The sequence below is a fragment of the Lissotriton vulgaris genome, chromosome 3_1 (genome assembly GCF_964263255.1).
Source record: "Lissotriton vulgaris chromosome 3_1, aLisVul1.2, whole genome shotgun sequence".
Taxonomy (NCBI): domain Eukaryota; kingdom Metazoa; phylum Chordata; class Amphibia; order Caudata; family Salamandridae; genus Lissotriton; species Lissotriton vulgaris.
The window spans coordinates 995,454,159-995,526,247 of NC_141689.1; positions in this window are offsets into that span (position 1 = coordinate 995,454,159).

Consider the following 72,089-nt stretch of genomic DNA (forward strand, 5'->3'; position numbering starts at 1 on the left):
CATATGTCAATAAATAAACCTGTGCTTAACCCTCTGGTAGCTTACACAAAGGACTCAGGCTGAACTTAGAGGCAATGTGTAAAGAGTACTTGGAGTCAATGTGTAAACTAGTTTTGTAGTATCCAAAATGTAGTTTTGAAAATCACAACTCAAGAAACGGAGATGGCGGCAGGAAAGTTTCAAGCAGTTGAAAGCCGAAGTCTGTGGCCAGGAAGGCTTCAACAGGTTGGTGCTCGGTGCCAGTATTGATGAAGCCCTCTTCTTTCAGGCTTAGAAACGTTTCTGGAAGTTGGATCTCCTTCAGCTCGGCAAACCAGCAAGTTGAATCCAACTGGCGATGGTTTCAGCTTGACAGTGGCCCATGTTTCCAGCCAATTCATTGGAGGAAAATATGCCAAATAGTTTCTAATTTCCAGCTTTTGCAATATGGGATACAGTAGGAGTACATTCTAACACCAACCAAGGGTCCAAGATCTGGAGGGCTTCACTTGAGGGTTAGGACTCACTCCAACAGAGGCCAGCAGCAGGATCCAGGTCAGACACAGTTGGAACCAGTCAGCTGGACAGTTGCATGGAGAGAAGGGTCTGCAAGCTTGCTGTGTGCCTGTAGCTGAAACAGGAGGTCAGCCAACTGACCCTTTGAACCACTTCTTGGCTCCTGGATTCAAAGGTAGCAGGTTCAGCCTTCCTTCACATTCCAAGCAGCAGAGAAGTTCTTCGTCTGATCTTCGCAGGTTCAGGACTGTGGTGGGGCAAGCCTTTGCCCACTCTCTATGCCATACTCTTTGATGTTAGCCTGCTTAGAAGGACAAAGAGGAGACAGGTCTAGTTGTGAGCTTCATCTGCCCGTGACAAGGTATATATCCTTTAAAGCCCACAAAAGAATTTGGCACAGCCCCAGAGGCCATCCTTTCAAGGGAGCAGCATACATATCGCTCTAAGGAAGCCATCAGGGATCAGATGACACTGGACACTGGTGATAGAGTGCTCAGGTCACTCAAATAGGATTTTACCAAATACTCACCTTGGCCCATAATCCAAAATCATATACCTTATGATTTATTCAGATAACCCACGCTCTACTACCAGTGTATTTAATTTTTCTCACTAATTCCTATACCAGTAATTTACCAATCCTTGTTACTAGATACCTAAGACCACAATGAATCAGGGAGTGTAATAAAGAAAGGCACTCAAAAATACCATAACATTTGCATTTGTATAATAACCACAGACTCGGGGTAGGTTCAAACTCTTTATCTAATCATCATCAAATGTCATCAGCCACAAATTGAATGCGATTAAACTATCAATAATCAAAATCAGAAATAGTGTATAGCTATGTAAAAGATAGATTATGCCAACCATTTAGCAAACTCGAAATAAAGGGAAGGTTAGAACAAGGAACATGCTATTTCGGAAAAACAGGCTTTCGCAATTTTACTAAAGGTGGGTAAAGAAAGGGAACATACTAAACCCAAGAACTTTCACAACTATTGACAGTTTGGAGAAAGAGAACTCAATATGCAAAATCAAAACTCAGATTTAGCACATAACTATAGGGAAGGTAAGAATTGGAACACTCTATAGATTCGGATAATCAAGCTTAACTTCTTAAAGGGAGGGTAAAAAAGGAACATATACTATCATGGAAAACATTTAGCATTGACTAAAAGGTGGGTCTGAAATTGGAACACGCTACAAGACAGTAATACATGAAAATATCTCATTTACCAAGGGACGGGGAAGAAAAGAAACATATGCAATCAAAGCTTTGCAAATTAGGGAAAGGTAAGGAAAAGGACGCAAATTAGAAATACAATTACCCACACAGATTTATATTTACCTAGGATAGTGTGAAGACCAACCCTGGCCACTGGTCAGTTGGAAAGGACAAGAGAAACCCCAAAGACTTCAGTGCCAGTAGATGAGCAGGTGCAGATCAGGAAAACCAGGACAGGATAACCCCAGAATTTGAATCAGGACCGGACCACCAAAGGTTAAGACCAGCACCTACAGTTTTGGTTGCAATGCCTGCGCTACTCCCTCTCTGTAAGGAATCAGCCAAAATGCTGATTGGGTTACAGCTTTCACCAGCAAAGTGCTTCGCCAGCACTTCAACTTCCCAAAACCCGATTGGGTTCTCAAACCTCCCGTCAGAGTGCTCCGCAGCCCTCTGGTCTTACTCACCTATTGAGTGCGTTGGGTCAGTGAGAGGTCAGCTATTCAGACAAGTCGGACAATTTCTCTAGCTAAACCTACGCTAATTATACTGTTTTTCAGGGCAATGTACCACCCCCCAATGTTGCAAGTGTAAGGATCCCCAATTTTGATTTGACAAAGGAGGAGGACCTGTCATCACACCACCTAATATTCTGAATGTTGCCGTCTCCTATTCAAATTCATGTTTACGCCCATCAAATTTAAGTTCTCATGACATAATTCTTCCACCTAACAATGGTGAATTTAACATTAAATACATTGTAATAATTTGAGTACAGTTCAGCTTCTTCTAGCAGGGTTAGGGTTCAGCTTCGCAGGCGCATCTTGGCTGTGACTTTCTTGGCTCCTGTTCAATGACAAATGTTTTCAACATCTCGCTGCAGACTGTCATGCGCGGAAAAGACTTCCAAGATGGAGTAATAAGCCCAAAGTATACGATACATGAAAAGTAAAAGAAAACAGTTTAGAACACAGAAATAAATGATTACACTGTAGACCATGAATTTCTACACTATACCCATTACTTTATAATAAACTGTAGCATTAGGATTTAAGCAGAACGAACAGCTTAGCAAAAGCAGCAGTGCAAGCCTCTTGCATGTGAGAACACAGAACAGCCATATTAACACTAGTGCGCAGATGCGACAGACTTCCCTCCACAACTGCGAGTACGTCACTTCACGTGGGTATGGCAGATGCATACGCAGTAGAAATTCCCGCGTAGCAGCAGCCATTTTATTTGCAAGCGTATTAGGATTAGAAAACACATAAGCAAGCTTCTCTTGGATACCCAATGTCAAAGGGAAAAGAAAAGAATTAGTAAAACGAACATGTTGATTATACAGTTAGGGTTATTCGAGGCTCATGATACAAGCAAGTCGCTTTTCGTGCGAATCCTTGCTCCATCACTGGCAGTAAACCCTTTTTGGTTTAGGCTGAAAAATGACAAGTTACTAAAAGTGTGATTTCCAAAATAGCAATATGAAATGTGACTTTACCATTTAGTTGGATGTTAAGTTACTATTAAAATGATTCCTTGAATCATCTTTCAGACAGCTCCCACACTGACATTAAGCACTATACATTGTTTTAATGTAACCCTCTGTTTCTCTATGGGAAGGCCAATGTTGCCGCAGTGAAAAAATTATTTTCTAGGTTCATCTCTGACAGGAAATGTAAAACATTAAATATACATCTCATACTGTTTAAATACCATAGACTTTCACTATGACCATTTCTCACCGTGACGTATAAGTGCTAAAAAGAAAGGTTTTGGTTTGGCAAAATGTTTTCTTTGCTACCGGGTTGAAATGGGAGTTTACAACTGTACACATAGGGTCCCATTAGTATGTCGGGCCCGACATATTTCGCCGCCCGCATGTAAAATTCCCCCGCCCCATTAGCATGGTGGGGGTCCCAGGTGGACCGAAAAACCGTCTGCCAGCTTTCCGCACGGTCGAAGAGTCGACTGGGTGGAAAAGCTGTTAAAATAGTGGCGTGTCTGGTAGACACCGCCATCCATATTAGCAGGCACACGGTTCTCAGCATTGGGGGCCCATAGCGGGCCCCCAGGGATTCTGGGGGGTGCACATGGGGGTCACCTATGGTACTCCCCTTCATTTGACAGTACAACGTGGCCGGCACCGTGTAGTGCCTGTCACGTTGTACTGTCAAATGCACAACTTGCAATTCTGGCATAAATGCGGGATGCACCTGCCAGTGTGGCGGGTGCATCCTATTGGGATGTGCGGGACCGCTGCATCCTTAGTGGCTGGTCTCATTTCCCAGGGGTATGGCGGGCGGATAAAGTCCGCCCGCACTCCTAATGAGCCCCATAGAATTCAAACTCAGACCTGGAGACATGTTTTTACAATGCTACTTCAGTTGTATGGCACAATCAGTGCCTCAGATACTTACAGGTCATAGGTACATGTAGTACCATATACTAAGGACTTATAAGTAAATTAAGTACGCCAATTAGGGGTATACCAATTTTACCATGTTTAAAAGGGAGAAGCACAAGCCCTTTACCGCTGGTTAGCAGGAATAAGGGGGGCAGAGTGCTATGTCTATCAAAAATGGGTTCAGTTAAAGAAGGCAAACATCTCAGGGAATATCACACAAAAGAGGGTCATTTCCAACAAATAAATATATCTGCTCTGCTGTACTACTACATACAGGCAACGTTTGAGAAGATCTTCATCTTGTATGCATAAAGCCGCACCAAGCATGTGCACTCATGCAAAACATTTTGATAAAAAATATAGCACAAAAAGAAGGTTCAATGATTGCGGGCTAGATACACCAACCAGGTTCGTCCTGTGAAGAAGATTTTACCTTCTGACTTAGGAGCCGATTCCGAACTGGGTCGGAAAGCGCTCCGACCGAGCCGGATCAGGGGTGTTTTCCGACCGTTCCAGACTCCTGCAGTCCGACCGAGCGTGTACGATGCGGCCGTATGCCGTCATACTCGGTTCGATCAGACTCCCATAGAAGTCAATGGAAGCCAGTTGTACAACGCCTACCTGGGCTCCCATTAACTGAATGGGTATGTCGCAGACAAGTATGCCCCTACAGTGGGAACGCGTTGGTGCCATCCGCACTGTACTTGCCTGTGTTGGAGAGACCCATGGGTCTCCCCCTGTGTCTGAGTCATAAGGCTGTGGGTAACAGGGGTTCAGACGCAGACCCCCAATGTCCGACTCTGAGAGCTATTGCGAGCCGGACGCTCTGACTCGATCCGGCTGTACGAATTGAGCATCGTACTAGCTCGGTCGTGAAACCTCTCCATTGCGCGCCACAGGTTGCTTGTGACCGAGTCGTACGAAGCGGTTCAGACCCGGAAACGATTCAGATGGAGATTTCGCACTTGTTCACATCGTACTTCGACGTCTGGGCCCGTGTACGACTGGGACAAAAATCCAGCCTCCGAATCGGATCCGCAAATGCCGAACCCGATTCGGTGGCCTTCCGACCGAGATCGAAATCGGCCCCTTAGTTCTTTAAGTCCCAAAACACTAATGGAGGGAATATATGACGTTACAACGCACACCATTATAACGCATACTTCTACAACACAGATTTTACAATGTGACTACCATTACAACACATATTTTTACAACGCAAGCCATTACAATGCATGTTGATCGAGATATATAAAAAGTACCATTACTCTGCCAACCATTACAACGCATAATAATACAATGAATACCATTACAATGCATAATAATTATACAATGTTAAACGTGCACATATAACATGTGCAAAACAGTAAAAAATAATATTGAAACAATAATACTTTCCAAATATATATATTTATTTAATTAAAATAGTTCACCGTTACATAAAGTTTTAAGAATAATAAAACAGTGCAGAGTCATTACCAAAACTAGCAAATACAAACAAAGCATAAAAACTTGATGTCTTTCCACTATTTCCACTAAGACATCCTAGTCATTGTCGACTGCCTAACCATCATCTACCCAAAATGGCTGCCAACTTGAATGAAAATGTTAAAACAACATTTTACACACAACATAAAAAATACACATTCTGCCAGGTACTGCCTCAAGCGGAAAAATAGATTATAAAAGATATTTTTTTGTAACGTTTCATTTACCCATAACAACTGTATAAATTCAGCCAGCCACCATTTTGTGCTCACTGGTGCGCTGACTTCCCTGGTAAACAAACGCATCTACAGCAGCAGGAGAAAACTGCCAGCTTTGACTCTAGACACTGCCATCTAGTGACAGAAGTGTAAGTTTAAAAAGCAGCACATTTAGATAACAAACAATTCATCAAAGAGCATATTCTTTTTTTACATTTTTAATATATTCACAGAACTTGAAAAAGACCTCCAACAATACAATACCTATATTCTGTCAAAAGTAAGGGGTTCATTAGGATGTCGGGCGGTGGCACCACCGCGGTGCTGGCGGGGCGGAAAAACGTCTTCTACCGCTCGCCAACAGCGGTACTCACGTCCGCCATATTAGTATAGCAAAACACAGGTCATTTCCCGTCCGCCGTGGAGCGCTGCACACCGCCATCAAAGTGCACCCGTCACCGCGGCAGTGGGAGCCAATGGAGACTCACCGCCGTGCGGAATGATGTCCACCCCGCTGTACAAATTAGGATGGCCCAAACAGGCAGACGCACCGCTGCGGAGACACCGCCAAACCAGAGACGGAGGAAACTCGGCAGCGGAGCGAGATAGCACAGAACCGGTCCTCTCCACCCGGTCATAAACGCCATGGACCTAGCCCTACATATGCATCCCGTGATGTACCTGCTACAGCACTACCATCAAATGGGCCGCCGTGGACGACCCCGCAGATACGCAAATACCCAAATACAACACACAACACACGGGCTGACACAGCGTCCAAAACCATAACAGACACCCTGCTGGGGGTCACAATACATCCACAAGGGCACCCACACATGACCCACCTGTTACCAAGTCACCCTTCTGCATACGGGACAAACATCGACCGCGAACTAGCAGCAATGTCCCGTTCCCAGTCACGTCATCGCCGCGGTCAACAAATGCGCACAATGCAGAAGGCAGGGACACTCCAAGGCATGGGTAGGGCACAAATACCACAGGGACACACCACCCCCAACCACACATCAACACACCCCATCGAGTCACAGGCCAGGTGGCCGTCCTGTGCACCCCCATGCGCAGCAACAAGCAACAAGCACAGCAACAAGCAAGCACAATACACACCCTGCACCACACAACAAACAACCAGGGAGACAGCCACTACAGGAGTAGCTGACAAGGAGCACACAACACCAGTGCCTCACACACTGAAGGCTGCCAATACTTCCCAGCACATATACACACAAACAAACACACACCCTGGGTGTAGCCAGAAACAGAACACACACAGAGGGAAGATGCCTGCCCAAAAACATTACACAAACACCACAGGAACACACACAGAACCCCAACACAAACAGACATACCCTGTCAGCCAAACTGTGGAAAGTCAATGTGAGCACAAACACAACATGAGTGCACAACATCATCACTCAAGAACAAAACACACACAACATACCACAAATCACACAAGAAATGCACCTGCATAGACAATAAATAAACGTTAGAAAAAGGAGGGTCCAAGGGCAAGATTAACGACCCAAGCAGACACGTGCCCTAATGATTCATTAAATGACAAAAAAAGTGTCTGAGTGTCAAACAAAAACAAAGATTCCACTGTGTAACTTGAAATGAGGTGGAAAAAATAAGACTAAGTCAGACTGGTGCGAAAGTGTGCAACAAGACAGCACTCAATTCCTGAATTTGGAAAAAAGTGCCCATCAGTTCCCGCACGGTACCGCCCTATTCATCATCTGGGCTCTCCTTAACCCAGGAGAAAGTGTAGTCTGTCACTGGATGGTATTATGACAGACAATCAACTCAAAACTAAATAAAGAATTGTGTAATGGGTGGGACCAAAAAGCCAGCTTTGTAATCAGGGTAACTGAATTGCAGTGCATAAATCTATGTACTGCAATTCAGTTACCCCGATTACAAAACTGGCTTAGTTTTTGTTTGACCCTCGGACACTTTTTTTGTCATTTAATGCCAAGCCCATATACACACAGCACTGTATGCACAACAAGCAGTCAGTGCACACCAAGTACAACAGCTAAACACAGACATGACTGATACACCCTCAACATCCACACCACAAATCAGCACAGCACAAATACAACAGCATACACAGGAAGTGAAGCAAAAACACAGCCAACACACATACATACAACACAACAACAACAGGATGCACCACGCTGGGATACAAAAGCAGAACCATCTTCACCAGAGCACTGGGCAGCACATATAGCTGAAGTGCACATAGGCAATCCTCACGGATAAATAGCTCAAGAACATCACACATAAACCATTGAGGCAATGTCCACAGTGGAACATCACTCTTGGCCCAAGAACTGCACCACAAGGCACAGTGTCACAAATGAAGTGATGAGGAGGCACATACACATGTAAACCAAGGGGACAGCTGACATCCAAGTCAACTGACTAGCATGTCAGTAGTAGATATGTAAGGGGTGTACGATACACAAATAGAGGGAGTGCAGACCCACAATGGCTAGGCACAAGTGGCACACATAGGTGATGGCATTATACCACATACACCATGCCATACAGGAGGAAAAAAGGCACCATGTGCCTGCAATGCATGACATACACAAACACAATGCCAGTGAGGAGCAGCAGGGCCACACAGTCTACACAAACACACTCAAGACACATTGATGATCAAACAAATACAACACTGATGTGCAAGTCACACACATTGCACACTCATAAGTGACCATAACAACAAGGATGAGTCACACAGAACTGCATGGACACACCTACACACTGCACAGTGCACAACAGACAACTCACACATGTGCATACAATCATGTACACAGGGCAGGACAAACCAAACAACAGGCACACAAGTCCTGGGTGACACATGTGTGTCTATCACAATCTACATCCACAACCACTACAAAGTTACACCTTTCACACTGCACACCTCTTCACCACTCAAGAGCACACATCTCATGTAGGGCAGGGGACCAGGACTAAGGGCCAACACAAAATGACCATACACATACGCAGCTGGGCACATATACAGGAATAACACACATACATCATGACATTGCACAGCCTGCATGCAAACCTGTGCACAGCATCACACCCTGTGCTGGCAGTGTACCCCAAGCTGACATGGCAACAACGTTGCCAACAATAGCAAACCACTAAAAAGAGAACTGCATGACAGGCAAAAGAGCCAACACAGATAACACAAGTATCAGTATCTGAATGGACTGAAGACCCTGTCACCCCTGTTTAAAAATGTGATGCATGCAAAGAGCTTGGCAATGTTGAAGTGACACATAGAGCATGGGGCACAGGCAACCAAATGCACACACAAAAATAACTTTAATCAGCAAGGACACTGACAAAACACACAATAGAAGTAACTGTCTTTATTTACATATGTAAATGTAAATGTAAATGTATTTGAGCTTATATAGCGCACAGCTACCCGCAGTGGGTTTCCCGGCGCTTGCTTAGGGAACCCGTCCTGGTATTCCCCTGTGAGATAGCCCCAGCAGGGTATCCACAAGGTGAAAGCCAGGCATCCCGCCGCGAGGGGCCGTTGTGGAGATTAAGCAAGCTATTGCCCAGAGTCACAGAGTGTGAACCCGTGAGTCAAGAAGGCACCGGAGCGAGAATTATCGAGTCTGTGGAATTTTTAGCCCAAGACCCGCCGAGGTGGGGAATTGAACCCTGGTCCAGGACCGATCTCAGCTTCCGGGTCTGCCGCCTCTAACCCCTGAGCCACACTTCTCCACTCCACTGGCACAAATGTGACAGTAGAACAACAGTGAACAAGAGCAAGTCACAAAATGCTGATCATATGCAAGATAATCTGCACAGGAAAACTCCAAACAGGAAGTGCAGTGTGCATGGCAGGTGGCACATCAAGTACATGAGAGTCTGCACAGGGGAGACTCCAACACAGTAGAGCAACAGGGCCAGTGTCCATGGCACAGGGGAGAGTACAGCACAGCAGAGCAACAGGGCCAGTGTCCATGGCACAGGTAAGACTCCAACACAGCAGAGCAACAGGGCCAGTGTCCATGGCACAGGGGAGAGTACAACACAGCAGAGCTACAGGGCCAGTGTCCATGGCAGGTGGCACAGCAAGTACATGAGAGGCTACACTGGTGAGACTCCAACACAGCGGAGCAACAGGGCCAGTGTCCATGGCACAGGGGGAGAGTACAACACAGCAGAGCAACAGGGCCAGTGTCCATAGCAAGTGGCACAGCAAGTACATGAGAGGCTGCACAGGGGACACTCCAACACAGCAGAGCAACAGGGCCAGTGGCCATGGCACATGTGAGAGTACAACACGGCAGTGAATGACAATTTCAGTTGCCAGGGAGAAATGCAGAGTGAGGACATGAGAAGCTGCACAGTGAGTGTGTTTGACTGTATCCTTCCCTGACCAGCAACACACCCAGGTGCCAAACAATGGGCAGGACTAGCACACCTGTATGGGAGACAGGTGTATAAGGGCGACTGCCACTCACATTTGGCTGTCAGGCGGACTTGGAGCTGGCTGTGTGTTGGGGACTGCAGGAACACTTTACTGGGAGACAGAGGCCCAGGTGAGGTAGGGCTATCAGTGGTTTGGCAAGCTAGAGGGCTGTTTGGACCAGGTGGTATAGTGGCACGTGGATGTGGAGTCATGCAGACCTGTGACACAGTGTGGGTGGGAGAGGTTGGACGGGTGCCCTTCCACTTCTTGGGAATGCGAAATGGCTTCCCTTTCTTGGGGTTAATGGGAAATGGTGATGACACAACAGGCACACACACCAACTGTCCCGCATCAGGTGCAGACACTGGCACTGCCTCTGGTGACGTGTTGGATCCTGCGGAATGCTTTGTCTGGCTACGCCTCTGGACCACCATCCCCTGCTTGCCAGGTGTCCCACTTACAGTGCCCTCCTTTGCCTCTATGCCACGGGTGGCCCCTCCAGTGCCCTCTCCACCTGCTTCACTGGGCTTGGAATTGGAGTTGATGTGGTGGGGGGATGTGGGCCTGTGCCCTTCCTAGGTGTACCCTGCCATACAACACCTCCTCAGTGGCCACAGACACAGCACGCCTAGCTCTGCGTGAAGATTTAGGGACAGCAGAGTCCTTTGCTGGTGATGCCTCTGAGGCATGTGATCCTGATGTCAGCCTCATGGCTTTTTTGGCCTTGCTCTCCCCTGACAGGCTCTTGTCTTTACATTCTGGGCTGGCTCTGCTCTTCTGTGGGGATGGTGTCTGTGTGTGGGACCGCTTGGGTTGTGTCTGCTGTGTGCTCCTTGTGCTGTATCGCGTCTGTGATGTATACGAACCGTAGTGACTGTCATCTGATGTGGCCACTGACTGGGGGGGTGGACAAAGGCACCTGAGCAGGAATGGGAGACGTCACTGCGGATGACAAAGTCTGGACTGTATGGTGTAGCCCACCCACGTCAGAGTGTATGCCCTCCATGTAGGCAACCACCTGGCCTAATTTCTTGTCATGGTCACTGAAGGCATTGAGCAGGGCGGTCTGGACCAAACAAAGCTGGCACAGGAGCTCTACAGAGTCTGCACTGAGGGTAGCAGGGGGGACAGGTGCAGGCTCAGCGGTGCCAGGTGTGAATGTAACTCGTCCCCTCTTACTGACACGGATACGGGCAGCACCAGATGAAGTGGATGGGAGGCTGGGCCCTGGTCGCTGTGTGGTAGATGATGTTGCAGACTCACCATCCCCTATGCCTGCCAGCATGGATACATCACCTCTGGCATCAGATGATGTAGTACTCTGTGTCTCAGCCACGGATTCCTCCTGCATACTACGGTCCCCCTCAGATGCACTGGTGAGCTCTGTGTCACTGGCCTCTGGTGCAGCTGTGGTGCTACTCTCGCCACCACTGGTTTCCGGCTCCCGTTCCTCCGTGTCCACTGGCAATTCTGCATGAGAGAAAGATGCAGGTTGTGTTAGTGTCATCATCAGGACAAAGCAATCCAATCAATGCAGTACAGGAGATGCCCAACTCAACATGGTGACCACCACACCCTGCAATCACATTGCAGCAACACACTACATAGACCACAACAGTGCCTTTAACCCTGAATATCTACCATGACTGAGCCAAGTTGGAGGCCACACAGCACAGCATCCTGCCCATGGATGAAGTGTACCAGACACACAACTTGCCCTGCCAACACCTAGGGACATGATGTGGGGACAACACTCATTGCCACTTACAGACCTTCAGGGAACAGGAGGGGACAACACACACACCTATTAGGACATGACAGTCCACAATGCCAAGTAGGCCATACCAAGCACCATGTGGTACTCTGGGGCACCTTGTTGCCAGATGTGTGGGCCTCTCTGATCATGGTGCATGCAAAGTAGGCATACATGAAGTTACAATCAGATAGTGGACCCTGCTGTTCACCCCCTAATAGATTCCCACACTATCCCAATGCTGAATGACCGTGTAGATCCTAACACATCTGGCTATGAGAAAGCACAGCAGGGAGGATCAGCTTTGTAAGGCCAGTTTGGCCCAATGCCTGACACTGGCACACATCCCAGCAGCCACTCACATGACACAGTACAGTATCACCACACGCACATCACATGGGCCACCGCTGTCACAGGCCCTGTACACATGCATCCGCTCCCAGCCAAAGTCACCCTACACAAATACTCACCCCTGCCTTGCTGGTGATGCTCCTTCAGACGTGCATCTAGCTCCGGATTAGTCACTGCCAATATGCGGGCCATCAGGTGTATTATGTTGCGCCATGCCAAACGCCCAGTGCTTGGTTGCAGCCCCAATATCATCTCTGACACATTCTTTGCCAGCCGGCTGATGTCGTCCCACCTCTTGTGGCAGTGGGTGCGTCGTCGGTTGGATACCCCCAGGGCTCGCACCTTTGCTGCAATAGCCCTCCACACGGCCTTACGCTGGTGTACCTTGAGCTGCAGGTATGGGTTAAAAGAAGGGTAAATGACAAGTTACACAGTGTCATGTACCAACATCTATCAGTACAGTAGCAAGACACAGACTCAGGACCTATTGTAATCTCCATCCATCCCAAACTGGGGGACACCTCACAAGGGCACTCTGCATGGGCCAAACAGATGTGAATGCATGCATACATGAGGGCGTAGAGGGTCCCTTATAATCTCACACATTTGCTGGATGACTGCACTGTACCCCCTCAGTGGCTTGCAGACATCACCAGTCCCATGAATGTCTGCCCCTACATACCTCACATATCTACCTATGTCTGTGTGTAGAAGCACTGTGTGCATGACTAGGCAGCATTCAATGAGCATGTCCTGTGGACATATGTGTTTGTAATGTGTATGGCCTCGGGGCACATGGACTCAACAACATAATAGGCATCTACAGAAGTGTGTTCATGTGCAATTATACAGGGCTGAGATGGTGCATATCTTCTATTCAGTGTGAATGAATAGGAGCAGGGACCATGTAAATTCGGTGGTGTGTTGTCGTTTGAGTGGGCAGGCACTGGGCCTAGTCTCTGGATTCACACTGAGTCGGACAACAGGGGCACACAGAAACATTCACCTGAGCAATTACTGTCCTGGCACCTACATGTCCAACATCCAGTGGCTCTGTATGGCTGACAATGTAACACACTTCACTCACACATAGAACTGCAAGCAGAGAAAACAGTGACATTGGGACACACACACTCCCTCGCCCTGGAGACAGCTTGTTTGTCAGTGTATGACACAACCCCACACCCTCAGGCATATACTGCAGAAGCACAACTACATGTTTGACATGGCCCTGCCCTCCAGCTCCCTTAATGATGACTTACCACTACATTGGGGCCATCATACAGCCTTGGGTACTGTGCCAGCACCTCGTCCACTAGGACCTCCAGCTCCTCGCTTGTGAATGGACTGGCACAGATCTTCTCTGTCCTTGCCATCCCTGTGGACATAGAACACCTGTGGTGGAAATGAGTAGTGAGGGGTCCCATGCAGCAGGCACTTGAGACAGCAGCAGGAGAGGGTCCCACGCAGCAGGCACTTGAGGCAGCAGCAGGAAAGGGTCCCAGGCAGCAGGCTCTGTGAGCAGTGGAAATGAGAGGCTCACTCCCACAGATGTATAGCCCCCTGGAGTTGTTTGTAAGGTGCAAAGCTGCACCAATTGGTTGTCCAGGTCTGCCTCATTCAAATTCATCCAATGATCGCCTCCGCGGTGGCGAAGCACGCCTTCCACGATTTTCAAAACTGCATCATGCCACCGCAATCATCGCTCCCATTGGCTGTATGCAATACTCCATGGCGGTGATGCACCGCAGGGGCCCGGGGTGTGCTACCGCTATGGTGCATCTTTCAAACCCATTCAATGCGCCTTCAGCGATTTTCAAAACTGCATCATGCCACCGCAATCATTGCTCCCATTGGCTGTAGGCAATGCCCCATGGCGGTGTCACACCGCCGTGGCCATGCGCTAGCTACCGCGATTTGGGTGGCGGAGCATGCCCACAGCCATCTACCCATGTTTCCATGCCAATGGCTACCGCAGTTGTGAAGGGGTGGTGCTGGTGTCACACCGCCGTGGCCATGCGGTAGCTACCGCAATTTGGGTGGCGGAGCATGCCCACCGCCATCTACCCATGTCTCCATGCCAACAGCTACCGCAGTTGTGAAGGGGGTGGTGCTGGTGTCACACCGCCGTGGCCAGGCTTTTGCTACCGCGATTTGTGGCACATGCAATGCCAATGTCCATCGTGAACACTGCATCAGTACACAGCAGCAACATGGTTAAGGGCACATCATTGGGAACACAATGCCATTATTCCATATAATCCACAGGTGGACGCACGTTATGTGTGACGCACATTGGTCTGTGGTCCCTGCCATGTCACTTATGCATTTCATGGTTGATGATGCTTCACAGTGTTAAGATGGTGTCAATAATGTGTAACACATTAATCTGTTTTGGGTCAGTGCTGACCTTGGCAAGGCTTGTCTCACTGTATGGTGTTGTTACTTACTTGTGCTTTCATATCAGCTCATGCACACAAGTGACAGTTTTCCAGCTACTGTGATAATTGGGTTGTGGATGTGTGCCAAGTTCACATGATGCATTGAGGTGTGACAGGTACAGCAGATGGGTATGTGAAAGTCGTGGTCATTGTACACACATTGGTGGATGGTACGGAACAAGGCGTGCACATGCGAAATGTGGGGTTCAGTATGTGTGCATTCACATCGACCTATGTGTTGTTTGCGGCACTTGTGTAATGTAAATGTAGAGTTGTGCCCTCTGTGTGTCTCAAATGTCCACCAATGTAACCTGGTGTGCCACACATCTCTCATGGCAGTCTTTGGTTTTCCATGACATCCTTAATGATATGTGCTGTGGCCATCTCATGGTCGTTGTCAGTGACATTTGTCCATTTACATCTAAATTAGGAGGAGGCCTAATCTCATACGTCACCTGACAGTGCTGGAGGACATGGAGGATATAGCAATCATTTGCAAATTCCGCCTCGACAGACCAACACTGAAGACCCTTTGTGATCTATTGGAGCCCCACCTGCAGCCTCATTGCCACTACCCAACAGCATTCACACCCACATACAAAGTGATGGCAGCCCTCCATTTTTTTGCAACTGGTTCCTTCCAGGAGACCATGGCCAACGCTGCAGGAATGTAGCAACCCATGTTCAGCCTGGTGCTGAGGGATGTTCTTGCAGCCATGATGATATATAAGGATCGATGCATACATTTCCCCAGGGGAGCAAAATTGGCCGGTGTGAAGGATGACTTCTATCCCCTTGGGCACATCCCCCATGTTGTTGGTGCCATCGATTGCACCCATGTAGGTCTGGTGCCACCACAGGCGAGTGAGCAAATTTTTAGAAATCGTAAACATTATCATACAATCAATGTGCAGGTGGTGTGCCTTGCGGACATGACCATATCACATGTGTGTGCAAGATTCCCCGGCTCAGCCCATGATTCGTATATCCTGAGGAACAGCAGGGTGCCCCGGATGATGGCAAATCTGCTTTCTGAGCGTGCTTGGATTGTGGGTGAGTATGCCTAGTGATATGGCGTGCTGTGTGTGTGACCTGCTGCCCTCTGCCTGTGAAACATTGCATTGTGTGTTTGTCATTCTCAGGTGACTCTGCATATCCCAGCCGTCCATGGCTGCTGAGCCCACTACGGAATCCGAGGACCCCGGCTGACATCAGGTACAATGAGGCCCATGGCAGGACCCGATGTGTCATTGAGCAGACTTTTGGCCTGCTCAAGTCAAGATTCCGCTGCCTTGACAGGACCGGAGGTGCACTGTCATACTAACAACAAAAGAACCGGGGGTCTATAATGGAGCTTCAAGTACTCCGAGCTGCTGCAAAACTCCTACATAAGTGAGTTAGGCGCTAATAGAGCTATATAAGTCTCTATATCAGAATGTGTGCCAGGACAAACCTGTCGAAAGACCTACTGAGATTGTTGGTAAGACCCGTACAGAGATGTGTTGGATTCCCATCAAATAGGTATGTAGATCAAGTGTTCTCATTTGGTCATCCAAAAATGGGGTGGTATGTCTCTTGATCAATGAGACCCATCCATCGCCCTTACTCAATTGGGTCGCACCATCAATCGCTAAGGTACCCATGAACAAATGATAAAGATGGGATCGAGTGCAGTGCAAAAATCAAAAGATGTGTGAGTTAAAAACAAGGGGTAAAAGGATCAATAGGCGAAAAACTCTAATGTAATTTGTCCTTTCTCTCAAACAAACAAGAACAATGCAGAGGAAGCAGTCTAAACATATAACTGCATTTACAAGGCCAACATGTTTCAGCCGGTAGGGACAAGATCCCTTGGCTTTCTTCAGGGCCAGAGTTCTAAGCATTAGCTACTGCATACATAAAGTGAACGTAACGACAATCAGTAAAGGATATACATAAATAGTCCAAAATCGTGTTCCTCTGTACCAAACGGTGTCTCTTACATCTAAATAGTACAGGGAGTGTACCTCACCTCTCCTGGAACCCAGCTCAGGAAAAAGGAGGCCCCGCTCTGTCCGGCGTTGTCTCATTGCAGGACCCGAGCTTCGTGGTAGGCCTCCCCTGAAGAAAGCCAAGGGATCTTGTCCCTACCGGCTGAAACATGTTGGCCTTGTAAATGCAGTTATATGTTAAATGGATGGGCGATGGATGGGTCTCATTGATCAAGAGACATATCACCCCATTTTTGGATGACCAAATGAGAACACTTGATCTACATACCTATTTGATGGGAATCCAACACATCTCTGTACGGGTCTTACCAACAATCTCAGTAGGTCCTTCGACAGGTTTGTCCTGGCACACATTCTGATATAGAGACTTATATAGCTCTATTAGCGCCTAACTCACTTATGTAGGAGTTTTGCAGCAGCTCGGAGTACTAGAAGCTCCATTATAGACCCCCGGTTCTTTTGTTGTTAGGATTACAGTTAGGGGGATACGAACTGGGCAGGTCTTTAAATTTCCCTCAGACCCTTCTTCAATTGTTTGTGTTTCACTGTCATACTAGCCTGGGAAGTTCTGAAAAGATCATTGTGGCATTCTGTATGCTGCACAACATGCCCATTCACAAGGGGATTCCCCTACTCCCGGATGATGGTGAGGACCCAAGGCCCCCGCCTGTTCAGGGCCCTGAGTCCAGTGATGAGGACAGTAGAGAGGAGAAAGGAGTTGACATGCGTCAACAGCTCATCACCCGCTACTTCACTTGAAGGTGGGTATCGAGGTACGACGTATGCATTGTCTGGCGTGATTGGTGTTGTTGTGAAAGGCTATGCGCGGATGGTACAGACAGGCACATGTTGGAGCACGTGTGTGTGGAAATGTGGCAGTGACATTTCACATGTGAACGTATACAGTTGACACTTACTGCACATTGTGTTGTCTGCCTGTAGACTTATGTGGATGTTTGGTGTAGTGTTATTATGTCTGTGATGCCACAATAATGCCATTGACTGTTGTTCTGTTGTGTCTCACTAGGTGCCGCAATATTGTCCAGGCCAACATACTGTACATCTTTTGGATACATCATGGACATTTTCAACACTGTAAATATTGCACTAAAAACAAAACTGCAAAAACTCAAGTGTGTAAGGTATTTTATTAAAAAAATCTGACATGTGAGGGGTGCGGGCATATTTACATGAAGGTGGTGATGGAGCAGTGAGTTGACAGTCATGGTAAAAGAGATGCAAGAGTAGACACCACATCGATGTGGTGACCCAGTCCAACAGATAGGTGCCTTTGACAAGGCAGTGTGGGGAAGGACAGTCCAAACAGTCAATGCAGTGGGGAAAAGGGTTGCCATCAGGGCTGGCTCTGTGACTGATGTGTGGCTGGTGCATTGCCTCCAGAGACTCCCAGGCTCTTCTTTGGATGCTCCCTTGATCGCTTTGGTCGGGGAAGGCCTGCTGCATGGCCAGTGGCGTCTGAGGACTCACCCCTCTCTGTGGCCGCAGGGGAGGATGGTGCACTGTCACCCTGCAGCACAAAAGAGGGGGGCGGAGGTGTTGTTTAGGATGCAGGCCTGTCCCTCAGTAACGCCACTTGATGGGGCATGAGGTCCACCATTTGTCCAATGCGTGTGTCGATGGACCTCATCAGCAGGATGAGCTCACGTAATAGTTTGTCAGACCGGCCACTTTGTCCCTGGACCTGTTCATATGCCCTGATGACTCTGGTGAAGTGGTCCAGGAATGGTGCGCCAAACTCCTGAGGTCTGGGGGTGACCCTGGCCCTCCCACCTGCCCTGCTGCCACAGACCTGTTGCCTAGCCACTGTGGATCCAAGGACACTCTCCCTGCCCGCCACAGTTGTTGGTGTGTCCTGGTCATCCCCTGGGACAGGGATGGTGCTGGAGGTAGTACTGGTGGTGGTGGTGGCGGAGGTGGCAGCGGTGGAGGCACAGGCCATGACTGCAGGGGTCTGCTGTGCTGTTGTTGTTGCAGCAGATGTGGTGGTAGGGAGGATGGGGGCCTGGGACCTGTTGGTCCTTGCCACACCAGATGAGCCGGCCTGAAGCTCATCGTCTGAACTATCCTGGGAGTCAACATCCAAGAGTCCATGTACCGGGGTGGAGACTGGCTCTGCTGGTCGTTGTTGTCCTCAGCAGCGAGTTCTTCATCACCTGTGGATTAGATGGGAAATGTTCAATGTTTGGCACTGTGCAAGTATTCTGTTAGCTGTGTGTCATCGACTGTCTGTACACTACACAATTGAGAGATCTTCACTATTATTATTAAGTGCAATACTGGGCTTAAATACATGGTGCAGAGGAACATCATTTACTCGTACATGTCAGGTATCGATGCATTGCATGCAATTGTTGCTGTGTGTAGTGATGCAGGTTTCCCACCCCCAAGCAGCCAGACCAGTGAAGATGGCTACCTACCTGTAAGTTTGTTTGGTGAAAAGTGCAATGGCTGACACATGCTCCTGGGTGGGGGAGGCTCTATGCTGCTGGGGTGTGGGACAGGGGGCATGGTGGGAGTCATGGTACAGGCCTCCCACCCCAAACAAGCCTCCCAAACAAGATGGCTACCTACCTGTTAGGTGGGGTGAACAATGCAATGGCTGACACATGCTCCTGGGTGGGGGAGGGCTCCATGCTGCTGGGGTGTGGGGCAGGGGCATGGTGGGAGTATGAGTGCAGGCCTCCGTCCCCCAAACACCCTCAATGTGAAGATGGCTACCTACCTGTAAGTTTGTTTGATGAACAATGCAATGGCTGATACATGCTCCTGGGGGGGGGCTCTATCCTGCTGGGGTATGGGACAGGGGGCATGGTGGGAGTCATGGTAAAGGCCTCCCACCCACTAACAAGCCTTCCAAGCAAGATGGCTACCTACCTGTAAGTTTGTTTGGTGAACAGTGCAATGTCTGACACATGCTCCTCGGTGGGGGTGGCCTCTATGCTGCTGGGGTGTGGGACAGGGGGCATGGTGGGACTATGAGTGCAGGCATCCCTCCTCCAAACACCCTCACTGTGAAGATGGCTACCTACCTGTAAGTTTGTTTGGTGAACAGTGCAATGGCTGACACAGGCTTCTGGGTGGGGGAGGCCTCAATCCTGCTGGGGTGTGAGACAGGGAGCATGGTGGGAGCCATGGTACAGGCCTCCCACCCACAAACAAGCCTCCCAAGAAATATGGCTAGCTACCTGTTAGGTGAGGGTGAACAATGCAATGGGGTTTGGGTTGTGCAAGGAAGTACATATCAGTGTGTTGGTTGCCATTTGTTTGTAATTACCAGCCTCCATTCCCCCGGATATTCCTGTGAGACTCTCAGGATGCAGTATTACAAACACCTTCTCCTCCCATGGTGTGAATGTTTTCAGTGGGATGGGAGGGCCACTGCCAGTCCGGTAAGCCAGCTCCCAGTTCCTGCTCCTCCTCTGTTTGACAACCCTCTTGGTGGTGGTGGTGGTGTGTGTGCTGTTATTTTGCCTCTCCTGTTAGATCTGGTGTGTGCCCTTTTCTTCTGAAGTGTTGCAAAGGATTGTGGTCAGTAAAGGGGCTGGTTTTATACTCAGCTGTGTGGGTGTGTCCAAATTGGATTTTGCTGTCAGGTGTGTTGTGGGTGTTGTCCTGGGAATTGTATGTATTTGCTTTTTGGCTTTTGTTTTTTTTCATTGGTATGTGTTTTGTGTATTTGGAGGGCATGGCTACTTTGATTTGTGCAAAGTTTGGCATCGTTGCGGTATTTTGGCATCGTCCGCCATGTTTTTCATGTACCGTCCGCTGCGGTGGCTATGCTGCAGCTCATCCGATGTCTCTCCCATTCAATCCTGTGTGCGACCCCGGCGTACGGAAACAGCGGATCGTACAGCGGGACCATCGGGGATATCCTAATTTCCCGTGCAGGTGCTGGTCAGTGCAGGGGAAGATATTTACTATTCTACCTCCCCCAAGTCCTTGCCTCAGGGAAGGTGCTGGTCAGTTGGGGTCGCTAAATTTGCTATTCTAATTCCAACAGTTGCTTGCCTCAGGGAAGGTGTTCATCATTTGTTGGTTTAATGCATCTGAACAAAGAAAAATGTAACTTACAGTCAATTTTCTTTTTTTGTACAGCTGAAATAAACTGAAAACCATCATCTGAACTGGAAACATCATCTCCAGCAGTATTTCAACTAAGAGAAAGCCTTTCACAGGTAAAATATGCAAAAAACCTAATCTTACAACAAAAATTACCAAAGCAGTTTTTTTAAAAGCCAAAATCTATGCAAACAACAATAATTAAAGATCCACTATTCTGTTAGACCTTTCCAACATCACCCACATGGGAAATATTTGTATTCCACAAAAACAGAAGAGGAAACAATTCTAGACCAGCAAAAAGAAGAGCAAGCTAACAAGAGGACCTTGGTAAGGTGTGGCAAACAACTGACACTAAATGAAATGGCTCTTTTTCTTTAACAGGAATCAACTGCAAACCATTTTAGAAAATCACAAGTCGCAAAATCCAAAACAATTGATATAACAAAGTACATGTTCTTCAAAAACTCAGTTGGGAACTAAGGGCCTGATTACGATGACGGTGGAACCGCCCGTCACCATCGAAATGCTGTTTTCTGCCCGCCACGTCAGGATGCCGGGCGGATGGGTTGCGGTCTGAAAGACCAACTGACACAGATCCAATGGGCTCAAGGAGCCGGTCGGTCCATTGGAGGTGAAGTAATAATTACAATTGTGGCTGCAGGTATTACAAAGTTATTTTCTGCTGGCAGGCGGAAAGGGGAATTGGGGGCCCGTAGTGGGCCCCCATACGCCCTGGGCCTCCAACATGGGCCCTGGAGTGCACATATTAACAGCAATACATTGTAAGAAAGTGTTTCTGAAATTTCACTTATCAAATATCTTTAACAAAATAATGTCTTTCCAGATTAAACATAAGAAAACCTCAAAAATTAGTATTTTCATTTATTTTATAGACATTTAAAAATTGAATCATCAGCAAGACAGGCTACTTATGTGAAATCCCAAAGAAAAAAACAACTCCTAAAACATGGTGGCATCCTTGATTGTAAGTAGAGATTAACTGAGCCCAGGAGTCAATGGAGGTGTGTGCAATATTACTCATCACATTGCACAGGCAGAGCAGTTACTTTTGAGGACACTGTTGAAAGGACCACAGAGCATAACCACTCGGCAATGGAGATTGAGGATAGAGAAAACATAAATCAAATGAAAGGACTGTCATCCACCTCTAATGAACATTGTGGCGCAGTTTTGGGGGGTATCCCAAGACATTTCTAATAATCCACATTTGTAAAGCGCACAATCTCCCATAAGGGTCTCTAGGCGCTGGGGGCCGTCGGGGAGATTAAGCAAGCTATTGCCCAGAGTCACATGGTGCTAGGCTAATCTGCCGCCGTTGCCGGGGATCAAACCGTGATCCTCAGATTCGGGAGTCAGTCACCCTAGCCGCGGCGCAACACCTGTTGTATTCCCACAATCGTAAATGTACGCAGAATTATACAGTGAAAAAAACAGGAGAGTAACCCCCAATGTGTAACACCCCAAACATATTCTAATATTAACATTCCTCCTGAACTAACGTTCACTGCTACTAATGAAACCTTTCTTTTGCATGACAACAAAAACCCTCAAAGAAGAATACTAATCTTTAGCACACCCTGTAACCTTGTAAAATTGGAGAATAGGGATATTTGGATGATGGATGGGAAGTTTAAATCCACACCCCATCCATTCAACTAAATTTACAGTACTCACGCCTACACTGTAGTTCCCTTAGTGTACATTTCATTCTCTGATCAGAAAACCTCAACTTACACAGAATTTTTTACTAAAAAACATCCCTAGTTGAAGATTACATATCGGAAAGTAAGCTGCAATTTGAATGTAAAAAACTAACTGCCTTGTGCTTTGTTCCTCCTGACTGTGTGGATGAATACTACACCTCAAATACTGAATCTGACTATTTTACTACAAATGAAGACAAATTGGGCACCCTACTAAATTACTTTGAGGACACATAGATTGGCCTTCTAAGCAGGTCGGGTCGCAGGAGGAATCCAAGGTTACTTGTAAAGTGGTGGAACTGTTACTAAACCTGCATAGAGGGAGAAGCAAAAACCAATATTGACATAGAGGGATGGCATAGCTCCTTCAAAAAATCAATCAGAAAACCTCACCCAAACTTTTATCATTTCTTGGAAATTTTGAATAAGGAGCAAAGTTTCCAAGAAATGCGAATAACGTAATCATTGACTGGTAATCTGAACCCATGAATTTCCAAAAGAACAAAAGAAACTTCCAAGAGACTATTGGGACAAATGCAGAAATGTTCGTTGATGGTGGCTTCCGACTACCTAGATAAAATTGCTCACATGCTACATTTTCTAACTATCAGTAACACCTATTCTATCTTACTTGCCTGTTTTGTGTTTTTTTGATTAAATAAAATTGCCATTACTTTTTCCAAAAACATAACAAAATGGGCTTCCTACCTTCAGCTGTCTTCCTTCTTTGACTCTTGTTCTTCTGTAAAATTCCAAAGTTCAGCAAGGGTTTGCAGCTCACCAATTATCCATAGTCTCAAACCATAATCCACTATCCGATTCAAAGCATGTGCATACCTATCAAAAGAGAAACCGATTGCCATACCCATATTTTACTGCAAACCAACTGCTGCAAAATAAACTGTATAAACTAAAGAAAATCACAAAAATAAGTACTGAAAAATGATAAATAGTTTGGCAAAAAACACAACAAGATATCCATTGTCTTCTTTTCATCGATTTCATGTCCAAGGTGTGAAATAAGTCAAAAATTGAGCTTACAAATGCAGCAAGAAATCATGCATTAACTTAAAATTCATTAACAAAAAAGCTCCAACCTGTCTAAAACATCCATTCGGCCATCCATGGCATCTGTGTTCTCCCAAATTCCACGTGCAGGAACAACCATGAATTTGCGAATCTTTTTTTTTAAAGTCAATGATGCAAAAAAATTGAAAAAAATATAGCTTCCTTCACACATTGGTTTAAAATAAATATTAATAATTCTATCCACATACTTTCCTTTTTAAAACCAAGAGTGTAAAAAAAGCAATCACCCTGACGTGGACCTTTCAACTGCTACCTGTTAAGGGATGAAATTGTGGTTAAAAATGTAAAAACATACTTCCAAATACTAACATTTATCTAACTACCTCCCTTCTCTCTTCTTACATAAAGTATGCCACCCACAGTCTCTTTTAAATAAAGTTTGTCTTACCTGACCGCAGCTCTTCCTTGCTTCCAATCTTGACCACAATGCTCAACTGACTGTAGAAACAAACTTGTCATTTGTAAAAGTAAAAAGAAAAAAAGGACAATTTCACCAACATACTCCAATAGAAAAAACGTGGAAAATATGAAGGAAATATGTTTAAAAAATGTTATTGTACTCCTTTGCTAAACTTTTTATTTTCTAAAATATAATATTTATTTTTACATGTTTATATTCATGTTAAAAAAAATCAAATCAGAGTTATATATTTTTATTTATTAAATACCTTTAGGTGTCCTATTTATTTATCGTATTTAAAAATGATAAAGAAATGTCTTTTTATTATTATATTGTTTACATTTTTTTTAAAAATACTTGCCATGTGCATATACGCCTTTTTACCTATGTTTAAAAATTATAATAATTTATTATATATCGCCTATTGTTTCATAATTAATGTTATTTAAAAATTACTCAGCTATTCCCCAAAAATCTATTTCTATATATTAACATACCACATTGTAAATGTTAAATCCTCGTAATTTGTTCATTACATTTATAAAAATATTTATAAACTATTATTATTATTAAATTAAATTACAAAACAAGTATTAAAATTAATACCAAAGTATTAATTCACTCCCCCAACCAAAACCCCTATTCCCCTTCCATCCTATGCCAGACAAAGGGCGTCACACCCTCACAAGTATTATTTTTAATTATTGAATACATTACTTAAAAATAACATTAAATGATATATATGTTAATACCCAGGTAATAAAATGAATACCCACACATTAATACATTCCACGAGCCAAACCCCCTATTTCCCTCACATCCCATGCCAGACAAAGGGTAGTAAATCCTCACAAGTATTATTTTAAATTATTAGCAAATTGCTTAAAAATAATGTTAAAGAAAATAAATGACAATACCTAGGTATTCAAATGAATACCCGAGTTTTAATACACTCACCCACCCACAGCTCCTATTTCCCTTCTATCCAGTGCCAGAAAAAGGGTGTCACTCCCTCACAAGTATTGTTTTTAATTATTAATAAATTACTTAAAAATAATATTAAAGATAATACACATGAATACACGGGTATTACAATTGATACCCAAGTATTCATACACTCCCCCACCTTAAACCTCTATTTCCCTTGCATCCTGTGCCAGAGAAAGGGTGTCAAACCCTCACAAGCATTATTTTAAATTAATATTACATTACTTAAAGATAAGATTTAAAAAGTACTAATACCCAGGTATTGAAATATGAATATGAAATATATATTCAAAATGTTTATTCGTACTATCTAAACAATTACCTGAATTCTCAATGTAATAGCATGCAATGTAATAGCATGCGTTGTAATGGCAGGTTCATTGTAATGGCTGCGTTGTCAAAGCATAACGATGTTATGCATGCATTGTAATGGAGTATACATATAAAGACCCTCCACTCCCCAAGGGGAGTCACTTAGAGCCTTACGGGGTATCAGGTAGAGGCCAAACAGCAGGTTTCAGTCCAGATCCAGTTGCCACTGATCAGCTGAGCAGTTTCAGGAAAAGGTATCTTGTAGATAATTGTGGCCCTGTAGCTTTAACCGCATCGCTGCTGCGGTGATTTTTGCGCTGTGCTGCAAATTGCAATTTTGCTGGCACTATGACGAGCTCAGCTCGTCATCAGCACACGACACCCGTGGGTGATGACGAGCTGAGCTCGTCATCAGCAGCGAAAGGGTTAAGAAGAGATCAACCTTATTATCCTTGGAGTCCACTTTTTTGTCCTGAGTACAAGAGGGAGAGAAGGACTATCTTATAGACTTTTTCAGGTTTCAGACAGCAGATTCAGACCTCTTCTGATCTTCCAAAGATTTAGGCAGGTTCTTAAGTGCTTTCATGCAGCGTCAGGATTGGCTGCAGTGCAGGCTGGGAGCCTGTGCCCAGAAAAAGAAAGAGTGTGATGTGGCAAGCGATGACGGCAGCATCGTTCAGGTACGTTTTTCTTAATTTTTAATTCTTTGTCCCCGAACCCCCCTCCCTTTCCCACCTACCTCTTCCGGGCCACTGCACTACTTTGCCCGGGGACGGGCCGCTACTGAATAACACACATGACAGGAACAATCTTTGGAGCGTAACCTATGTTCTTTTAATGACTTTAATATCATCAGCTTACTTTAGTGGGGAACTTCTGTGCCCCCAGTTTGGGTGCATGGCCATTAGCCAAGTACAGTACATTAACCATGTATGCCACACATAGATAATACAACAGAAGTGCTAGCCCACACCCTTGTTAAAACACCTGGTTGGCGTTAATCTTGTGGAACAGGGTGCCAATATGATCTAATATAACCTAAACCCATGAATCAGTATAAAGATCCTAAGTCAATAGTAGCAATGAGGACAATGCTCTTAACAGGTTAGCCTTGCCAATATTATACCCCTGTGCACACCAATAATTATTTTTACAGAGTAGAATAACAATTATCACATAGTAATAAGAAATTCTGTTGAACTATAATTATGACAGCACAATTGTATTGTATGGATGCGTAAATCCATTTTCTAAAATCTTAGCCTGTTCAGACTGAATCCTTAGTGGATATAGCAAATCAACAAACTATTTTGATTCATTTTCGTTGCGCTTTTGAAAGAAGCCGGGGTGGGCACATCAAGAGCATTTGAAGATTTGAAATAGCATATAACCCTATATGTGGAATCAAACAGAAACAGTATTTGAAAAATGGAATAAAGCGTAATTGAACAGAGAAAAATGGACTATTATGTATTGAATTGGAGTAGCATTGAATATTCACAATGTTGCTGTGCGACTGGGATTGGGACGCAACTACGCTCCACCTTTATAAATTTAATCAGAGCGCCACCAGGGCAAGGCGCATGCCCAGTAAGCACGCAGCTATGGATTACTATCAGGACAAAGATTGGATATATTATGAAAATGAAGGTGTGCATTCTATCACTCTTTTTGCATATTGAATTGTTCATTGCCCTCTTTGGATCCTTTGAACCCTAAGGAGAACTGTTGACTAATCAGATAAACTGTAAATCTTCACCACATGTAAAGCAACACAACATATCTACAAGCATGTTTATGCCATCAAGATTATGCTAATCACCATGTAATTCCATGCACAATTCTTAGACATTGTCTTTCAACAAATGGGTAATAATACGCAATATATTATTTTTGTAAAATGATTTTTTTTTGTTTATTGGCACGGGTATAACAGCAGTAACAGGCAACAAGGTAGTGACAGTAACCCAGTGGGTTATGGGAGTTGTAGTATGCACTTGAGATAGTTCTAGGAAATGCAGGTAGTGTCAGGTAATCAATTCGATTGCACCGAGGAGGGAGTGGTTAGGGTTCCAGTTGGGTGGTTTAAAACAGAGTGGTTACATGGGGTAATCATAGTTCCATGGAATCCGATGTCGAGTTGAGGGAAGGACGCAGGTTTTGCGGGTAGGGTGAATGTTTGAGGTAAGGGTTGGTTTGAGTATGATGCGAGTTTGTTTGACTTTAAGTGGGGAGAGTTGAGAGGTTTTAGCAGGAAGAGGATTGAATTTGGGAGCCTGAGATGGGAGCGCGATGTTCAGAGAACAAGTGCAGTGGATTTGAAATTAATAGAGTGTGAGTACAGGAGGAGATCGCAGAGTAGCTAGGAGAGAGAGGTTTGATTTGGGAATCTTGTGATGCGCGAGTGGGGAGTGTGATGAGGTGGTGTTATATGAGGGATCATTAATTATGGGATAGTGAAAGGGTGTACACAGGGTTGATGGCTGCAAGGGTTAGTTTGGCACTGAGGGGATTGATTTTGAGTTTTCGGAAAGAGGGTGGGTGGTTTAGAATCACAGGACAGAGACAGGGAAGGGGTTTGTTTTCAGCATGTTATTTAATTTGAATTAATGAAATGAGGGAAGTATAAACTTTTGTTTCACGTTTTGATTAAGTCAAAGTAGTAATGCTGATTTTTATATTTCATTTTCCAGTTACCCTTGACGACGGGCTGGTTAAAGCCCGAAATGCTTTGGGTTGGAATGCGAAGTACTGTTTATGATGTATGATGCATTTTCGTTGTGCTTTTGAAAGAAGCCTGGATGGGCACATCAAGAGCATTTGAAGCTTTGAAACAGCTTATAACCTTATATTTGGACTCAAACAGAAAAAAATATTTGAAAAATTGAATAAAGCGTAATCGAACGGACAAAAATGGACAATTATGTATTGAATTGGAGTAACATTGAATATTCAAGATATTGCTGTGCGACGGGATTGGGGCGCAATTACGCTCCACCTTCATGAATTTATAAATAAGACTCCGCCGTACATGATTACTGCCCATGCAATCTTTGACAAGTGCAAAAGTAGAGCGCTAGTCACTTCAAATAATAGGGTTAGTTTATCAACAAGTTATAATGAGAAAGTACAGGGTAGGAACTTGTTAGCAGCAGTCACTCTAAAATTTTATGAATAAGACCCTCCACCACTTCCAAGTAACTTTACCAAGAAAAGATTTACAAATGCTGCTCTTGATAACTTTGATTTTGAAGACAGCTCTTCTTTGTCTGAAATATCCAGCACACATCATGCTGCTATTTTGTTTTTTCAAGACTGTACCAATGAAGTTGCTGCTGGAAAACAAGCGGTGTCAGCTATATGCATAAACAAACAAAGCTGCAAACTTAAAACCCAAATGCCTCGCCAATTTGTGCGAAATCACCACAAGATATCAACACGTCCCAGTCTACCAGAACGTTTCAAACTGGTGAGGACATGGAACTTCTTCTACCTGATACTGTGGTCCACAAAGCTGATTTAACTGAATTTATATTGCTTATTTGGTGCGAACTGAAGGATGAAGAAAAGCCAGCTGATCAGTGGGCTTGAATTAATGCTCAGATATCCCAGAATACCGTCCCACTAAAGAAGGTTGGGTTTTTACCACTAATACCATCTGAAGTCACAAACTATGCAAAAATATGCACAGCTGAAAACAAAATTCAAAATTGTGCATGCTCAGCTTGAAGACCAGTCTATCCTGACAATTTTCTGTGATCAAGGGGTTTTCTGTATTGTAGTTGACATTTTTATGAGCAATTCAGTAGAATTTGATGACCTTTATCCAATAATGGGCGATTTCCATTATGACAAAAGTTGCATTGCGGTGTGCAGGAAGTTATCTCAGTGGCTGTAGCATTGACAATTCACTTATTGAGGCTGAAATCTTTGGAAGGAATGCTGTCCAGTCAGTACTAATGGAACTCATTATGTTTGTTGGTTACAATGTATGCTCATCATATCTGAGGCTATAGAAACATTGCATTAGAATGCTTTCTGGAACAAGGAAGAAAATGATGTTTTGCATATCTTATCTCAAAAGTGAACAAGGCACAGGGTGCACTTCATTCAAAAGACATAATGTAAAGCCAGGCAATGTTCAATACAGTCAGTTCAAAATCAGAAAACCTGAAAACCAAGTTTGTAGAGTTTGTCAAAGAATGTGAGGAAAAATCAGAATTTTGCAAGTACTGGAAAAATGTTTTTCACATGATAGCTCTAGTGGAAAATTTGGTAAATGCTGATCCAATCAGGAAGGTGATTGGGAGCTGCATGTGAAGATGTTGGAGTCACTGATTATTGTGTTTCGTGAATTCAGTTGCAGAAACTACCTGAGGTATGGGCCCTGGTATTTGGAAAGAGTGAAGAAGCAAGAGGTGGAACAACCATACCTCTACAGAAAGTTAATCCAAAGACTGGGGGCCCGATTCACAGAATGAACTTACTACTTTTGGTATTCACAGAATGAACTTACTCATTTCGGTATTCACAGAAGTTAGGACTACTAACTTTAGGACTCTTAAATGCCTTCTGTGAATACCGAAAGTCTTAAAATTACGATTCTTCTCAATTTAGTAGTAGTAAAGTTGGGACTACTAACTTTAGGACGCCTAAATGCCTTCTGTGAATACCGAAAGTCTTAAAATAAGGATTTTTCTCAATTTATTAGTAGTAAAGTTAGGACTCCTAACTTTACTACTACTAAATTGAGAAAAATCCTAATTTTAAGACTTTCGGTATTCACAGAAGGCATTTAGGCGTCCTAAAGTTAGTAGTCCTAACTTTACTACTACTAAATTGAGAAGAATCGTAATTTTAAGACTTTCGGTCTTCACAGAAGGCATTTAGGAGTCCTAAAGTTAGTAGTCCTAACTTCTGTGAATACCGAAATGAGTAAGTTCATTCTGTGAATACCAAAAGTAGTAAGTGCATTCTGTGAATGCCAAAAGTAGTAAGTTCATTCTGTGAATCGGGCCCATTGTGTGGTGAATGACAGAGAAGGAAGGTTCAATGCTGTCTTCACATATGAAACTGGAATAGATGATCCAGAGATCACAGAAAATCTCCAAGAGAATTGTTGGTCAGACATGTAAAAGTGAATATGTTGCTCAACGGCAGCTAGTTTATTATGAGGTCCTTTCTATTTGCAATGTTTTCATAGAGATGACAAATTCACAATTAATAGCCCATTGTGAAACTGTTCCTCACCACTAACTTGTGGGAAAGAGAGAGGAACATTTTATTAAACATGTTGATAGCCTTCTTCATTGCAGCAGCAAGGAAACCCCTTTGAAATGACTGAGATTGCATGACTATACAACTTTGTTGTCCAAACAATATGTGGATAATGATATAAAGACACGTGTACTAGATGTCCTGGAACATGAAAAGAAACTATATGCAGAACTGAAGCTGGAGAGATTTGTGTTGAAAGAAAAAAAGCTGTTTGACATGATCACTAAAGCTAAACTCTCATGCTTTAATTGCCATAGTAAGAGTTTCATCCAACCAGCCATTACAAAACAAGTTTTAAAAAAACTTCATTCGCAAGCACATAGAGGGATGGATGTAAGAAAGGGGTGAATTTATCAGGGACATTCTGTCACTTGATCGTCTTCCAACAAACACATTATTTGATGGAGATCCTACAACCAAACTAGTTAAACACACTTATACAAGAGCTCGAAAAAAAACTTTCACCTGAAGAATTTCCATAAAACTGCTGTTGTTGTGGACTTTATGTCACAACTGTGAATGGTCAAGATTTCATCCATGCAAAACGTCTGAGAGGTTGTTCAGAGTGTTCTACAGATATCAAGGTCAGTGTGCACCTTGCAAGAACTGCACATTGTCTTTGAAAGTTATCTTGAAGTATCTGTCAAAGAATGTGAGAGAGTCAGGCGAAGGTCTACAAGTGGAACAATTGACCTTGCCTACATCAAAAATCTGACACCTACACCTGTGCAGCTTGATAAATTCTGGTCAACATCGAACAAGATGACCTTGGAGATGTTAATCCTCAGAACATTGCTGATGCTTCAATGAACAATGAATTTCCAAATATTGCAAGTGGAATGATTGTCAATGAGGAGCTGGTGCCTGCAGAGATATATTCAAAAGTTAGGGGCCATACTGTGCCAGAACTTAAAAGCAAATTGGCGGAAGCTGATATTCATGTTGTGCTACATGTTGAGCAGGCTTTTCAAAATGCTTCCAATCTCACCATTGTACTGTGAAATGACACAGATGTCATTATTGTATCACTTAATTTTGTTGCAATGTTTATAAGTCAAGGATTGACAGAGTTATGGATACATTATGGAACAGGTGAGAAAAGAAGCTTAATACCACTTCATATTCTGTACTAAAAACGTGACCCAGAGATGCCCAGTGTTCTTATCAAGACACATATCCTTACGGGAGATTACACTATGACCAAATTGGAACAAAGCTTGAAGCTATAACTGCTGAACCTGTGAATTTTCTAAAAAGTATTTGCTGAGACAGAAGAAGAATGTGACTTTAAAGACGTAGAAAAATGCCTTGTATATATATATATATATATATATATATATATATATATATATATATATATATATATATATATATATATATATATATATATATATATGTCTTCTTCTTTTATTATAACCACCATTTTGAAAAATGGCAGAAGGGTTGCTATGGGAATTTATTTCTGTCTCTATTAGACTACTTGACTCCCAAAACCTATGGTTTGACACCAAAATGGACTATATAGGTCGCATGGTTCCTGAAATATTACATCATTACTGAAAATGATGTCCAGAAAAATTCATCTTGGATCAACAATGTGTACCCAAGCTGAATTACTTCTCTAATGATCCCAAAAAAAACAAATAAAAAATGAAAACATCTGGACAACAATTTTTTTACGAAGGCATATTAGGGGGCAGGGACTAAGAGGTATCACCAAGCTCCCACTTTTGACGCATCTGGCAACTCCCTTTAACATACCACTGGAATTAAAAGAGAACTTGCAAATGAGGGCCTCAGTGGTTTAACGCTCCTGTCTTGCTAAGCAGCATAAGGTAAAAAACATTGTACACCAAAAGCAAGTTTTGCCATCCCTGACCTGCTTGATCATGATCTAAAAAAACACATTCTTATGAGTGAGAACACAGCTCAACTATTGAGGCAAGAGACCCTGCTGTATATTAACATTTGAATGGGTTTGTTATTTCAAAATATCTGTTGGTAGATTAATATAATGCTGTCTAATGTCAACCTGCTTTGAGACTAATCAAAAAACAATTTTGTTTTTGCGCACGCTGTGCTTATGAAAAAGCTTTTTTTGTACTTTTGTCTGAAGCATGACCTTGTCACACCGGTGCCGTGAGTCAGAACGAGATGCAACAAAGAAAAGAGCGTCTTTTCTTGTAATGAGCTGATCTGCTAGAAAGTAGCAAAAGAAAAGCCAAAGGTAGCAATAAGGGTAACATGAAAGACTCGTGGCTTGTGCGCGGCATTGGAAGGAACAGGGCGAAACAAGCACTTTGAACTAAAATAGTACGTAAAACTGGACATTCTGAAGGTCTAGATTTCTTTTGTGAAACTTGTTTCCTGAATAAGAGAAACTGTACACGTTAACTACGGAGGGACGGATTTACAAAGCATGTCATTGAGCATGTTTCATTTAGCCACAACTACTTACATCCCTTTGTGAGTGAGTCCTGGAACTTATGAGTAATTTAAAACGAAGACAAAAGTAGCACACTGCGGGGCAGTTTAATAAGCCCCTTGCTCCACTTTTGCGTCACTTTTCCCATGTTAAAAGTGACGCAAAAGTGGCGCAAGGGGTTTGTAAATCTGCCCCTACTATTCACTACACATGCTACTACTCACAGAGAAAGCTTTGGGAATTGAGTCCTAAATAGTCAAACAACATCAATTAACAAATACATGCTTTCCTAGAGCAATACTTACCAAACCGTTCTTGGGGTCTCATGAGGATTGCGGTTTTTCCGCATCCTCCAGGCCGGCGGAAGTGTCCGCCGGCTCGGAGGATGCGGAAAAACCGCTGCGCAGCCTTCAAAGACCCCTCGCCAGATTAGGATGGCTGGGGGGTCAGGAAGACCGTCCGCCGCTTTTCAGCCGCGGTCGCCTTACGACCGCGGCGGAAAAGCTCTAATATGGAGGCGGTGTCTAACAGACACCGCCAGCCATATTAGGATGGGGTAAACAGATGCCTTTCCATGGTGGCTTCTCCCACGTGGAAAGGCATACGGAGATTTCTTTGGGGGACCGTTGCAGGCCCCCAGGGTGACAGGGGGTGGGGGTGCACATGGGGGTACCTATGGTACCCCCCTGCATTTGCATACACAAAGCGGCAGGCACCGCGCAGTGCCTGCCTCTTTGTTCATGTAAATGCGAAGCATGCATTTTTAACATTGCGGCAGTTGCTGCTTCAAGCAGCACCCGCCGCCATGTTAAACATACAGGATGTGACCGCCAGGGTGACGGTCACATCCTAATCTGCACGGAGGGACCGCCGCTGCCCCTGCGGATGGTCCCTCCTACTCTGGGGTGGCGGGCGGATGAAGGCCCTAGGTTTTTCAGAGTTCTAGGTTCTGATGAGCTCTAGCTTCAGGAAATTGTTAGGTTCATTAACGTTAAGGTTCTACATTCAGAAGTGGATGCCCAATGAGGGAAAAACGAAATATTTGTTGTATGCTTCATGGTGTAATGTATGCATGTGTGTAGACACACATTGTCAATGAGGAGTACTGTGTGTCCTACTGGGAGCTCACAGTACTGAGATTGTATCTTACTGGGGATGCAAAGTATCATTCTGGAACTAACTAATGAAAAGGTCATGCTTCCTTGGAAAATCGACTATTCTTTGCAAAAAAAATGCTAGTTCTTATACTGGCAGAGAACTCTTTTGGGAAGTGGTGTGCCATTTTAAGACAAGAGGGGGTAAAACTTTACAGTCCAGATTTACTCATAACCTGCATTGGGTTGCATCGCTTTTTTGACATCCTGACTCAAAATCTATTTAGGTATTTACTAAGCCACACGAAACGCAAATTGAGTGTCTTTAAGTGGCTTTAAAAAAAACAATGGAGCACATAACACTGCCTAGGCATTACATGGGTGAAACGTGGGTGTTCCCATGTATCCACCCATGTATTTTGACCCAAACCCATATTTAGTAAAGACTTGTAAATACAGGTTTTTACCAAACTGGAGCACGGACCCGAGGCTGGCATAACAAGGGGAAGGATCTTTGTTTGCAGCACACATGAATAGACAAATAAGCCACTATTGATTGTTTTTGTGACGGAAGGTGTCACTTTCTGCACAAAAACAACTCTGACCACAAAGCAGGCACACTTGTGACATGACACAAGTGTCACTGCATTGGCGCTAGTCAGCCACAGTTGAGCCAGCACTAGGAGAGAGCAGAACTGCACCATATCTTTGCAAATATGGCTCAGTTCTGCTCTCTCCTGTCCCTGTTATGCAGGGCAGTATTACTTTCTGCATTGTATTGAATGATTTTTTTGAAAATCAGCGCCTATATGTTGAAAATAGTTGTGGGGGTGTTAATGGGCTGTGATTCATTTGAATGTTAAAATAAGGACACAGGCTTAAAGTGTTTTTGTAGAAACCTGACAACGTGGAATGTCTGTATTGACAAATGCCAAGGTTACATAATTTTCATTTCAAGTTATGCCTCTTTCTGCCAGCAGCCTATGCTTGTTGTCTCTTTATCCCACCCTGCTGCTTGTTTTTCTTCATTACTTTCTTCATTTGGCAATGTGCTCGTATGTTTCTCTACGCCTTCCTTCTTCCTTTTCTGCCTTTTTCTCTCTTACCCTGGGTCAAATTCCGATGATAAAAATGAAAATGGCTCCCAAAAATGAGTGGTTTTGCCTGTCCATAACTTGCAAGCAACAGAATTAAGCACAGTGGTGCGTACGAGAACTGTAGGATATAAGCTCAAGTACAATTAAAAATGTGGTGCGCGCACCGTAATTCTGCACCTTAGGTGCACGATCAGCATGTGATTATATGTTAGTAATGAACAGCTGGAACCTAAACAATTAGAGTGCCTGTGTGCTGAAATATTAGATGATCTGGATGCACAGGGTGCAAAGGCAGTTATTATTTCAAAGGACATTTGTTTTCAAAGGGACACTACAGCCAGCCATCAAACAGGGAAAGCTAGTTTTCTTTTGCCATGGAAGACATCTTTCTGGCCTTACTAAAGAGCGCGTCTGTGTTACACGTTCACACATCTTCATTTTCAATGGTGTTTATTTTCTACCACCCAATTGTGTCCTTGCGCCCAAGTATTCCACAGCACTCTCACCGGTAGGATCTCAAGCCGGCGGCCCGCCCTGAGTGACCCTGCCTTCAGTTATCTCCTGTCACTAGGAGACCCCCGTCCCAGCAGTCAAAATAGGGTTCCTTACACTCTAAAGGTGCCTCAGCGGAAGAGCTCCAACTAATAGCACCTCAGCAAGATGGTGTTTGTTCCTGTGGGCAGCACCGCAACCAGTGGCGACCAGCGTCCGAACTGCTCATCAAAAGGGCCCCCCCCCTGTCAACCATGGACACAGGATGGGTAATGTTACAAGAGGGCACTTCAGGGGCAATCTGACCCGGCCCCAAAGCAGCCGCCGGCAACGCAATCAAGTGCACGGGAGCTCCAACACCACTCTCAATACTCTTCGTCAAGGGATGACTGCAGTTCCCAGTTCGCAACTCAGCTGCCCCCGCGGTGCTTGTCCAGCCCGCCAGAGCCCTCACGCAATCACCGGGGCAAAGGAGGCCACCGCAGGGACTGGAATAACCATCTCTATGTTCGCTGGGCACTCTAATTCAACAAGTGCCGCCATCTTTGGATCCCAGTGACGGAGCCTCACCCCTCTCTTCACGGGCACTCAGGACCCCCAAATTGCAGCCCCAGGCATTGTCCAGTAGCGGGGAGGTCAGGACGCGGGGCAACACCAGGCAGGCAGGTGACAAAACTAGATCGGCTTGCATGCCACGCCCCGAAAACTGTTAATTTGTATATGTTATATGATAAAAAACAAAAATATAATATTTATTCTATATTATAGTTTATATTTATTTCATGCAATATAAATGTACAAAATTATAAAAATGTAATAAAAAATAAATATGTTGTACCAAAAATGTCTGTTGCAATATTGTAAACTATTTAACATATTAAATATTATGTTAATGAGAATAATATTCAATATACTAAATATTAAAAGAGAACTTTGTCAAATACATGTTATTTAATTTTTCAAAAATGAAAACATATGTTAAATGTTAAAAAAGTATACAAATGTTTTCTCTTTTTTACAAAAAAATTAATAAACCATTAAAATGAAACTTTGTAATTAAAAAATGGAAAAATACTTTGCTTTAGCATTCTATGACTATGGGGGTCATTAAGATGGCAGAAGGCCCGCCACTGCCAGCTGTGCAGTGGCGGACCTTCCACCATCGGACCAAGATTATGAGGGAGGGGGTATCCAGACTGTAACAGTGGCAGACGCAAAGACCGTCCGACACGGAACAGCAACAGGTAATCGTTCTGATTTCCTGGCAGAGCAGTCTGCATCCACAAAATGGTGGCTGTGCCTAGCAGGCACCATCTGCCAAATTAGGATGCTGGCTTCAGCCAGCCTTTCCGTAGCTGGTAAACTGCCATTGGAAGGCTGGCTGGTATTGGTTTGGGGGGTCCATTGCGGGCCCCCCTTGTGTTTGTGCACTGGGGGCCCATAATACCCCCCTATATTTCACTACACCAAGGGGCAGGCACCATGTGGTGCCTGCCACATAGTGTAGTGAAATGCACAACATGCATTTTTAACATTGCGGCAGGTGCTGCAGTCAGCAGCGCCCACCGCAATGTTAAATTGCAAAATGCGACTGCCATGGTGGTGGTTGCATCCTAATTGGGTGTGCGGGACTGCCGCATGCATGACGGGTGGTCATGATTCCCACCATGATGGCAGGCAGATTAAGGTCCGCCAGCCATCGTAATGACGGTCTATGTTACCAATAAATGTACTATATTTAAAAAATGTTAACAAAAATTGTATGTATGAAAAAATATTCTTTGTTTAATATGTACACATAAAAATGAATGTTACAAATATGTTATGTTTTGTATTAAAATATTCACACCACAAAAAAAGTTATGATTTATGTTTTCATATTTTAATAACATTTCTAACTTTGAAAAATACAAAGAATGTAATTGTGTAAGGGAAAATATGTGTTTTCACATGAAGAAATGTTGAAAAAAATATTATATATATATATATATATATATATACACATATATATATATATATATATATATATATATATATATATATATATATATATATATATATATATATATATATATATATATATATATGCGCAAATGCAGCTCTCTCACCAAACCAGCGCAGCAGCCGCCACAGCAATGATAGGAAAGAAAGCCACGCCCGTCCGTTATGGGCTAAAACGATTTATTGTGCGCTCAAGGCCACCAGATCTTACGCGTTTCGGGCGTCCGCCCTTGTTCACAGATCATCAGTCAGTAAGTTCAAAATGGCTTAAGTACAAAAAGTTTTTCCCGGGCATTTTTTTCACAACCACGTGATAGAATGACATAAAAGACACACTACATAGCTTAGGCTAAGGCAGTCTTTCCTCTAAATCAGTGCCACGATAAATGAATACATAAATAGAATAACAGCATAAATGCGCTATTAAAATCACAATCAGAATACAATTCATTTTATAATTAAGAAAATAAATATTTGTAATCTATAAAAATATATATACATTTTTATAAAAAACATGTAAGTTGAGACACTGTGCAAACATCGCAATTTTCCGTGATGCTGACAATTAATCACTGATAATTAAATGGCATGTTATATATAAAAAGAAAATAATGATGAATCATTAAAATCTGATGCCAATATGTTACACCAATGCAGTCTCAAAATAATCAGACAATGGGTCTGCCTGATATAATATCAGCATGAATGCTTGTTGTATTGATTGTGATTGATTATGTGTGCCATGGCCACCAGATTACATCGTAAAATACGAAGGAGTTAAATGACTGCCTATAATCACGCCCCATAAGTCTGTGTCCAAAATTGGAGGTGCTAAAAAGGTTTTGGGAATGTGTGTGCCCCCCAGAAAGAAGGGAATAAAATAAAGGGGAAAAATATTTTTTGTAGTGATAATTTTATTTGTTTTTTTCATTTTGTCTACTAAAAGTCCATATGTGTATAGGAGTCAAACATTCCTAATCACTATTCAACATGGAAGCCATGATGAAATGAAATTGATTCAGTGAATATAATACTATACAGAAACTGAGAAGGAAGCAGGAAAATTAGGCACTGGCATACTAGCTGAAAGTCAATATAAATTAACCAACAAAAGGACGTTACAGGAACACATGCAGGTCTTCCGTGGTGTTAAGACCATTCGGAAAGCGGCTATCCAGTTCAAGAATGAACTGAGATTCCAATCTCCTGAGCATGAGATCCCTATCCCCCCCCCTTATAGGTTTTGGTACGGAGGCTATGACAAAGTATGTCAAACAGTCAAGATTATTCTGGTGGATGGCTTTAAAATGGCGGGCCACAGGGTATGAGCTGTCGTTGTTCACGATTGCTCGCAGATGTTGAAGGATTCTGACATGCACCTGCTTACCTGTACTGCCTACATATCTGAGGCCACAGGTGCATGTCAGAACATATACTGCAAAATCTGTTTTGCAGTTATGTTTCCCTTTGATTTCCACAGGGTCAGGTCTAAAGGGTGTAGAGTATTTGGTGGTATTAATCCCAAATTTACATGCTCTACAACTAGAACAACGCGTGAAGCCAGGCCTGGCCATCCAGTTGTCTTGTTTAATTAATTCAGGAAAATCTCGACTCAGTTGGGTTCTCATGCTCGATCCTTTCCTATAGGTGATATTAGGTCTATCCGCTATTCTGGGGGCCAGTACCAAGTCAGTTTTTAAGGCTGGCCATCTCTGGTTAATGATAGACCTTATTTTGCGTTCCTGTCTATTGAAAGTCAGAATCAATCTGGGTGGACTATTGCTTGATTCTGTACTTGTTTCAGAACTAAATTCTGAGCTAGATAGAAGAGATTCCCTGGGTCTGCAGTTGGCTTTCGCAATAGATTGCTTAAGAACTGATTCTTTATATCCCCTTTCCCTGAATCTGTCAAGAGCTTCAGTAGCACAAAGTTGGTAATCCTCATCACTACTGCAAATTCGTTTAAGCCTTAGCAGTTCTCCAAAGGGGATGTTATCGATGACGTGGCGGGGGTGGGAGCTGCTGGCGTGGAGTATGCTGTTTCCAGCAGTGCTCTTGCGATGCAGTTTAGTACACAACTTAGAATTTCTCACAAAGACCTTAACATCAAGGAACTCCGCCTCTAATTCGTCAATGTGTGATGTGAAATGTAAATTCTCATTGTTGTTGTTAATCGATTGTATGAAATTTTCTGCATCGATCCGATCCCCCCTCCAAATTATAAAAACATCATCGATAAAACGCAACCAATGCAATACATTGTTGGACATAATGTCACTAAAAGTGACATTGAGTACCCGCTCCTCCCACCAGCCAACGTGCAAGCACGCATAGCTGGGGGAGAAGCAGGCGCCCATAGCCACTCCTCTCCGTTGTAAATACATTTCTTTGCCAAACATAAAGAAATTATGATGCAAACACCAATTTGTCAATTCTATTAACATCTTGTTATGATTATAACAATTAATAGATCTAGTTCCCAAAAAATGTTCAAGGGCTCTGAGTCCAGCCTGATGGTTAATGCTGGTATAGAGTGACTCTATATCAAGGGTGATTAGTAGTAGGTCATCACTCCAGGGAACATTTTTGATTCTATTCAGGAAGTGACCAGTGTCTTTGATGTATGATGGTAATGTTTGCACCAGATTTTGGAGGAAATAGTCAATGTATTCACCAATGTGTTCAGCTACACTGGAAATTGCAGAGATAATCGGCCTACCAGGGACCGGGCTCACCATCTTGTGCACTTTAGGCAATAAGTATAGTTTTGGCAGTACAGGGTTGTCAACTTTAAGAAAGTTAAATTCCTCTTTGGAGAGCATATTTTCCCTCCTCCATTTGAATAACAGTTTTTTGAGACTTTCTTTTGATTCAATATATGATTTCATGTTGGATTTGTTATAACAAGTTCCATTATTTAATTGTCGCAGGGCTTCAGCAAGATAGTCTTTCTGTGGCCAAATGACCACGTTGCCGCCTTTGTCTGCCATGTTCACTATGATGCTCTGATCTTTACTTAGCTTGTTAACTAATGTAGCATATGCTTGTTCTTGGTTACTTCTGTATCTTTTCTTGTGTTTTACCTTGTGATACAGTTCTTTAAGATCCTCAATGACCATGTCATGAAATGTGTCTATTGAATCACGAGGCATAACTGGAATGAAGGTAGACTTGGGTTTGAATGGACTTAAATTCATTCCTACCTGAGATATTTGTGCTGCTTGAAGTTCCTCTTGGGTTGCCGTTGCTTCAGCAGCCGGTACATCATTCATTGCCAGTTGATGCAGTGTTAGAAAGGCTCTTGTTTCTCCAGCTGGAACATTAAGAGAATTTGTTGCAGTTCCAGGCTGTTTGGAAGGGTTGTTTTTATTGCCATCCTTGATGTCAAAGAATTTCATAAGTTTTAATTTCCGAATGTAAAGAAAAATATTCACACGTGTTTTCGTATAGCTGAAGTCTGACACCGGACAATAACTAAGTCCCAAACTCAAGAGCTGGTTTTCTGCCTCAGTCAATACAACGGTGGATAAGTTAATGATTGTATTCTTTACTGTTTGTTTTTTCGCCAATACTGCTTCTTTTGGAGATTTTTTGTTTTTGTTTATATATATATATGTACTTATTACAATATACATATAAACTGTAAAAAACGATTTCTTAATAAATAATTAAAAAATTCTATTACAAATTTCCAAATAAATAAAAAAATAAAAATAATACCCACAATTACAATCCCAACAACAAAGATAACTATACTCAACAAAGCTACTTTATGATAAACCATAATAATTAACTATTCCAACTCCAAATCAAACTAAACTCAGAGAAAGTGCCTATATCAGACCTTGCACACACCTTTCCCCTCCTGAGGTGGAAGCCGGGAGGTCTCCTGCTTTTCTTTTAATTTTAATCGCATTTTCGTGATTTTACTTGTTTTTACACCTGTGCTTGCTAATTGTATTTTCTAGCCTGCAGCAGTGTGTAGAGACCCCCCAGCGCTCAGCAGCGCTTAAAAACTCTTCTTTCCCCCCTCCCTGCAGCTCCGGTCCCACCCTCGGCTGAGTGTTGATGCCGAGGGCTGGGCGCCGGTTTTGGCGGCCATCTTGGGTCGGGCTGGGTTGGGGAGGCCATAGACAAGGACTATAAAAGGCGCCTGAGACTTGGAAAGCAGTAATATCAGACCTTGCACACACCTTTCCCCTCCTGAGGCGGAAGCCGGGAGGTCTCCTGCTTTTCTTCTAATTTTAATCGCATTTTCGTGATTTTACTCGTTTTTACACCTGTGCTTGCTAATTGTATTTTCTAGCCTGCAGCAGTGTGTAGAGACCCCCCAGCGCTCAGCAGCGCTTAAAAACTCTTCTTTCCCCCCTCCCTGCAGCTCCGGTCCCACCCTCGGCTGAGTGTTGATGCCGAGGGCTGGGCGCCGGTTTTGGCGGCCATCTTGGGTCGGGCTGGGTTGGGGAGGCCATAGACAAGGACTATAAAAACAGGCACTTACGGCTCCGCGCAGCGGACGCGACCAGCGGACGCGCCGGACCTGCGCCGGAGTTGTGCCAGAGTCCTGCCCGTCTGCGCCCGTCCGCGCCCAGGCGGGCCTAGGGCCTGACACCATGCCCCATACAGTGACGCCTGTCACCTCCAGGTTACAATACGGAAGAGACGCCCTTATCGCCTTGCGTCCGCCCCACCCTACTAGTTGTAGCTTTGCACAGATGGGGATTATCCCATTTTTACCGTGCAGAGCGTGTTCCTCCGGCCACAATTCAGTGGCTGTGAAATCCGTTCTCTCCATGGCTTTACTAAACTGCCGGTCCTTGCCGAGCCATGCCATTGAAATCAATTCACTTATCCTAGACCACGAGCTCGATGTGTTGTTTCTCACGGAGACCTGGCTCTCCCCCAGCTCTGGCCCTGACATGGTCAGAGCACTCCCCCCAGGCTTTCATATACTCCACCTTGATAGACCTAAAGGGAGGGGAGGAGGAACTGCAGTTCTCTATAGAGACACGCTCGCCTGTAAGATCCAGAATGGAGGGGTGGCCGATTGTGAGAGCTTACAGTTCTCCCTTCGGTTGTCACCTACAGTGTCTCTGGTGGGCTTGTTGATCTATCGCCCTCCCGGGCCGCTGGGTAGTTTCCCTAACTCTCTCTTGGAAATTACTGCACTTCTTGCCTCTTCAACTGCCAACTTTGTTGTTCTCGGCGATTTTAATATCTATCTTGAGGACCCAGCCAATGCCACAGGAGTCGATCTGCTCGACGATCTCAGATCTTTTGGACTCAATTTGGCCAACTCGGGCGCGACCCATGAGAAGGGCCACCTGCTTGATCCCTTATTTTCTAACCTGGACCATCTTACTCCATCTCCGGCTCTTGCCCTACCTTGGACAGACCATTATTTGGTGTCCGCGTTATGGCAATTCGACAGCTGAGCTGCGGTGGTCCCACGGGTTCACACCCTGGAAAGAGCCTGGTCGAGGCTCCCAGTTGACACCTGGGTGGCACACTTGGAGGCCACGCAGCCCTCTCAGGGAGCCAACCTGATAGTCGCTGACGCGAACTTCCACACCTGGCTCGTGGATTCTCCAGACACTCTCCTACCCAAAAAGAAACAACTTACGAGGGGGAAGAGAGTGGGCTCGGCACCTTGGTATTCATCAGAATTAAGAACTCTGAGGAAAGGATGTAAGAGGCTAGAGCGGTCCTGGAGGAGAGACTGGAGTGAGGCGAATTGTAAAGAATATCGTGCGGCCCTGAGCAGGTACAAATCCGCTATTCGGGTGGCAAAATCAGGATTCTTTGAAGAGCGCATTGGCTCTGCGGCCAACTCTTCCAAAGAGTCATTTAGGGTCATTAAGGAGCTACTCAATGCCCCCGACCCTCAGGTTTTCCACGAGGACCCTCGCAAAAAATGCACAGAACTGGCCTCGTATTTTAAAAGTAAAATCGACAACATACTGGCTTCCCTTCCCCGGCTAGGTGAGATCTCCTCTTTGGAGGACAATCCCAGCTCCCAACCTGAGTCACCATTGGCGGAGTTGGCTTCCCTCGGTCCAGTTACTAAGGAGGAAGTCTTGTCGGTGCTGAGATCTATGAAGAGCGGCTCCCCGAAAGACCCAGCACCTATTAAATATCTTAAACAGGTGTCATCTACTATCGTTGGCCCTGCTACGGACTTGATAAACCTGTCTCTCGCCCATGGGGTGGTCCCCCCCAGTTGGAAAGGGGCGGTGGTTAAGGCTCTTTTGAAAAAGCCTAACCTCGATCCCGCCGATCTCGCCAACTTTCGGCCTATCTCTTTGCTGCCGGGTATCAGTAAGGTGGCTGAGAAGCTGGTGAATAGCCGCCTCTCCAACTTCTTGGAAGCCAATTCCCTCCTGGGCGACTCCCAAACGGGTTTTCGCCCCGGTCAGGGGACCGACACCGCCCTGCTGGCGGTCGTGGAGAATGCGAGGAGCATGCTGGATTCGGGGGGATCAGTGGCAGTGATCCTCCTGGACCTCAGCGCTGCTTTTGACACCGTGGACCATCAGGTGCTTCTCCAACGGCTGTCAGGGGTGGGGGTCACGGGTTTGGCCCTCAAATGGCTCGCCTCCTTTCTGGAAGGTCGTACATTTGAGGTGTGGGAAGGCCAGGAAAAATCATCTTCTACCCCTCTCCAGTGCGGTGTGCCACAGGGCTCTTCATTGAGCCCTACCCTATTCAACGTTTACATGGCCCCCCTGGAGAATGTGGTACGGCCGCTGGGTATCAAAATCATCAGTTACGCTGATGATACTCAGCTGGTGGTAGGCCTCTCCCAGTCGGCGTACCATCCCGACCGGCTGCACACGTGTCTTGAAAAGATCTACACGTGGATGTGCAGCTCAGCCCTAAAGTTAAATGGCTCCAAAACGGAACTGATGCTGCTGGGGAACTCCTCTCCATCTTTGCCCCCCAGCAGCTGGCCAGACTGTTTGGGACCCATGCCCCCCCCCAAGCAGGAGATCAAGAGCTTGGGGGTATGGCTGGAGCAGGACCTATCATTTAAAACCCATGCCAAAAAGACTGCTGGCGTGTGCTTTGGCCTGCTCCGTTCAGCCCAGAAGATTCTGCCCTTGCTCCCAGTGGCCACTCGAAGGCTTCTCATCCAGGGACTTATCATCTCGCGGCTGGATTTCAGCAATGCGCTTTTCCTGGGCGCACCCGAATCTACCCTGAACAGACTGCAGCAAGTGCAGAACGCGGCTGCCAGGCTTTCGACGGGTCTCCCTAGGCGGCAATCTGCCCGCCCGGCGTTGGAGGCACTGCACTGGCTCCCTGTGAAGGACCGGGTGAAATTCAAGTCACTCTGCATCGCCCACAAAGTCCTGCACAGGGTGGGTCCACCTATTCTTGAGGAGATGGTCCAGCCCTATAAGGCCTCTCGTTCCCTCCGCTCTGACCACCAACATCTCCTTCAGGTTGGCAGGGTGAAAAAGGCAAGAACTGGGGGCAGAAGGTTTTCAATAAATGTGGCCTCCTTGTGGAACTCACTGCCCCTACAACTGCGCTCCGAAGCCAGTCTCTTCAGGTTTCGTAAACTTTTAAAAACTTTTTTGTTCTCTGTTTAATCCTTGCATTCTTGTAGCTGTGTTATGTTCTGATAAGCGCGGGGATGCCTATTGGTAACCAGGCGCTATACAAAACTCGGAATAATAATAATAATAATAATAATAGTAAACCATAATAATTTACTATAAACAATCTCTAAATCCAACTAAACGTAGGGAAAATGTCGGGTATTAAACCATAATAATTTACCATTCCAACTCCAAATCCAACTAAACTCTGAGAAAGTGCCGGATAGAAAACCATAATCATTTACTATTCTAACTCCAAATCCAACTAAACTCAGGGAATGTGCTGGATAGTAAACTATAATAATTTACTATTCCAACTACAAATCTTAATAAACTCAAGGAAAGTGCTGGATAGTAAACCATAAAATGTAACTATTCCAACTCAAAATACAAATTAAATAAAGGAAAGTAATAAATCAACTCCCCCTCCCTATATTAATCTTTCAAAAAAAAATTGATTATTAACAACAAATGTTTTACTTATTTTTAATAATAAAAAATAAATACAAAACTTTTTCAAAAAATAAAACAATTTCATTTTTTCAAATTATATATAAATATTAAAAAATCAGAAAGAAACATTTTTGAATTAATTTTATAGTATGTAAAAACTATATTTAAAACGTTTACATTTTTGAAACTTTGAAATAATTATTTTAATATTTAAATATTACTAAAAATCGTAGTATATTTTTTTAAATATTGACCTAAGAACTTTCAATACAATTTTGTTCTCCAAAATTTACAACATTCATTCTTTTTTTTATCAAAACAATATTTTTAGCTTACTCCCCACCCTTATCTCCTATAAACCCAAAATCCCGCTAATAAAATATAATTTATTTTTATTAATATTTAATTTTTTCCTTTACATTTTCAAATTACTCCCCACCCTTATCCCCTATGAACCCAACAACCCGCTCCTAAAATATATTCAAGTGAAACTTTTCTAAAAAATTTTGAATCAACATTTTTAATAACTCCCCACCCTTATCCCCTATAAACCCAGCATCCCACTCCTAAAAGTTTTATTAAAATGAAAAAAACATGAACTAAACAAAAACAAGTAAAACATTATACATGTACTAATACGAATTTACCTAATAAAAAACTTGGAACATTAAAAATTTTAGAAACTACAAAATGGATATTAACAACATCGATATTTTTACCTTTGATATTTACAAATTCGATATTTTTCTAAAAAACATTAAAAACAATATTTTTAACATTGATAATAATTACTTTGTTATTTAAAACAATCAATATTCTTACCTTGATATTCTTGCATGTCGATATTTTTGCATCAATATTCTTTCTCTGCACTCGTACTGATTGATTTTATGCACAAGTAACCAGTGCACTGCTGAGTCAGGTGCGAACTGTGGAACTGTTCTCCTTTTTCCAGCAGTCTTAAGTGAATTTGAGCAGTTTAACAATCTGATGAGGAGGAACCAAACAACTGTATACTGTTCGGGGAGCAGATTTGAAATGTCTAGAGCGCAAAGGTGCTTCTAATTGAGCGGGGCCACGTTTGACATTTTTAAAACACAGGGATGTGCCGTATTCACAATAATACAGGGCATCCCTGTGTTTCCCCTAGCCTTGGTGTAAAAAAAGTTGCATAGTGCCAGTACAGGTGCTCTGCTGTTGCAAGGATGCCCGCACTGCAAGGGTGATTGTTTATGTGCCGCAAGGGACACCTTCTTTCACATGAACAATGAGAATTTGCCTAGCCTTGGTGCTGGTAAGTTCCAATTCTATTAAGGACTCGGAGGTGAGGATTATGTCATTCTTTCATCGCTTTATTCTCTACAGCAGCAAGAAAAAATATACCACAAACTACTTTTCCCATGAACATTCGGGGAAAAAAACAAAGTCAAACATGAGTCCTATCACAGTGTCCATGCACCGGTGGCTCCCATCATGCTCCGCTGTTCTTGCCTCCTCCTCTTTCTTCGCGTGAAGCTTCAACCCTAGTCCAATCACGCATCCTGTTTTGAATTATCCGTACCTGCAATAGAACACACCATCAGATCTATCCCATTCCAACAGAACGTCAGCAGTAAAAAGGAAGAGCATTACATCGCAGAGCAATAGCCGCACATCCATTAGAGGAACATAAACGCTTTACTTACTATGCATACGGGGAGGGTCCACTTCAAGGAAGTCACTTGGGGGGATAATCCTCGCCTCCGAGTCCTTAATAGAATTGGAACTTACCAGCACCAAGGCTAGGCAAATTCTCATTCTATGTCAGGACCGGAGGCTTCGGATTATGCCAGTTCAAGGCTTATCGACCACCAGCCGAGCCACTTCGATAACTGGCTTGAAATAGAACCTCTTGAACGTGGAGTCCGAGGACCAATCAGCCGCTCTCATCAAATCCTCCAGTCGAGCCCCAAGGGCAAAAGCTTTAGAGGCCATGGCTCCTCGCGCCGAGTGAGCCCCAAATTGCTTGGTATCAATCCCCGCCTCCTGCATCACCCAACGCACCCAGCAGGCGATCGTTGGCGAAGTAACTGCCTTATACGGTTTTCGTAGGGCAATAAGTAGTTGCCGCTCACCCGGAGGGCGAGTATCTTCAGTCATATCTTCATAAGCACAGAGGCACTGCACCACACACAGTTTAGGGGAGTCCTGAAAGGCCGGGTAGGAAATAACCCTAGTAAGGGTCTTGGTCCACCTGCTGACGGTAAAAGAAACTCCCTCCGGAGAAAAAACCCTAGCCGTGATATCCAGCGCTCGCACGTCCGAGACTCGCCTGCATGATACAAGGCACAACAACATGGCCAATTTAGCCGTCAACTCAGGGCGGAATACCGAGGCTCCGGCCGCAAGGAAAGCCGTATACCTCTCAAGAGCCTGCAAACAAAAGGGTGTTCACCAACCGGGGAACCCTGAACCAGGTCATGTCCCGCCGAGATCGCAGACCTGAAAGTATTGATCGATCGATAAGCAAGACCTTGGTGAGCCAGGTCGGCCAAAAAATTCAGGACATGTACTACAGCTGCCCCCACGGGATCAAAACCCCGTCGCACACACCAACGGCTCCACCTATGCCATGCTGATCGGTAGTGTTTGGTCGTGCTGTCAGCCCAAGCCTTGGAAAGCAAGTCCTCTGCTGTTCTCGAAAGGCCAGGCAGCGTCAAGCGACGCCTGAGAGCCTCCACGCCATCAGGCGCAGCGAGCCCTCCTGGACTAACCTGTGGGGAGCTCCTTCTGGATTCAGCAGAATGTGAGGAGACTTGGGGAGTAGGATTAGAGAATCCCAGGAAATTTACAGTAGAACCGGAAACCAAACTTGCGATCTCCACCACGGAGTGATCATCACCACCTGCGCTAACTGACGGCGCAGCAACGCCGACACACGCGTTATCATCGAGAACGGTGGGAAAGCATATCCCTGCACGTCCAACCAGTCCTGGAGTAACACATTGGTCGCCTCCGCCAGAGGGTCGGGGCGCCAGCTGAAATATCTCGGGAGTTGGTGGTCCAGGTGGGATGCGAAGAGATCCACCGAGAATGGACCCCACCGGTCCGAGAGCCTGGAGAACAGAAGAGGATCCAGCTTCCAAACGCTGGCCTCCATGACATTCCTCTAGTGCCTATCGGCCACCTCGTTCTGGCGTCCCGGCAAATACTCTGCAAAAAGTGCCAAAAGTCCCTGGCGAGGTCCGCCAACATTTTGGACCTGGTGCCGCCCAGATGGTTGATAAAACGGACCGCCGACACGTTGTCCATCCTGAGAAGGACGCAAGATTGCACTCTGTCCTTGGTCCAACATTGCACTGCGAAGGAGACCGCTAGTAACTCCAAGCAGCTGATATGCAAGGATTGCTCGAAAGCGGACCAGGCGCCGCCCGTGGAAAAATCTCCGCATCTGGCACCCCAGCCTGAACGACTGGCGTCCGACTCTATCACAATGTCGGGAGCCGAGCCGAAAATCGCACGGCCATTCCAGGCTTCCATGTGCGTGAGCCACCACCTCATTTCGTCCCTCACATCGTCCAATAAAGGAATCAACTGAGAGTACGTCAGTCCCCTCCGGAGATGGTACGCCTTCAAGCATTGCATGGCGCGATAATGGAGGGGGCCTGGGAAGATAGCCTGAATCGAAGACGACAACAGGCCCACTAACCGCGCCAGGTGATGCAAGGAAATCAACTGCTTCGCCAAAGTTTGGCGCAACTCGTGTCTGATCCTCAACATCTTCCTGGCCGGCAGACTCAAGGTGGAAGACACCGAGTCTATGTTGAAGCCAAGAAAGGTAGCTCACTGCGCGGGAACCAGAAGAGACTTTTTCTCGTTGATCACGAACCCTAAGCCTTGCAAAAGGTTGACCGCTGACTGCAACTGAGACCGCAGCCACCTGGGGCATTGGTCCATGAGCAGCATGTCGTCCAGGTATACTATCATCCTGACACCTTGGGCCCTCAAGGCCTCCACCGCCGGACGCAACACTTTTGTGAAGTACCATGGCGCCGAGGATAGCCCGAAAGGTAGAGTGGTGAACTCGTAGACCCGATCGTCCAACCTGAACTGGAGGAAACGCCGGTGTGGAGGGAAGATCGGGACCGCCAAGTAGGCGTCCTTTAAGTCGAGCCTGACCATCCAATCGGATGGACGTAAAACATCCCGCAAGAGATGTATCCCCTCCATTTTGAAATGGCGATACACCAGCCATTCGTTGAACTCCTTTAAATTGATCACAGGGCGCCGGCCCCCGTCAACCTTGTCCACCAAGAAGAGATTGCTGATGAAACCTGAGGGGTTTTCGCAGGCGCAACAAATCGCCCCTTTTTGGAGGAGGGCCGCGACCTCTTCGCTCACCAAAGCCGCATCACGCTGGGAAAAGGAAATGGGGCGAGGACATTGTAGCTGACATGGACGGCCATGGAACTCCAATTGGAAGCCCTGCACCGTCTGCAGCACCCAAGCATCGCTGGTAAGGGAGGCCCATGCTGGAAAGAACTGCGCCAGCCACCCTCCCACTCGCAAGCTCGTGGAAGGCAGCACACTCACCTCGACCACCGCCTTGCTGTTGGCCTCGCTGACCACCACGTCCTCCAAACTTCTGCCCTCTTGTGGGGTAGAAATTGTTGAATCGGGCCTTGTCTTGATACTGGCCGCGTCCAGAGCCTTGTCCTCTGTCCGAGCTGGTGCCCCGACCGAACGAGCGGCCCCTGCCTCGTCCAGCCTTGTCAAAAACACGAGGTGCGAAAACCTTCTTGATGTTTGACTGAGCACGATCTAGGGAAGTAAAGGTAGCCTCGAATTTCCCTAGTTCCTTAATGAACGGGTCACCAAACAAGCCCCATTGGGCCACCGCTCCTGCCTCCAACGAGGCGAGATCACCCAGCTTGGGGTCCACCTTGATGAGGAGAGAACGCCTCCTCTCCGTAGAGAGGGCGCAGTTGGCGTTGCCCAAGAAAAGGATGGCCCTCTGGGCCCAATTGGACAGCACTGCCGGGGAGATCACGTCGCCCGACACCTTGGCCTCCTCTGCCATATCCAAGATCTTAGTCATGGGGCCAATAGCGTACAAAAGCTTGTCCTGGCAGGTACACCAGGACCTGTTGATCCCTTTCTGGGGATCCTTGACGAACTCCTGGAGGAAGGTCGCCATCTTCGGGTCGATATCCGGGGTCATGGCCACTTTACCTTCCAACGAGGGCCGGGGATACTCCGCACGCAGGCGGCTCCGGGCATCATACGTCGCTTCCCCAGGCGATTCGCGACGTATTGGGCCACCTTGTCGTCCGGGTCCAGCATGTTGGACGGACCCGCGGAGGAGGAGGGCTGTGATGGCAGCCACGACCGGGAAGAACAGGCCTCCTCTTCCGAGTCCGGAGAGTCGTCGTCCTGCTGGGGGTCCGGGGACATGGTACGGAATGAAGGTGGAGGAACTTCCGAAGGAAGAGGGTGAGGAGGTTGCGAGCCCTCTAAGGCCTTGAAGGCGCTCTTCACCCGTGCGAAAGCCGCCGAGTCAACCCCCTCAGTGCAAGGCTTCTTCGGAGGAGGGGGGGAGGGGATGTGTCCGGGCCGGAGGCCGGAGCAGGTGCAGGAATAAGGGCGGCAAGCTTAGCGTAAGCCTCATCCAGGCGCGCCAAGAGTTGCTGCTCAAGGGGGACCATGGCCTGGTCCACCGCACGGTAGATTGAGTCATCGACCGCCTGGTAAAAATCATCGTCCAAGGGGACGTAATTCAGAGGGTCCTCCTCTGGGTACTGGTCCGCGTCCCTCTGCATGGCGACGTCAATTAGGCTCAAAGCAGAGAGGGCGTAAGGAAAAAACCAAAATGACCCTCCACAGGGCACTCTGTGGTCTGGGGGTGTCCCAGCGATATGGGTGGCCAAAGGCACACAATTAACGGGCTTGGCCCTGGAAACGCTATAGCCCTCAGCGTCCTGGGGCGCCCCCCGGCAAAGCGTTCCCACGCCGAACAACGGCACAGTTACGATCCCGAAGGGTGTTCGAAAGCAGGATACAACCCAGAGGGCGTCAAGAAACAAGGGAAGACCTAATTGCGACCCCGCAGGGTGTCAGAGCCGGGAGGCTGGGCACGGGCTACCCGCTGGTGACAGGACAGCGCCAGAACACTCTGGAAGCACCTGGGAACGGCCCTTCAGCAGACGAGACACCGGCCCCTAGCGGCAAATCCACCGCACCGCACACTACTGGGCACCAGAATCACGTAAGGAGCGCACTAGGCGTCCCGCCACCGAAGAGGGGAATCTGTGAAGAAATAAGAGAACCGACACCTGGCCAAAGGCCTAAGCGTATCACACAGAACCCAAAACCCAGGAGAGAAGGAAAAAAACAACTTAACTTGCTGCGAGCAGCGAAGAAAGAGGAGGAGGCAAGAACAGCGGAGCATGATGGGAGCCACCGGTGCATGGACACTGTGATAGGACTCATGTTTGACTTTGTTTTTTTCCCGAATGTTCATGGGAAAAGTAGTTTGTGATATATTTTTTCTTGCTGCTGTAGAGAATATAGCGATGAAAGAATGGCATAATCCGAAGCCTCCGGTCCTGACATAGAGTCATTCATGGCATTTTGCTCTTTCTATGTGTGCGGCATTCTGCAGCACACAAGGAAAGAGCAAAAAAAAGAGGAAATTACTGATTTCTCCTTGTATTGCTATTCTATCTCCTGGTAATCCATGACATTAGAATGTAAAATTGTAAATTGATACTTGTATAGCGCACTACTCACCCGCAAGGGTCTCAAGGCGCTTGTACGAATACCGCTGTGGAACCCATCCTGGCTTTCCCTGTGAGGCGTCCACTCCTGGGCACCTCCAAGGTGGAGGCCAGGCATCCGTAGCATTGTGGGGGCCGTTGTGGAGATTAAGCAAGCTATTGCCCAGAGTTGCAGAGTGGGACTCCATGATTGGAATAGGCACCGAGGCGAGAATTAGCAGGTCCATGGAATTTTGAGCCCATGAACCGCCGAGGCGGGGAATTGAACCCTGGTCCCAGGCTAGACCTCTGCATCAGGGTCTGCCGCTCTAATCATTGAGCCACACTTCTCCACTATGGTGCTGCCTCAGTCTTGAACATCTGGGGCAGAGGTGGAATGCCCACAGCAACACCCATTGCAGGCACTTTGCTGCAGAGGACTAAAGCAGAAAGGAACATATTTACAAGGTAACGTTAAGCTACATGAAGTGGCTTAGAAGCACCACCTTGTATGGGATATGGCACTACGCCAACAGAGCATAAAATAAAAGTGATGCTCCGGTGGTGAATGGGGCTTATAAATATGCCCCAGGGTTTCTGATTGGCAGAGGTATGCACCATGTCCAAGCAGGAACTACAATCCTAGTCAGGGTAGATCAGAAACACACTTTTGGTTAACCTGTGCTCACATTCTGTGGCTTGGTACAGAGCAGTGAGGCTTAACTTAAGAGGCAATGTGTATAGTAATTGTGCACACAGTAACACAGTGAAAACACCATCAAAATATTCCACACCAGTTTAAAAACATAGAAAATAATTTAATAAATAAAACAAGATCCAAACAACAAAACTTCAATCAGTAGAAGTCAGGATACACATTTTTAAATATTAAATGCAAATATAGTGCTTAAAAGCAAATAGTGCTCAAAGACTTGGGGCCCCATTAGGATGGCGGGCGGACTCCTGTCGTGAAATGGGACCGCCCACCATAAGGGCGGGGATCCCGGGGGCCATTAGGATGCGCCCGCCACAGTGGCGGGCGCATCCTGCATTCCTGACAATGTGGTGGGCGGTGCACTCAGCACCGCCTGCCACAATGCCAGGAAGGCATATTGTGCACTTCCATGCACAACATGGCAGGCACCGTGCAGTGCCTGCCATGTTGTGCATGGTACTTCTGGGGGGTACCATAGGTACCCCCCATGTGCACCCTTCAGCCCCCAGAGTCCCTCAATGGCAGAAACTTCTGGGGGGTACCATAGGGGGGTGCACATGGGGGGTACCATAGTGCACCCCCCAGCCCCCAGAGTCCCTCAATGGCAGAAACCGCCTGCCTTTCCATGGAGGCATTCCCGCCACGGAAAGGCACATCCCGCACACATGCTAATTTGGATGGCGGTGCCTCCCAGACACCGCCACCATGTTAGCTGCTTTTCCACCCGGTCGACTCTGCGACCAGGCGGAAAACCGGCGGACGGTCTTTATGGCCGTCGGGGTCCCCACTCCATGGTAATCTGGTGGGGGGAATTTGGGAGCAGGCAGTGGTTTTTAGCAGGCGGATCGTCACCGCCAAACGGGGGGTGGTGATCCTCCCGTTATCATAATGGGCCCCTTAATTGGACATGCTGGTCCGGTACAGAGTCAAGAGTTCAGGCTGATTGCGATGGAGCGCAAACCGGCTACAGGACTCATGCAACACATGCTGAGAAAAGCAAACACAGCACAGTAGTTCAAGAAACTGGAAGCTCAGCAGCCCTTCTTCCTGGTAAAATTTCCCCAGTTCCAGAAGTGTTCTGACTTGTTTGTATCAGAGGCCCATTATTTATACCCAGTTGGGCCTTTGAATTAGGGAGACTTCAAAGAGATGCTTTGAAGTGCACAAGCCCTGCCTTTCCTGCCCGGGCTCAAGACTTACTGCATGTGGGTATGCAATCCCTTGTATGGGGACAGGACACAGCCCTTTCAGGTGTAAAGTGTCAGTGTCTCCCTCCCATCATGCTCAGGATGACTCATCAACATGCAAATGGCTACTCAGCCACACCTACCCTTCAATTTTATGTGGCTGTCTAGAGGTAATGCATGAAGCCAACTGGCACCCAATTCAGATGTGTATTCCAGAAACAGGCAGAAGGCAGCTAGGAGGATATTTACAATAAAATGTTGTAGCATGCTGTTACGCCAAAATTGGTAACGTTGCAGTCCAACAATTTTTAAAAATAGGGATGCACCGCATTTACAAAAATACGTTGTACCAAAGCTTTTTCTCTAGCGCTGGCACTATGAAAGATGCTTAGCACTAGCAAAGGCATGCTTGTGCCATGTTGCAAGGGTGTCTGCACTGGAGGGGGAATTGTATATGTGCAGGAAGGGACATCCTCCTATACATAAACAATATTTAAAGGCAATTTGCTGTTTCTATGAGTGCTGCGGAATGCGACACACATGAAAGGAGCAAAACATGAGAAGAAATTAATAATTTCTCCTCTTATCGCCATCCTATGACCAGGTTTTACCTGGCCTTAATTTTTTATATTGCCTCATCCTTGTTAATTAATCTCCATTCTACCATATTGCCCAGGCATAGCGCCCGAGATCCAGAGAAGCTCATGAGCTGGCTGGGATTCACAGCTGGACACCACTTACAGATGGGCAATGGCTCTATTGTTGTAAACAAGCAGGTATGATAACTGCTAGCTGTCGCCTGCATATCATATATTCCAAATACATACATCGTGTTTACTATACCCCGGTGAGGCTCCATAGATACAAGTTATAGCCTGATCACTGATGCGCCAGCTGTGGACGTGACTGGGCAGATTTCCTGCATCTTGCATGGGATTGTGAGGTGGTACAAGCCTTCTGGTCGAAGGTGTCAGGCGCTTTGTCATGAATGATAGACACTCACATATACATCACCTCAGTCATGGCATCACTGGGATATATAGGGGAGCGACCCTTGACCCCACCAAGTAGGTCGCTCCCCCTCTGCACAGCACTGCCTGTGTGTCCCTGCCCCAGCTGCCGCTGCTGTGGAAGTTTGAGGCCCTCCACCACCCGCAGGCTACCACCTGCACCTCATCCCTGGTGGCAGGGTTGTAGGCCATAGATTTGTTCATCTTCCGCTTTATTGTTTTATTGTATTGCCTGTATTTTATTGTTGTGGCTGTGACTGCTGTTGTTCTGTCTTCCCCCACTGCCTGTTCGTGGTCCGTGCCCGTTTTCCTCCCTCTGTTCCCCTCGCTGTCCCCGTGTCTCTCAGCCCTGTTTTTCCTTCTGTACCCCTCGCTGCCCCCTTGTCTCTGCCCGGTTTCTCCTTCTCTACCCCTCGCTGCCCCCGTGTCTCTACCCGGTTTTTTCTTCTGTACCCCTCGTTGCCCCTGTGTCTCTCATCCCGGTTTTCCCTTCTGTTCCCCTTGCTGCCCCATGACTCTCTGCCCATTTTAGCCTTCTTTTTCTTAGCTGCCCCTGTATTCTTGTGCCCTTTTTGCCTTCCATGACACTTGCTTTTTCCCTGTATTTCTGTGCCCTCTTGCCTTCTGTGGCACTCGTTTTTCCCTGTCTTTCTGTGACCTCTTGCCTCTCTGCCACTCATTTTTTCCCTTTTTCTCTGTGCCCTGTTGCCTCTGTGACACTCGTTTTTCCTGTTTCTGTGCCCTCTTGCCTTTGTGCCACTCGTTTTCCCCTGTATTTCTGTGCCCACTTGCCTCTGTGCCACTCGTTTTCTCCTTGTGTTTCTGTTCTCTCTTGCCATCTGTGCCACTCGTTTTTTCCCTGTATTTCTGTGCCCTCTTGCCTCTGTGACACTCTTTGTTTTCCTGTGTTTCTGTGCCCTCTTGCCTCTGTGACACTCGTTTTCCTGTGTTTCTGTGCCCTGTTGCCTCTGTGACAATCGTTTTTACTGTGCTTCTGTGCCCTCTTGCCTCTGTGCCACCAGTTTTTTCCCTGAATCTCTGTGCCCTCTTGCCTCTGTGACACTCGTTTTTCCTGTGTTTCTGTGCCCTCTTGCCTCTGTGCCACTCGTTTTTTCCTTGTGTTTCTGTGCCCTCTTGCCTTCTGTGCCACTCATTTTTTCCCTGTATTTCTGTGCCCTCTTGCCTCTGTGAAACTTGTTTTTCCTGAGTTTCTGTGCCCTCTTGCTTCTGTGCAACTCGTTTTTTCCCTGTATTTCTGTGCCCTCTTGCCTTCTGTGACACTCGTTCTTCCTGTATATCTGTGCCCTTTTTGCCTTCTGTGCCACTCATTTTTTCCCTGTATTTCTGTGCCCTCTTGCTTTCTGTGACACTCATTTTCCCTCGTTTTTTGTGCCCTTTTGCCTTATGTTCCCTTCATTGTACCCCACCACCCTGGCTGTTGCGTCCCCTTCGCCCCCGCCCCCTTGACTGCCCCCACCTCCCAGCTGCTCCTCCCTCCCACCCCCCATACATGCAGCCCGTCTGCACCCGTCTGTGCCTGGACCGCGCCCAGCGCCAGAACCCCTGACCCCGCACCCGCAACGTCGACCATCACCACTACAATGCCAGCACTCTGCAGCCTCTCAACTCCGGACGAACCGACACCTGCTTCACTGCCGACGACCCACCCGCCAAGAAAGACATCATCCACCACTGTTGCACCCACTCCACACGTAAACACGCCGTCGAGCTCTGGGACCTGCTCAACACAACATCCCCAGACGTCGCTTTCCTGACAGAGACCTGGTTGATTGACTCCTCTGCACCCGACATTGCCATAGCCATCTCAGACGGCTACAAGATCACCCGCAGAGACCACACCAACGGAGTTTGAGGAGGAATTGCCATCAAACACAAGAACAGCATCAGAGTCTCGACTAGCACTGACAACAAGCTCAGCATCGCCGAACACATGCACTTCCAGATCCACACAGACCCTAACTCCACCCTCAGAGGCACCCTCATCTACCGACCCTCCGGACGCTGTCCCTAGTTCAGCAACTCCTTCGCCGACTTCATCAGCACGCCCGCCCTGACCTTAACCGGCTACATCCTCCTCGGAGACCTGAACTTTCACCTTGAGAACAACACTGACAACAACTCCACAACCCTGATCAATAACCTCACCAACCTCGGACTGAAGCAACTCGTTACAACGCCCACCCACTCTGCCGGCCACACGCTTGGCCCCGTCTTCTTCTCAAGCCCGCACGCCTCTGACAGCCACACCACCGAACTCCTCTGCACCGACCACCGTTGCATCCACTTCGCCTTCCAGAAACCAACCACAAACCACCACACCCAACAGATTCCCTGCCGCTGCTGGAGCAAAATCACCAAAGACCAACTACATGCAAACCTCGCTCTCCCACCCACCGAACCCTCCAACACTGACGACGCTGCCTGCAATCTCAGACACTGCATCAAGGACTGCGCCAAAACCCTTGCCCTGCTGAAGAAACCCCCCCCAGAGACACCAGCAAGAGGGACAGCTGGTTCACCCCATAACTCCTTGCCTCCAAGCACGCCTGCCGGAAATTTGGGAAGGAATGGCACAGTGAACAAACTCCAGACAGCCACGTAGAACAGAAGGACGCCATCTGCATACACCACCACCTCATCAGGGTGGCCAAGAGGACCACCTTCAAATACCGCCTTGACAACAATGCGCACAATAGCAAGGAGCTCTTCAACATTGTGAAGGAACTCTCCAACCCTAGCTCCAACACCAACAACATCCCGCCGTCGCAAGCCCTGTGCGACTCCCTCACCACCTTCTTCCACCGCAAGATAGCAGACATCCACGACAGCTTCAACACCCAGACAGCCTCAACAGACAAGTACACAACAGACCCTCTGCACACCATCGACCACGACCCCCTGCTATCCTGGACCAGCATGAGCGTCAATGACACCATCAAGACCATGAGCACAATCCATTCCAGCTCTCTGTCAGACCTATACCCGCACCACGTCTTCAACAAAGCAAGCAGCTCCATTGCCCCCCACCTGCACAACGTCATCAATCTCTCCCTCGAGACCGCAACCTTCCCAGAGAGCTGGAAATGCGCTGAGATCAACGCCCTACTCAAAAAAACTTAAGGCAGACCCAAGAGAACTCAAGAACTTCTGGCCCATCTCTCTGCTCCCTTTCCGGGCCAAGGTCATTGAGAAAATCGTCAACAGACAGCTAACCGGATACCGCAAAGAAAACAGAATCCTGCACCATTCCCAGTCAGGGTGCCGCAGTAACCACAGCAACGAGACTGCCCTTGCCGCCACCGATGACATCAGGACCCTGCTGGACAACAGTGAGACTGCAGCACTCATCCTCCTAGACCTCTCCGCCGCCTTTGACACCGTCTGCCACCGCACTCTACGCACACGCCTCCACGCCGCAGGGATCCGAGGCAAGGCTCTGGAATGGACCACCCGCTTCCTCTCCGGCAGAACCCAGAGCTTTGACTGCCCCCATTCTGTTCCAAAGCCTCCAAGATCCTCTGCGGCGTACCCCAGGGATCCTCCCTCAGCCCGACACTGTTCAACATTTATATGGCCCCGCTCGCACACGTCACCCGACAGCACAACCTCAACATAATCTCCTATGCTGACGACACTCAACTGATCCTCTCCCTCACCAAAGACCCCATCACCACCAAAGCAAACCTCCACGAAGGAATGAAGGCTGTCGCTGACTGGATGACAATCAGCTGTCTGAAGCTGAACTCAGACAAGACGGAGGTCCTCATCCTCGGCTCCAACCCTTCAGCCTGGGACGACTCCTGGTGGCCGACCACACTGGGTGGCCTCCCCGACACCCACCGACAATGCACGCAACCTGGGAATCATCCTCGACTCAACGCTCTCAATAACCAAGCAGGTCAATGCCGTCTCCTCCTCCTGCTTCAACACCCTTTCACATGCTCCGCAAGATCTACAGATGGATCCCAACAGATACAAGATAGACAGTCATTCAGGCCCTCATCAGCAGCAGACTCTACTACGGAAACGCCCTCTACGTGAGAGCCCTGACCAAGTTCATCAAACGGCTACAAAGCATCCAAAACCCCTTGGCACGACTGATTTGATTTGATAAAAATTTACATTGCGCAGAACAATAACCCGCAGGTATCAAGGCGCCTAACAATAAAATCAAAAGTCTGAACCATTCATCCTTACACATAGGCCTGTAAGAAGAGGCGAGTTTTTAGGGCACTGCGAAATGTCAGGGACCTAAGATCCAGAGGGAGATCATTCCACCATTTGGGAGCTAGGGTGGAAAAAGCCTTGCCACCCCATTTGGCTCTTCGTATACGGGGGACTGACAGAAGCAATTTCCCGGAGGAACGCAGATTCCTTCCGGGAATGTAGTGGGAGATGATGGAACCCACTCCAGAGTCACTGTTTTTTGCAATGGCTCTGTATGTCATGCACAGGACCTTGAACCGTACTCGGTATTCTACCGGAAGCCAGTGCAACGTTTTTCTGGCCAACGTTGCCGAGGAGCGTCTGGGAACATCCAGAACAAATCTGGCTGAGGCATTCTGGACTACCTGTAAGCGCTGCAGGAGAATCTAGTTTAGCCCAGCATACAGCGCATTACAGTAGTCCAGACGTGAACCAATAAGTGCGACAGCTATTTGTTTTCTGGACTGCACAGAGAGATATTTCCTGATCCTTCGCAGAGTATGAATTAGGCCCCAACAGGTGGAGATGGTTCTACACACCTGTCTGCCCATATCCAGGGCAGGATCTATCATCACCCCAAGATTTTTTGCGGATGTTGTGGGGGAAGGGCACACTCCAAGTGAATCAGGCCACCAGCTAGATGACCAGATGTTTTCGTTCCCACCAAACACCATCACCTCAGTCTTCTCCCCATTCAGTTTAAGAGAGTTCTGAATCATCCAGTGACCAACCGCCTCCATACAAGATCTAAACTTGGAGGCGGTCTGCACATCTGAATGGGAGAGAGAGACGAGAATTTGGTTGTCATCCGCATAGGAGACTACCTCCATCCCGAAAGTTCTTATTAATCTTGCCAGTGGGGTCACATAGATGTTGAATAGGGTCCGACTAAGAGCCGACCCTTGTGGGACCCCACATAGCACAGGTCGGGATGGAGATAGAAACTCACCCATCTTGACTCTTTATTCCCTCCCAATTAGGAAGGAGGCCAGAAGATCTAGAGCTGCGCCCTTCACCCCCACATCCCTCAGGCGAGATGTAAGAACTGAGGGAGAGAGGGTATCGAAGGCCGCAGTTAGGTCTAACAGGACCAGGAGGGTGGTCTGGCCCATATCCACTGTCGTGCGGATGTTGTCAAGCACGACGGTGAGGGCCGACTCGGGCTGTGTTCCCTCCTGAATCCGTGCTGGGAGGAGTCAAGGCAGCCCGAGCTTTCCACAAAAGCAGCGAGATGCTTGTTCAGATGTGCCTCAAGCATCTTCGCCGGGGCAGGAAGCAGCGAGATTGGACGGAAGTTTTTTAGGACTTCCGGGTCGAGGGAGGCCTTCTTTAGCAGAGGTTTTACTACTGCTTTCTTCCATTCCAAGGGGAAGACACCGTCTCTTATAGCTAGATTCATTATTTCTAGCAGCGGTGGCAGGAAGGTCATCCTCGACGTACCATGACACTGCCACATCACCCCCACTTGAGAAACCTGCACTGGCTCCCAGTCAACAAGAGGATATCCTTCAAGCTCCTCATCCACGCACACAAAGCACTCCACAAGACCGGCACAGCCCACCTCAACAGAGAGCTCTCCTTCTACATCCCCAACCGCCAGCCATGCTCCGCCGACCTCTCAGTTGATGGACAGAATGCAGAACAATGTCATCCATTCGCCCGAGTACAGAGATCTGGGCCTAAATCCATCGTTCTTTTGCACTCCACACCACCACAGTTCAGACATGGCCATATGCAAATCAGTCTGACTCTGTGCTTCATGGGAACAGTCCAGCCCGAACTGCCAAGCCATGCCTTCCCTGGACCGGAAACAAGCTTCCGAGGACCGGTTTCTGGCATTCCAGTCGTCTTCAGCCCGGCTTGCTTGAATCCAGTGGTGTGGAGTGCATGGGACTCACGTCTGAGCAAACCCATCCCACTAGGGGTGACAAATGCAAAAACCACAGTTGATGGACAGAATGCAGAACAATGTCATACATTCACCCCAGTACAGAGATCTGGGCCTAAATCCATAGTTTTTTTGCACTCCACACCACCCCAGTTCAGACATGGCCATATGCAAATCAGTCTGACCCTGTGCCTCATGGGAACAGTCCAGCCCGAACTGCCAAGCCATGCCTTCCCCGGACCGGAAACAAGCTTCCGAGGACCGGTTTCTGGCATTCCAGGCGTCTTCAGCACGGCATGCTTGAATCCCGTGGTGTGGAGTGTATGGGACTCACGTCTGAGCATACCCATCCCACTAGGGGTGACAAATGCAAAAACCACAGTTGATGGACAGAATGCAGAACAATGTCATACATTCACCCCAGTACAGAGATCTGGGCCTAAATCCATCATTTTTTTGCACTCCACACCACCCCAGTTCAGACATGGCCATATGCAAATCAGTCTGCCCCTGTGCCTCATGGGAACAGTCCAGCCCGAACTGCCAAGCCATGCCTTCCCTGGACCGGAAACAAGCTTCTGAGGACCGGTTTCTGTTTCTGGCATTCCAGCGGTCATCAGCCCGGCATGCTTGAATCTAGTGGTGTGGAGTGCATGGGACTCACGTCTGAGCAAACCCATCCCACTAGGGGTGACGAATGCAAAAACCACAGTTGATGGACAGAATGCAGAGCAATGTCATACATTCACCCCAGTACAGAGATCTGGGCCTAAATCCATCGATTTTGTTGCACTCCACACCACCCCAGTTCATACATGGCCATATGCAAATCAGTCTGACCCTGTGCCTCATGGAAACAGTCCAGCCCGAACTGCCAAGCCATGCCTTCCCTGGACCGGAAACAAGCTTCTGAGGACCGGTTTCTGGCATTCCAGCCGTCTTCAGCACGGCTTTCTTGAATCCAGTGGTGTGGAGTGCATGGGACTCACGTCTGAGCATACCCATCCCACTAGGGGTGACGAATGCAAAAACCACAGTTGATGGACAGAATGCATAACAATGTCATCCATTCACCCAAGTACAGAGATCTGGGCCTAAATCCATCATTTTTTTGCACTCCCCACCACCACAGTTCAGACATGGCCATATGCAAATCAGTCTGACCCTGTGCCTCATGGGAACAGTCCAGCCCGAACTGCCAAGCCATGCCTTCCCTGGATCGGAAACAAGCTTCCGAGGACCGATTTCTGGCATTCCAGTTGTCTTCAGCCTGACTTGCTTGAATCCAGTGGTGTGGAGTGCATGGAAATTACGTCTGAGCAAACCCATCCCACTAGGGGGGACAAATGCAAAAACTACAGTTGATGGACAGAATGCAGAACAATGTCATACATTCACCCTAGTACAGAGATCTGGGCCTAAATCCATCGATTTTGTTGCACTCCACACCACCCCAGTTCAGACATGTCCATATGCAAATCAGACTGACCCTGTGCCTCATGGAAACAGTCCAGCCCGAACTGCCAAGCCATGCCTTCCCTGGACCGGAAACAAGCTTCCAAGGACCGGTTTCTGGCATTCCAGCCGTCTTCAGCATGGCTTGCTTGAATCCAGTGGTGTGGAGTGCATGGGACTCACGTCTGAGCAAACCCATCCCACTAGGGGTGACAAATGTAAAAACCACAGTTGATGGACAGAATGCAGAACAATGTCATACATTCACCCCAGTACAGAGATCTGGGCCTAAATCCATCGTTTTTTTGCACTCCACACCACCCCAGTTCAGACATGGCCATATGCAAATCAGTCTGACCCTGTGCCTCATGGGAACAGTCCAGCCCGAACTGCCAAGCCATGCCTTCCCTGGACCAGAAACAAGCTTTCGAGGACCGGTTTCTTGCATTCCAGTTGTCTTCAGCCCGGCTTGCTAGAATCCCGTGGTGTGGAGTGCATGGGACTCACGTCTGAGCATACCCATCCCACTAGGGGTGACAATGCAAAAACCACAGTTGATGGACAGAATGCAGAACAATGTCATACATTCACCCCAGTACATAGATCTGGGCCTAAATTCATTGTTTTTTTTGCACTCCACACCACCCCAGTTCAGACATGGCCATATGCAAATCAGTCTGACCCTGTGCCTCATGGGAACAGTCCAGCCCGAACTGCCAAGCCATGCCTTCCCTGGACCGGAAACAAGCTTCCGAGGACCGGTTTCTGGCATTCCAGCCGTCTTCAGCCCGGCTTGTTTGAATCCAGTGGTGTGGAGTGCATGGGACTCACGTCTGAGCATACCCATCCCACTAGGGGTGACATATGCAAAAACCACAGTTGATGGACAGAATGCAGAACAATGTCAAACATTCACCCCAGTACAGAGATCTGGGCCTAAAGCCATTGTTTTTTTGCACTCCACACCACCCCAGTTCAGACATGGCCATATGCAAATCAGTCTGACCCTGTGCCTCATGGGAACAGTCCAGCCGGAACTGCCAAGCCATGCCTTCCCTGGACCAGAAACAAGCTTCCGAGGACCGGTTTCTGGCATTCCAGCCATCCTCAGCCCGGCCTGCTTGAATCCAGTGGTGTGGAGTGCATGGGACTCACGTCTGAGCATACCCATGCCACTAGGGTGACAAATGCAAAAACCAAAGTTGATGGACAGAATGCAGAACAATGTCATCCATTCACCCCAGTACAGAGATCTGGGCCTAAATCCATCGTTTTTTTGCACTCCACACCACCACAGTTCAGACATGGCCATATGCAAAGCAGTCTGACCCTGTGCTTCATGGGAACAATCCAGCCCGAACTGCCAAGCCATGCCTTCCCTGGACCGGAAACAAGCTTCCGAGGACCGGTTTTTGGCTTCCAGCCGTCTTCAGCCCGGCTTGCTTGAATCCAGTGGTGTGGAGTGCATGGGACTAACGTCTGAGCAAACCCATCCCACTAGGGGTGACAAATGCAAAAACTACAGTTGATAGACAGAATGCAGAACAATGTCATACATTCACCCCAGTACAGAGATCTGGGCCTAAATCCATCGTTTTTTGCACTCCACACCACCCCAGTTCAGACATGGCCATATGCAAATCAGTCTGACCCTGTGCCTCATGGGAACAGTCCAGCCCGAACTGCCAAGCCATGCCTTCCCTGGACCGGAAACAAGCTTCCGAGGACCGGTTTCTGGCATTCCAGCCGTCTTCAGCCCGTCTTGCTTGAATCCAGTGGTGTGGAGTGCATGGGACTCACGTCTGAGCATACCCATCCCACTAGGGGTGACAAATGGAGAAACCACAGTTGATGGACAAAAAGCAGAACAATGTCATACATTCACCCAAGTACAGAGATCTGGGCCTAAATCCATCATTTTTTGCACTCCACACCACCCCAGTTCAGACATGGCCATATGCAAATCAGTCTGACCCTGTGCCTCATGGGAACAGTTCAGCCCGAACTGCCAAGCCATGCCTTCCCTGGACCGGAAACAAGCTTCCGAGGACCGGTTTCTGGCATTCCAGTTGTCTTCAGCCCGGCTTGCTTGAATCCAGTGGTGTGGAGTGCATGGGACTCATGTCTGAGCAAACCCATCCCACTAGGGGTGACAAATGCAAAAACTACAGTTGATGGACAGAATGCAGACCAATGTCATACATTCACCCCAGTACAGAGATCTGGGCCTAAATCCATCTATTTTTGCACTCCACACCAGCAATCATAACAGTCCCACAACTAATAAAACACATATTTAATCAATGTTGAGTGTGTGATTCACCTCAATCAGATTTCCTCTTATTTCATATAGCACAATAGTGAGTGGCATCAATTTATCATTCGATCAACATTCTTCTTTTAGTTACTCCCTAATTATCAAGAACATATCCATTAGAAGAGACCTATTTATTTATAGAGATTAATCAAAATATTATTCCAAAATACAAGGGATTTTAATAAAATACAAAGACAGTATTCATGCTAGAACTTACCAAATGTCCTGATACTAATAAACAAAAGATGAGCTCTCAGTAATAGAAAAGAAAACATAGAAAATGCTCAACATTGATTGAAGTATATATATATATATATTTTTTTTCTTTTCCAACTTTGCTCTGCAATGAGAGGCGTACTCCTCCAGCTGTAGTTTACCAAAACCTTTTATTTCACAGAATCAGGATTGCAATTCCGGCAGTTTCCCTCCATGTTGCCATGGAGGGAAACTGTATCCGTCTGTCTGTTGGTATGTAAGCAGCTGCATGGGCTTGTGAAGAGCTACATGAGTGTCTATACAAGTTATTAATTGATTGTCTGAGTATCTGTATGGGTTCCTGAGTGTTTGTGTGGGTGAGGTGTGAGTGACTGTGCATAGATGTGTGAGTGGGTGATTCACCGGGTGCATGGTTTCAAGAGTGCATCTGTGATGGACTGTATGGGTGGGTTAGTGTGTGTATCAGTGTGTTAGTGAGAGAGTGTATATCTCAGTGGTACATGTGTGAGTAACTACTTATGTGAAAGGCAGTATATATGTGAGTATATAAATGGCTATATGTGAGACTGTGATTGTGAGAGTGGCTGTATCGATGAGGGTGTGCTTGTATCAGTGATTGTATAAGAGCGTAAGAATGTGCTAGTATTTGTATGAGTAAGTGAGCTGGTGTGTGTATAACTGTATAGGTTAGTCAATCGGAGTGTGATTAATTATGTGCATGACTGACTAGGTGTGTGAGTGCCACTATGGATGAGTGGTGGTGCGTGAGTGTCTATTTAGGTGTATGAGTGCATATGATAGTACTGTACTGAGTGACTGTAAGTATGAGTGACTGTACGGGTGAGTGAGTGGATGTGTATGTAGACCTGAGAATCAGTGAGTGGGTATGTAGTTATTGGTGTTGGAGTGTCTATGGTTTTGAGAATGGCAGTCTGTAATTTAGGGTGGTTGTATCAAAAGTTATATTAGGGTGTGAGAATATTCATGAAATTATTGCATGGATGATGTCATCAGTGATGTCATCAGTGATGTCATTTTGAGACTTCATCAGTGATTTCATCAGTGATGTCACTGACCATGTCATGAGTGATGTAATATGTGATGTCATCAGAAATATCTATATATAAGTATACCATGAGTATACTAAATGAGTACTATTGAGTTGGGTAACAATAAAACATCTGTTATTCAGCACCTTAATAAAAAGTACATAGGCGAAAAAGGCCGGATGTCTTGGGACGTACCAGAAATTCTGACTTTAGAGGCTTTGGAATAGGAAAGGCCCAGCAGGACTAACCCAAAAAGCAATACCAATTGGAAGGGGACAATGCAGGATCTATTGATACCCTACAAATAAACACCAGCCTGAAAAGATTCAAAAGCAACACAAAATACAAAAACCCATACTAAATTAATTGAAAGTATCTATAGAGATGAATAGAAAAAAAAAAACCTGATAGGAAAAATTTGTATATTTTTCAAACACTTTATTATATATGTTTCTTTTGTCAGCTCCCTCACAATTCTTTTGAGCAACTCTAGAGTTGTCATTATTTTCATCCTTTGCCATAATGTTTGGTCCTGATGAAGGTGGATGTGAAATTGAAAAATATGTTGACATTGTTAAAATCTGTTCACTGCTGTTGGCAATACAACGGGGGGAGACAACTGCGGATCCCGATCTACCCATGAATTACTGACCGATCTCCTTATTACCAGCTTTCTCTGAAATCTTGGAGAAACACATCCATACACAACTATCCCAGTTTGTAGAAACACATGATCTTCCTGATCCAGACCAATCTGGCTTCAGAGCTGGTTTTTCTACTGAAACCACACTTCTAGAGATAAAGGAGACAATACGATGCCATCTAGAAACAGGGGACACCGTGCCGTGTTCGACACGGTGTCCCACGCAGTTCTGATCTCTGTGCATCAGCGGACCAGCTCTGAACTGGCTTATTTAATTTCTCTCCAAGCCGCACCTTCCAAATTTTCTCCCCCTAAGCCAGTTCAGAAATCCACTCTTTCACACAAGAGGTGCCACAGGGATCAATTCGCAGCCCCTTACTATTCAACTTATATGTAAGACCCCTGACAGACGTGGCAGAGGAGTCAGGGCTGTCCTTGTTCTCATATGCAGATGACTCACATATCATCTCTCTTTCCATGAAGAGCACTGGACACTCCTCTCCGCTTCAATTGGGTCTGAGCAGGATAGCATCATGGATGCAAGAAAACGATCTCAAATTGAACGGTGAAAAGACTGAGGTCCTTGTATTCGGGAAACAAAAGGAACTCTGGGGCCCTCAACATTGGCCTGGCGAGTTGGGCACTCATCCTACACCCTCGCACCAAGCCCGGAACTTGGGTTTAATTATTGATCACTCATTAAATCTGCACTCCCAATCAGTTAAAGTTGCTGCAACCTGCAACACCATACTGAAATGGCTATAAAAAATATGCTGGATGTTGCCAGTATCCACCCGTAAGACTGTGATCAATGCCCTAATCACGTCTAGGCTGGATTACGGCAACATGCTGTACTTGGGCTCTAACAAGGTGGTAACCAGCAGGTTACAGATGGTGCAGAACTCTGTAGCTAGGATCTTATCAATTTCAGGGCAGCTTCGGAATCTGCATTGGCTCAGAGTTGAGAACAGAGTTAAATTGAAAGCCCTGAATTATATGCATAAAATGAAAACAGGAAATGCCCCCCGCTATCTTCAAACACTAGTATCACCTTATGTCCCTTCTTGTTGCCTCCTCTCCTCCACCTAAGATACATTCACCATTTCTAAGATTAAACTTTCCTGGATGGGTGGAAGGTCTTTCTCTCATTTAGGCCCCTCTTTGTGGTATTTTATGCCTACAGCTCTTCGTAATGCACCTGACTATATCCATTTCCGCAGATCCTTGAAGACATGGCTTTTCAACAAATAATTTGCTAGCCCCTCCACTCCATCTCTGATCTGTTTTTGCGCCGGAAAACCCTTTTTGGGTAGCTGCCACGCATTACAAATTGAAAAAATAATAATAAATAAATGATAACTCATTGTGTTTCCTTGATGATTGGACCACATGGTTGTCTGAAATATTTGGGGCTGTCTGGGGGTCTATCCTATTATATTAGCTTTATTTTTTCTATTGTTGGATTTTAATTTTGATTTTCTGTTGATGAGTATATGATTAATTGTTCTGCTAGATTTATGTTTGCTGAAAAAATTATTTTATATATTGAGACATATATTTATTAATTAAATTTCACAAATGAAATGTTAATAAACAAAATATACAGTTAATAAACATTTTCTGTGAAGAATTGATTGAGCTTTGAAGAGTCTTTGCGGCACATTACGATGGCGGGGGTACTTTGTTCGCCTGCCATCCCGACGCAAAAAGGGACCGCCCGCCACAAGATCAGGGGTCCCATGGGGACATTAGAATGTGCCCGCCACATTGGCGGGTGCATCCCGCATGTTTAGCATTGCGGCGGGCTTTGCCCCCACGGAAAGGCATGTCCCCGCCATTATGCTCATATGGATGGCTGTGTCTCCCAGACACGCCACCATGTTAGCAGCTTTTCCACCCGGTCGATTCCTCGACTGGGTGGAAAACCGGCGGACGGTCTTTCTGTCTGCCGGGCTCCCCCTGCCATGGTAATGTAGCTGGGGGAGAATTCAGTGCGGGCGGAGGTTTTCTGCGGGCTGCGAGCTGATCGCCACCGGCATATGGGCGGTGGTGATCCGCCCGCAATCATAATCGACCCCTTTGTGTTTAGAGCTTTGTGATAAGTGTGGGCGCTTATGCCCTTAAAAATCCCACATCCTGTTGATGTGTTTGTAACACTCCTGGAATTGAGCAGAGAGGGGCCCTGTTAGATTGTTTGCATTGGAGCAAAAAGGTGAACTACGCAAAAGTGGGTTGTGTGACCATGGGTGAACTTTTCCCTGATTGGTCAGAGAGAGGCCAGGAGTATTCAATACTCAGAAGCTAGTTCCAGACATAAATGTTGAACCTGTGGGAAGACAGAAGAAGGACTGCACCTGTTATTGAGACCTGTGAGGGGACCTGAATGCTGGATCTAACCCTACCTATACCTAGGACAAAGAAGTGGACTCAGAGGTTCAATTGGCTGACTTCCTGTGAAGTTACAGGGACACAACAAGCTGCAATAAGTTCCTCTGCCTGAAGAGCCCAGCTGACCAGTTCCAACTGGACCTACCCTAAACCTTGCAGTTGGCTTATGCTGGAGTTTTTCTTGACCCCCAAGTGCGCTTCCAGAGGTCCTAGGACCCTTTATTGGTGTCAAAGTGTGCTCTTCCAAACATCTCCTCTGCCTCAAGGGCCCTACATTGGTTAGCGGTTGAAGAAAATAACAAAATACTTACAGCCAAGAAACCTCTGCTCCAGATTGGCACCCCGCCTCAAAATCCCAGCACACAGGAAAAAACATAGGTGGACATCCTTCTCTGTTCAAGCAGCCAAATAATGAAACATATTACCTCAAAACACAAGTTCCACAGAGAACCATCTTATCTTTAGAGCTGGCTCCTACCGAAATGACCACCATCTTCAAAATGCAAATGTTCACCAGTGACATCCACAATTCATATCTGGTATTTGTAAAGTGAAAACAAATCCCACATCCTGTTGATGTGTTTGTAGCACTCCTGGAATTGAGCAGAGAGGGGCCCTGTTAGATTGTTTGCATTGGAGCAAAAAGGTGAACTACGCAAAAGTGGGTTGTGTGACCATGGGTGAACTTTTCCCTGATTGGTCAGAGAGAGGCCAGGAGTATTCAATACTCAGAAGCTAGTTCCAGACATAAATGTTGAACCTGTGGGAAGACAGAAGAAGGACTGCACCTGTTATTGAGACCTGTGAGGGGACCTGAATGCTGGATCTAACCCTACCTATACCTAGGACAAAGAAGTGGACTCAGAGGTTCAATTGGCTGACTTCCTGTGAAGTTACAGGGACACAACAAGCTGCAATAAGTTCCTCTGCCTGAAGAGCCCAGCTGACCGGTTCCAACTGGTCCTACCCTAAACCTTGCAGTTGGCTTATGCTGGAGTTTTTCTTGACCCCCAAGTGCGCTTCCAGAGGTCCTAGGACCCTTGATTGGTGTCAAAGTGTGCTCTTCCAAACATCTCCTCTGCCTCAAGGGCCCTACATTGGTTAGCGGTTGAAGAAAATAACAAAATACTTACAGCCAAGAAACCTCTGCTCCAGATTGGCACCCCGCCTCAAAATCCCAGCACACAGGAAAAAACATAGGTGGACATCCTTCTCTGTTCAAGCAGCCAAATAATGAAACATATTACCTCAAAACACAAGTTCCACAGAGAACCATCTTATCTTTAGAGCTGGCTCCTACCGAAATGACCACCATCTTCAAAATGCAAATGTTCACCAGTGACATACACAATTCATATCTGGTATTTGTAAAGTGCAAACAAATCACCCCTAGGGGTCTTAAGGCACTAGGGGCTGTTGGGGAGATTAAGTGAGCTATTTACCAGAGTCACAGGGTGCTAAGCTGAGGTTCCACCAGTGCAGGGGAATAAACTCTGATCCCTGTTCTTTGGAGGCAGCCGCTCTGGCAGCTGTACCACACCTCTGCCTGCAAGACACCTATGGTGTATATACATGTGTTTGTTAACGTGTATACTTTGTTTATATGTATGTATTAAGATATTTGCATTTCTTTGTACAAATCCACATATTACTTATGAATAAAAAATATATATAAATATACATTCTTATATTCATGCCTAGCAAATATACAAATAAATATATTACGTATGGTTCAAATATATACCTTTCTTATGTCTATGCTTAAAATATATATGAGTCATGATAGCAACCACTTACAATGGGATGTCTGTTCTGATGTACCAAAATATTTTATCCAGGGGTACCGTGGCAATATCGCTCGGCTTTCTAAAAGACTCAAAAGGGTCTACTGGATTAGGCAGATCTGAGCTGGGCTTTGCTCTAGATATTTCAATACTAACCTCTGCCTAAGAGGACATCTTGAAACATTATTATTCCACAATAGGAACTTTAAATCCCTAGCTCCCATTAAAAAAGTTACTCCATTGAGAGGGCCAACTGGACATCTCTACAGATAACAAATAGCAAGCAAATCATAAAACAGGCTAGCTGGTATTGAAAATGTGATAGAGGGTTCTTTTTTAGCTTTTTTCCCCTGCTCCCCACCCTGTGCCCCCGGGCATTCCACCCCCACCCCACCCATGTGCCCATCCCTACAGGGAACCCTCCTTACTATTTTAGGCATAAAGTCTAAGGGACTTCCCGTCCTCCAGGCTGAAATAGCTTATTTCTTTCATGTTTTTCCTTTCCCTGGTCGCTATTAACTTCCCTCAGTTCTGTTTCACTCCAAGCCTATACCCCTCCTCCCTCCTTAATTTTTTTCTATCGGGTCCTTTAGCTCCTCTACCGAAC